The sequence below is a fragment of the Periplaneta americana genome, chromosome 8 (genome assembly GCF_040183065.1).
Source record: "Periplaneta americana isolate PAMFEO1 chromosome 8, P.americana_PAMFEO1_priV1, whole genome shotgun sequence".
NCBI classification, from domain to species: domain Eukaryota; kingdom Metazoa; phylum Arthropoda; class Insecta; order Blattodea; family Blattidae; genus Periplaneta; species Periplaneta americana.
The window spans coordinates 121,174,381-121,246,469 of record NC_091124.1 but is presented as its reverse complement, the minus strand read 5'-3'; the positions used below and the strand labels follow the sequence as shown (position 1 = coordinate 121,246,469).

General features: G+C 35.7%; 1 protein-coding gene across 1 annotated transcript; it reads left to right on the top strand.

The window, feature by feature from the left end:
* Window positions 1-13,313: 13,313 nt before the first annotated feature.
* On the top strand, window positions 13,314-63,851 carry LOC138705004 (inter-alpha-trypsin inhibitor heavy chain H4-like). Its single transcript, XM_069833535.1, has 13 exons — window positions 13,314-13,472; window positions 16,560-16,714; window positions 21,473-21,583; window positions 23,470-23,720; window positions 26,756-26,922; window positions 36,172-36,372; window positions 39,211-39,379; window positions 49,606-49,994; window positions 51,701-52,039; window positions 53,691-53,886; window positions 59,580-59,707; window positions 62,887-63,020; window positions 63,396-63,851. Exons 1-13 carry the CDS (start codon window positions 13,383-13,385, stop codon window positions 63,442-63,444), a joined length of 2,379 nt encoding a protein of 792 aa, XP_069689636.1. The 5' UTR covers window positions 13,314-13,382; the 3' UTR covers window positions 63,445-63,851.
* The last annotated feature ends 8,238 nt before the right edge of the window (window positions 63,852-72,089 follow it).

The following is a 72,089-nucleotide window of genomic DNA, read 5'->3' as shown; positions in this document are numbered from 1 at the left end:
TTGGGTGCGACCATCATTACAAGCTAGGAAGCAATGCAGTGGAATAACCTTTAAGCTGGTCTTAAGAGAGATGATGGTCATTCCTTGGCAGGGGGAACTTCGATGTGATGGAAGTTTAAAAAATTTTGTTTTTTATTTCTGTCTTTGTACAGGGTTGCTTCCGACCTTTGATAACTAATTTGAATGACATCATGTGCGTCAGGACCCCCACAACAGTTGAACTGTGGCGCGAGGTGACAGACTAGTAGTGAGTGATCTCATAGTCAGAGTGCACGGCGACTCACAGCAGAAATTCTCAAGAAAATCGAGCCATTTTTGGAGGGGTACATTACGACCCTTCCCAATGCCAAGTACAGTTAAGTGAAAATAAAAGAAGCCTGCAATAAACGAGGTTCCGTTATTTCCAAGAAAGACATCTTCTATGTACTTAATGAGATTGGTAAAGCTCGAATCGAGTTAATTTATATCATCTCGTGGGGTGCGGCGACTTGTGACGGGGGATGAATTTGCTTGTTTTTTCCACTCTGGAATTAATCCCATCCGAGCTTTGCCAGTCTTATTAGGTACACACAAGATGCCTTTCTTGAAAATAACGAAACCACGTTTTTTGCAGGCTCTTATGATTTTCACGTAACTGTACTTGGCATCGGAAAGAGTTACGTACCCCTCCCAAAAAGGCTCGATTTTCTTGGGCATTGCTACTGTGATACACCGTGCACTCTGATTATGAAATCACTCACTACTGGTCTGTCACCTCTCGCCGCATTTCAGCTGTCGGTGTGATTCCTGATGCATATGATGTCATTCAAATTCGTTATCAGAGATCGGAAACAACCCTGTAGTCTATCTCAGTTTGGATCCCATAATGCCCGTTTTTCTCTGAACAGCTCAATTAACTCACAAGTTGCAGTCTTGTTCCACTTCATTATGCCAAGTTGACTTCAAAACACAGATTAATAATCACCCCAAGCGCACAGAGAATGGGTACAAGATACTACCCAATAATGCAAAACATGACGTGATGATTCCATCAAGACTCAGCTCATACCGTTTTATGCAGCGGGTGTGTTTTATAACAAGTTACAAGATGCGCAAACATGTTATACTAACGATGTTTTATAACATCCTTTGATCTTTACCGACACCCGATGGATAAACACAAAAAACTCATGTTAAATAACATTTTCTTCCCGTTTCTACAACAAGTTATATAACTTTGTTATATAATGTGTTTTGTTATATAGTGTGGACTCAGCTGTAGTCTTTTGTCTACTGGTGGGAAGCATAGCAAACGAAATGTGTCTGCGTAAAATGTGGAAAGAATTCGTACTGTCTGCGTAAAAAGTCCGAAGAGGTCAATTCGATGCGCCAGTGTAGAGCTCAGCATTCCACGGTCCACGATTCATGATGTGGTGCACGAAAGATTAAGTCTACGGGCTTACAAGATAAGCGAAACTATCCTAATAACAAACATTAAACAGCAAATTTTGCTGCAGACGTTTCGAATAAAATTGAAGAGGATGGTGCTTTTCTTGATAAAATGTGCCTCTCTGATGAAAGAACTTTCCATGTGTGTGGAAAAATTAACATACATAATTGTCTGCGGTAGTGAAAATCCTCGTGAGGTTCGTGAGGTCGAAAGAGACTCACCAAAATTAAATGTATGGAGTGTACTAATGAAAAATAAGACAATAGGCCCATTTTTCTTCACTGAGAAAACAATGATAGGAAAAATTATTTGGATATGTTGGAAAATTACGCTGTGTCTCAATTTGATTTTGGAACCATTTTCCAGCAAGACGGGGCCTCACCCCAATTTGCGGTCCAAGCGCGAGAATTTTTGGACGAGGAGTTCCCGGTCGATAGATTGGAAGACGAGCTGAACCACTCGCCTGATCTCCACGCTCCCCAGATATGACCCCACTGGATTTTTTCCTACCGAATTTCGTGAAGGACCAAGTGTACAGCACTCCTGTAGAATTTAGATCATTTGCCACGAAAGATTTATCAAGCGATCGTCAACGTCACATCCAGAATGTTGCTGACAAGGGAAGTATCACACCCTGTAAGCCGAAACTTTCCTCGAAACTTTGGTGACATAACCGATGTGCTACGAGAAGACCACGTGAAAAAAATAGCTGCCTGTTTCCACTGCAAGGCCCGAAATAAACCCCTGAATAATACATATAAGCAATAGAGAAATGGATACTAGTCGCTAAAATATAGACAGCCCTTTCTGTGTGCAAGCCAGTAGAGCGGTGGCAACCAGTAGCGAACAAAAGCACGTGAGTCAAGGTCAGTAATAGTCTACAAGCGGACGACTATAGGGTTAATGTATCCAGTACTATGTTGAGAGTTGTGTAAGAAAGTAGAACCGTCACAATGAGTTCCACGGAGCAAGACCTAAATCCTGTTACTACGAGTTCGTACACTTGAGTTCGCCACGAGTTATTTCCATAAGAATGGTGTTTTGTCTTCGGAAAACCTAAACGCGAATGAAAAGGAGATGGCCCAATTCATTATTTAAGTGACTGAAGATAGTTGTACAATCGGTGCACTGACATGTTCATACACTATCATGCTCACAGTAAGTGTGGATGGCTCTTCGTTGCCGAAATTATTTATCGTACTGCAGGAAACGACAGGAACGTTTGGTCCAATAGTGTCCGTAAGGATGTTTCAAGCCAATAACAACATCATTGTCACTGCCACAACATCAGGTAAAATGGGAAAGAAAGAGTTGAAGCAATGGTTTAAAGAAGCCTTCTTCCCACTTTCTGATGAAAACTGTGCTCTGCTGTTTGATTCATGGACCACGTACTTGTATTGTTGATATTCCTCCAGGCAAGACCGTCGAACTGCTCCATATTCCTCCTGGTACTACGGGAAAAATCCAACCGCTTGATAAGTTCTTCTTCCAGCAGTGGAAAGCCCTTTACCGCCGCATATAAGAAAAGATAGCTACGCTCGAAGATATTCACGCTGAAATTTTTCACAGGGACATCATATTTAAATTACAATCTTCTATTCATTTTCCATTTTCATCCCCACGATTCCGGGATATGATAAGGAATTCTTGGTTTGCAAGCAGATGCACCACAGAACACCCTCCTGAATTTCTAGTACCCGTCAAATGTTGTCTTAAAACGACGAAAAAACAATGTGAAGAACAGTGTGACAATGAAGTGTTTTTTCGTTGTGCATGGTGCCGAAAAGAATTGTTTTCAAAATTCAATCAATACGAGTCACTTCTGTCTCTTGTTTATGCTTCATGGGGCGCGAGAAGTTTAGTCCATTTCACACGCGCACTCCACTCCGCTCGCCAGTGAGAGAGGGGTGTCCAGCTGCGTTGCGTTATCTTCTGACCACAGAAGGATTCCAGCTTCGACTTCGGGGCCTTCCAGTGGAAACAGGCAGCTAATATTTTGCACGTGGTCTTCTCGTAGCACATCGGTTATGTTTCGAGGCAAGCTTCGGCATGCAGGGTGTGGTACAGTAATTCCCTTGTAAATACCTGGATGAAGGTTGAGTACAGGTTGGACATCTGCCGGGCCACTGCGGGTGCACATGTTATTATTTGAAATGTATCGTAAATGGCATGACTTTCTCTCTCAGACAATATCAGTATTTTCATTAAGTATGGCTTACTTTAAAATATATATTCTCTTAAAATGTTAAACCTATAGGTCGGACAAGGTGTACAATATCGGTATGCATATACAGTAAAATCATCGATCCTTCTGCTAGTTTGTCTGAAATTTGGAAATACTCACAATCCTTAGAACTGGTACAAAAAAACTTTCAGACTGATTGTAACATTCCTCTTGACAGTCTTAATGATTGCTTAACAAAACCACCATCAAAGATGATTGACAATGGAACTAAAACTCAGACATTAAGTGAATTATTCGACAAACCTTCTCCCTCACGAAATAAATTTCACTTTTTAGACGTTACATCCATTGAAGCTTGGAGAACATTAAGACGGATCAAAACAAAACCACAAGGTACAATTAGAATCAGTATAATTCTTTTGAATAAAATAATTAACATTATACTTCCTACACTGACTCATATATTCAATTCTTCAATCATAACCGCCACATCCTAAAATTAGGAAACAAGCCATAGTGCGACCCCTTCCGAAAAATAATTCCCCTTCTGCTTCCAGTGACTTTAGACAAACCAGCATTCTTCTCGCTCTCTCAAAGGTTTTGGATTATATTGTTCACAAGCAAATAACAGACTATTTAACTCTTATAATGTTATATATCCCTTCTAGTCAGGTTTCAGGTCAGGGCACAGCACAACTACAGTCCTTCTCAGAATTACTGAAGATGGGCAATCGACAGGTGACAATATTAACATTCTACAATTCATTTTGGAGAATTTTACAATTCATTTTGAAGAAGTTTTTCAGATAAGTGTTTGAAATTCAATAAGTGAATTTAATGTTGTTCTGTCAAGGTATAAAATCTTTTTATTACATATTTAATTGTTTTTATTGACGTTTCCGTCGTTTTTACTTGCGACATCATCAGATACCATTTTTTACATTTACAACGTAATAACTTCTGTAATTGCATACCATTAATATCAATAAAGTTAAAAACTTAAAAATAAATGTACAAAGTTTAATATAAAATTAAAAGTCAACATTATTTAAACCTACTTAAAATACATTTATAAATAATATCAATGTTATTATATTAAAATATGAAGACTTGTTTTTCATGTTTGACTATTGTGTCATATGGAATTTATTGTGTACTATGATGATGTATGTGAGACTATTATTATAACATTGATAAATTTATATTGACTCACAGAAGTTAATTAATGCTAAAGTTAATAATTGTAATTCAGCGTTGATGTGTTTGCTGAAAAAGATAATTAATATGACTGTATTGATAATAAGAGTAACAGTCATATAGGCTATATATCGTCGCTTAAGATACAATACCGCGTAACTGACATTTTTGGTCAAAACTGTTTTTTTGCACAGATGGAACCTCCACTGTCATCTGCATGCACTGACAAGCGCGGGAATTTGATTGCATGAATGGCCTGCGTGCGAAGGAGGGGGTACAATACCGCGTATCTGAAGTCACGAGAAGTCTGTAGAAAATACCGCGTATCTGACAACAGATATTATGTCTACGGAAGCTGGTTCTCGTTACTGCCTTGTAAAATTGCATCAACAGTGTGTAATATTCTGAGAAGATTAAAGAAGTGTTCACTTTCAAATATTTTAAAAGGTAAATATAATAGAATTATTTCACTAATGTCAATTGAATGTCAGTTGAGCTGAATTCACGCAGAATCTTACTGCAAGTTCATTCACTGAAATATAGTACATTTAATATTTTATTATTATATAGGCCTACAGATACAAGAAAATAAATGGACAATGAATCAGACGACAGTCAGTTTAGCGAGAACGAAATCCTATCTGTGCTATGTTCTGCATTCAAGACGGGAGAAACTTCTGTGAACATTAACAAAGGTATGGCATGAGAAGTATCACAGTTATTAAACGTTTATTTTTCTTCAGCTACGGAATCATAACAGCAAACTTAATTTAAGTAATATAAATAATCATGAATGGACCGCTAAAATAATTTGCGCTACATTCAGTGGTCCTGAGCTTGGTTCCTTCTATTTCCTCCCGTAGGAGGAAGATCTAAATTGATGATAATAGTTACATGTTTTTTAATCCATTTATATCACATTTATAAATACTAGTAATCTCAACTTATTCGTAGGTGTACTGCCTGATAATTCAAATGCAAAAGAAAACCGTCCTTCTGAAAATGGGCTGCTGTAGATCAGGGATTATCCGTCCAGTGTTACCGGTAAGGTTATTATCATATTATGCAGTCTGGTATGATTTAAAGCAACACTATTAAAATAATACCGCTAGAAATAGGATAGGACAGAAACTGAATACAACACCCTGTCAACGAAGGATCTGCACCAAATTTCGGATGCCTCTTCAGATGTAGACGACTCCGAAGAATTCGTGAGTGCTACTTATTCTACATCTTTACATTCGTCAGAAAAAGGTAAAGAGAAGAATCTACAAGCGTTTCATGGAAATTTGACAGAAAAGAGAAGAAGAAGTTCAAAGCCACACAAGGGTAAGTGGAAGAAAATGAAAAATAGAAAACTTAGAATGGAAGAGAAAGATTATCTTAGCTACAAGAGATCGAAAGATGGCTAAGTGGCACATGATACGGAAAGAGATGCAAGGAATTTGGGGCCAGAGTGTAGGTATAAAATGTGCCAAAATTCGAAAGTAAGGGGCTGTAATTTAATTTCTAATGAGAGACAACACATCTTTCAGGCATTCTGGAAAACTGTGACTTGGGAACAGAGAACCGTTCACGTATCAAATCTTGTGAATTTCACTCCTACGAAAAGACCTGGCAGTACAAATTCTGAATCGAGAAGAAAGAGAACATTTGTCTACAATCTAAAAGTTGATGAGAAAAAAATTCAGGTTTGCAAAAAGATGTTTCTGTGTACATTGGGAATTAAAGAATGAACTGTGCGATATTGGTTAGCTAATACCTACTGATGGCGTCCCTTCAGTAAAAAAAGTCATCTTCTCGTGCAAAAGCACAGAAAAAAAAAAGAACATTAGTAGCCTGCCTAAATTATCGTCACATTATTGTATGTAGAACCGATTGTGCCATAGTTTTTATGATAGTATTCCACACTAGGGTTACTCAAGGATCACTTTTTGTGATTTCAGCATAGGCCTATAATTATTTCTTTATTGTGTTTAACGAATATTATGCCTGAAAAATTATCATCATTATTATATTTTTATATGATTTTCTTTTCATTATTCGCAAGTCAGTCAAGTCCATTGTCCATAATAATAATAATAATAATAATAATAATAATAATAATAATAATATTATTATTATTATTATTATTTTATTATATTTAGTAACAATTATACTTATCTATTGAAATACGTAGTGTGAAAATAAAGTACCTAGTAACAGATTATTATTATTATTATTATTATTATTATTATTATTATTATTATTATTATTATAACAATAAACATTGAACTGTGTCTTCTTTTTCTTTTCCCATAGTTTCAGCATTTGATTGACTAAGAATGCAGCAATCATTGTCTGGAACGTAATCTAGTGCTGATTCAAGCTACAGCCTACCGACCTTGACCTCAAGTCAGATGGTAGGACAACAATTCAGATAACACATTGATATATACAAGCGCACGAATAATATTTCCAGAAGGCAGTTTTAACGCAAAGTAAACGCTTGTCAACATGTGTCTTGAAGCTGCTAAAGTTGTCTCACAATACCGCGTAACTAACAAAATGTAGTCAACGGCAGAGTTCCAATACCGCGTAAGTGACATGGCCGAATGTCTACGGCCATGATCATCCATTTTCACTTGGTTACAAATTAGTTAAGCTATTTCATAGCCATACACTACTTTTCAAGACTATTGCGTTATTTTTACGGTTTTTATTCGGTTTTTTCCTTCTCCTGTAAAATTTACATTTTGTCAGTTACGCGGTATTGGTTCTTAAGCGACGATATTTTTTCTTTTGTAGATATGTTCTTCTGTATTAGAAGTAGTAGCATGAAAATTGGATATCATCAACGTGTTCGAAAATATTTATTGACTTCGATCGTCAATCTAGAAGGGATGTAATGTGACAGTGTGACAATAAAATATTTTCGAAGTAATATTTTATGTTATAGGAAATTGTCTTCAATCTAAGTGGTGTAGTGTGTTACTATGTTGCCAATTAGTTTTCGAAGAGTTTATGAGGCGGTGTATTTGCGTGTTTGTTGGACGAGAGACAGTCTCTACACAGCTCTCAACCGCAATTACGAGGATCGTCGAAAAATAAGTTCGCAGGGGCCGTTAACAGAAAGAAAACACAATTCCATTGGAAAAATTTATTGCAACAGACACAGCAAGTGTTGAGCTATTTTCCAAAATATTTCCCACCGGAATTGATACATTTGTCATATCATGGGATCGACAGAGATGTGCAGACGGCTATCAAACGCTGCTTCCGATCTCAGGCGGCTGACTTCTATGACACAAGGATACAAAAATTGATCCCATGTTATGACAAATGTCTCAATTACAGTGGGGAATATGTTGACAAATAGTGCAACAATTGCTGTATCTGCAATTGTGTTTTTTCTGTAAACGGCCCGAGGGAAAATCACCTTCTGGACGGCCTCGTAATTGCGGTCGAGTGACCAAAATTTGTATAAGCACTTCTTTTGACATTTTTAACATGAAGGAAGAAAAAAAAAACTTATTTATCTGCCTCCATCAGAATTTTTGGTTGTGAGATTAGGAAATCTTGCAGAGACAAAATTACTCTTTCTGTCAAAGATTACAATTCGAAGTCCAAGCTTACGTAGAATAAGATTGCAATAGATATTGCCATGGAAATAACTACTAATTTATTAGGAATCGATCGTAGGATAGTATATGCAAATACTCCCTCCGTTCCAATATATGGTATAGTAACAAAGAAAACAAGTTTGATTATTGCGCATGCGCGCACGAAATGTTTCGCTGTGTGGTATTCCGTTCAGTACCGTATTGAAGGGACTATCAGACAGTGCAGTTGTGAATGTTTCTAATCTTCTGTTGTGCATCAAACTATAATATTTAAATAGTTCATTATAGACAGAAATGGAATGGGCACCTGCTGTGATGTTCCTGCTGCAGAAAATGTAAAACCAACCCAGTAAATTTTGAATAGAATATCTAAGGCACAACAGTCGTACCAAAACGGGTTGTAATTTATTACAGTTTTTTTGTCAATTCGCCTCTCTCAAAACAATTTTTTTTCTTTTATTAATTTGACACCACATAGAATGAAATGTGCTTTATTTATTAGTTGTTTATGTTAATTTATCATAGAGGTCAGCATGCTGGTATCTTACACGGAGGGCCCGGGTTCGATTCCCGGTTGGGTTGAATTTCCTGGTTGAGGTTTTTTCAGGGTTTTCCTTCAACCGTAAGGCAAATGCCAGGAAATTCGGGCCACAACATCCCGAATATTACCGGCCTCATTCATCACCGAAATCATATTATAACAAATCAGTAATATATATTATACAGTCGCCATCTAGTTCACAACAATAGAACCAGTCTCAACAATAGTACACAGGCCTTCGGATTTCAACCAAAGATTAACTCGCGATATGACCAAAGATGTTAAAGCGAGTATAAATAACAGCGAGAAAGAGAGAGAGAAAAAAAGTATCTAGGAGATGCATTAAAGTTACATTATATTACTGAGAACTTTAACAAATGTATACCATGTTTCGTAACGGAATAAATGACATCTTTCTATACCATATTTTGGAAAAGAATGAGTAGAAAATATTCTGATTGAATATGTATCAGCATATAGTTACAATAAACAAAGCAATCCGTCATTTTGTTTGTATTATTGTAGTTGAAAAGTGTAATCCCAAAACTCGCTCAGTCCATTTGGTCATTTTTATGATTTATACATACATACATACATACATACATACATACATACATACATACATACATACATACATACATACATACATACATACATACATACGACCTCTATCACTATAAGCTGTTTTCCTTCAAAACAACGTCAATACTTGTCTAAAAGTTTGTATTATTGTGCATGTCACTTGAAAATTCTCTCAGTCCGTAGTCCAGTGAATAAAAAAGCTTGCCCATTCCTTTCATAGAAATCGACTTAGCGCGTTTTGGGATCACACTTTTCAATTATTAATCGATTTGCTATAACGTTAATAATTTTATTACTTTTAATTTACGTTTACATGAAATATTTACTGTGCGTTGCTGTAGACGCTGCAGGAAAACGACTCCAACATTCACTCTTTCGTAATACTGAATCCTGCAGCGCTGTCTTCATAAAAAGACTTCTTCCACAAAATTATGGAGTAGACATACGAATATCAATTTATCAGTTACAAATAAAGATGTTTTAAAATATGGAATACTACATCTTTGTTCCAGAAGATAATATAAGTTTAATACCAACGTGGAAGTATAAATACACGACAAATAAAATTTAACTGCTGCTATTGAGTCACATACAATTCAAATGGTCACTGCTGAGAAGATCGATGTAGTGAAGCAATTTGGATGACATGAAGTCCGAAGAGTAGTGGGGAATTGATTCGTGTGACTTAGCCAGAATCTTTACCGTTGAAACGCCTTTACGCCTGCATCTATCTGCAACTTAATTTAGTTAATTAAGTGTGTTTTGGCTGGTGCTTAGTTAATTATTTTGTGTTAGTGCTAAGGTGACACAAGAAATGAGAGTTCCATAAATAGGAAAAGAAATTATTAGAAAAGCTATTTCAGACGATAAGCAGAAGACTATTCACCTCAAACCTCAGGGACACAACACTCAAACTCGCTACCAAGTAAATGTCACAACTGTGGAGAGAATCGTAAGTAGAACTAAACATATTGTAACTTTTATTGAAAACAAGAATGTAACTTTATTGTTACGACAATAATAGTCACTTTCTAGAATTTAACTCTACTCCCGTCAACAATGGGATTTGCACTCCACACACGACACAGTATTCGTTATTGCACTCCACAGACGACAATGACAATTTACTTGGATTCTTGAGAACAACAATGAACTGTTAATTTTAACTAATGTTCACAGAGCACTATTTACAAATCAGAACTGTCAGTTCTCAGTCCACAGCTCGTTTGCCTTGGCTAGTTCTTCTAGCTCAGTCACTCGAGTTCACAGTATCTCGAACCCCAGACCTACAGAGACAGTCCACTGTACCTCGAACTCAGGTCCCCCAACTGCGGTCCACTGCACTCAAACTCAGGACTTCCGGCTCCACAGTTACAGACAACTCAAGTCGAACTTCGGTCTCGAAGCTGGCTTCACTGCTACACAAGACTGGCTGGCTTGCTGTTCACCGACTACCACAACACTGCAACTAACTAAACTGCTCAAGTTCACTCGCGTGTTGTAATTTATAACCACACCATAGTTACGAGAAAGTACGATTGCTCGAAATTTCCGGAAGATGCCACTCTCGAATTATCTGGATATCTCCCCTCTCTGCTGCAGTCGCTCTCTCTCCCCTCCTCTCTCCGCCACAGCACATGCAATCCGCCCGAACCACGGCCGATCTAGCCCTTCCTCCGCCGGTCGTGAGATCGAATCTCACGTGGCCGTCACAATATTTAAGCACAAGTGAAAATGTTTAATTCAGATTTCTAGTCACTTTCTCAGTAATTTTTTAAAAAGGACTGAAAGTGGATTATACAATTTGATAGTTTCACGTGTCTATCTTAACTTTCCATGTGTAGCAAGAGGACTTCGCTCATGGCAACAAGAATAATACTAAAACTTTGTTTTGCAAACGTCATTGTATTTAATACAGATTTAGTGATAAAATACAAGTACGAGAAACCTTAATCGATACAAAGATTTTCTGATTCGGACAGTGACAAATGGGCTCACTTATAAATTACTGCTCCATACGTACTTTTTTCTAATATAACCAAACAGTTTATTCCAGAAATAAATAATCTATAATGAAGTATCCTGTGAACGTACATCCGTGTATTCGTGAAAACATGATTATCTGCTTACCTTTAATTTTTATTACACTCGTAATACGATTGATTGAAATTTTTTTTATCTAATCTGAGGTTAGGATGAAGAGAACTGGACAGGCAATTACATCACAAGATCTTCACTATGTTGATAGTTGCCTATCATGACAATTAGTATAATCAGTAACAAGAGTGAATATAGGATAAACAGGCGGAAAAAAGAGGAAAAGATGGAAAAGAAATTGGAGATGAAGAAAGAATAAGATAGGTATGGGCAGAGGAATAATGGACTGAAAAAGAAGAGAAAGACGAAGATTACTATGAGAATAAGAAGAGGAAAAGAGGAGAAAATGAATATTTGCAGGAAGAAACGAATTGGGAAGTTCGAGGGTAAGTGTAAGAAGTGAAAGGAAATGAAGAAAACGGAAGAGTTTAAAAAGTGAAATAAGTTTAAAGACTTGGCAAGAAAGCCGATAAAAGTATTTCAGGAAATATTAAAGCTTCCAACATTTTCAGGAAGGAAAATTTAATGAAGAATTTAAAAAACTAACTGAATATCAGGCATTGATGCTTGTTAGGAAGGGGAAGGAAAAAAAAATGATAGGTTGAAGAAGTGGAAGTTGATCAAGAAATGAAAGGTATGAGCTGAACCAAAGCCGTCGTTATATCAGTTATACCGAAGAACAAAGGGAATCTGAATAAGTGGAAGAAATGTGTTAAGTAAGACAAGATAAGCAGTAGAAGAATCTTAAAAAGTGAGGTACATTCAAACAGTGATAAAAAGTTTGAGAAGGTGAATCAGTTCAGGAAACAATGGAAACTCAATGAGTGGAAGGAACTCAAGAAGTAGAAGAAGTTCAAGAAATTTAAAAGCTCAAAATGTGGAAGAAACTCAAAGACTATAAGGAGCTGAAATGGTGGAAGAAGTTCAAGAAATGGAAAAAGTTAAGTGTAAGAAATTCAAAGAGGGAAGAGGTTCGAGTATATGATGAAGCTATAGACAAGGGAGATACTTAAGAACTGGAAAAACTTGAGTAGCATATGTAACTCAAATACAAGCACAAGAATCTGATGAACGTGATTAAGAAGTGCAAATAAAAAATATATATATGGTAGTTTCAATTCGTAGAAGGGACCAGTAAATTTGAAAAAGTGGAAGAGGCTTGAGTAGTGAAATAAGCTATAATTTTAAAAGATTCAAATGGTGGAAGAAGTTCAGAAGTGGAAGAGTGAATTAGTGATAAAAGTGTAGAATTGCAAGTGCCTCAATAGTGGAAGAAATTCAAGAAGTAGATGACGCTCAACTTTTAGAAGATCAGAAAGCGGAAGAATTTCAAGAACAAGAAATAGCGTAAAATGTAGGAAATGTTTTATGATTGAAAAAATGAGGAAGTGGAAGAATGTCGAGAACTAACGAGAGAAACTGAAAAAGAAGTTAAAAAGAAGTGGAAGGTAAGATTCAAGGAGAAGGAGAACAAGTAGAAGTCATTTACTTTATTGTTAGTGATGCGCTTGCTACAAGTTTACTTTCAGACGGTCATACCATCCTTCATTTTTATTTTACCTCGACGAATTTTAAGTTACTTTTCCTCGTATGAAGTTGAGGAAAGAAATGAAGTGGAACAAGTCTGAGTTCTTTGACGTTATTTTCCAGAATGCGCGCGCAGGTTACCTGGAGTTTGGAGTGTGAACGTCATCGCTGTCTGCAGATATAACACACGGAGGACGAGGTCAAGTGCAAAGTGAAGGTACGATGCGGGCTGGTACGGTGGTGGTTCTCGCGCTCATCTGCTGCTACGGCGAGACAGCGCCGGCAGGCAGCACTGAGTCGAGCAACATAAAGGTAGGAGCAAAAGAACGATAGTATGGACTGTGTGAGCACCAGAGTGCTGCATTGGAGTTAAATCGCTCGCTTGAACTCGGTCGAGTGTCGCACCCTCGAGTGAGATACGATCGGTCGTGATACGCTCGTAATAAATAGAAACACAGTACAAGGTCATCTCACCGACATGTCTTATCTTGTATGGGAGGCGACAGATAAGATACACATATGTTTTGCTCACACGGTAAAAATAAGGCTTTATTTCCTGCGTTTATGACAAACGTTTAATGGAACAGTCAATGGAACGTACCAAAACAGGAACATGAAGTTATAAATAAAATAGTATGAAAAACTTCGATATACAGTTATTATTGCTAATTAATAATTATTCAATATTTGATTTACCACATATATAATATGATAGGTCCATACATAGTCTTCCGCCTATATACTGCGACAATGTAGAAACGTTTTACAAAATATTATTGATATAGCAGTAGATTAATAACAATATCAGTACAGAGATAACGTCACAGAAAATATAATAAAACGAATAATCATGCTGCACAACTTACTGTTACAGACGCAAAGATTGATACACTAATTATTATTATTATTATTATTATTATTATTATTATTATTATTATTATTATTATTACTAGAAAACTTGATACAGTTCTTGCATTATCGTGATTGTGTTCTCCGTTTATAATAATTACATTTACATCCAATAACATCTATCAGATGTGGCAAAAACAAAATCACTCCTATGTGGGGGAGAAAAAAAAAACATTTACCTACAACATTTATATTACATTTTAAAAGCAAGTTTTGTAGTTGTACTATGGAGAGGTTAGTTAAACACTGAAATGATAAACATCTATGAAGTTACTGCACAGTTCATCACTGTAACAAGAACGAATGTCTAACGCTTGGCTTATACCGTTCGAGGATTTATCGCTCGTGACAATTTTACCCATTATGCATGTGCGCTACCTATCGGATTATGCTATGAACTACTTGGCGCTCGAGCGAAAACGTCCGATGCAGACCTCTGGTGAACACCAAGCCTGCCGGTCACTTATCCCACTCTGATTTTCGTTGTACCATTTAATGGGGCATGTACAGTAGTGATTTTTGTAGCTGATTTCAGAGCCTTGTTCACAATGCCAGCACGATAGACTGGTAACTAAGACTTTCGTGGTTCGAATCCTGCTGGGAAGGAAACTTTCTTTTTGTTCTTTATTCAAATTTATTCCCAATACTTTTAGATTGCAGCGATATTTTACTACTTAATTAAATTATTTTTCCCAGAACATGAATTTTGCCAGCTTATTTTCTAATGGCTTTCGAAATGGGCTACGTCAGCAGTGGAAACTACAACAATTTCAATAGATTACTCGCTGTCTTGTGAATGCGGGCGTGGCATGCGTAGTGGCTCATTTCGGGGACTTTGATTATTCCGTCGGTTCGGTTTTTTTTTTGCCACTACTGTACTCTTTTCGCTAGTATAAATTAGCAAAATTCAAAATTTAATTTTTAATACAGTATCATTAATTAATTTTGTGCTGGAATTTGGTATAGTCATTAGACAATACTTCTACTATATGAATAAACAATTTTTAATCCAAATTTGTATTGTTATTTTTAGATTGGGAGTGCAATTTGTGCGGGAAGTATTGGTTTCGTTGATAGCTTGTACAATTTTGAATATTTTAATGCTTTCTTTTCTATTTTACTGATTATGAGTGTGGTAACATATCTTGCTATTACCAGTTAATAATAAGTAGGCCTACTTTCTTGCGAATGAATTAAGATAAATGGTAAAATTTAATTATTTTTACATAAACAATTATTAATGAAAACAAAAATTGAAATGACAAAACGGTGCTAAAGGCAAGGTTTGATCTCCAGTATGAAATACACTTGCATCCAAAATTTCACGGATTTATCTTTAAAAAATGTGGAAGTTATAAGGATAAAGGACTTGGAAAACTTAAGTTACGGAAAATGAGCGACGAATTTACAGAAGATGAGAAGTCTCTCCATATTTAAATGGCCAAGTTAGGTGACATAGTTTCACGTGTTAGATCATAACTCGAAAAGCATTAGAAATATTTAACATTCTTTTCATCTTTCTATTCAGGAAAGTCCATTCAACAAAGAGGAAAGAAAACTTTTTTTAGATGTCCGAAGGTGTATAATTATGCCCCCTTAAGGATAACACAGAAAATTTATTTCCATTTCTTCTCAGCTATAAAAATTTTAGATAAAATAATATTAATTCATTCTTAGTATTCTGACCAGGGACAGGTCTTTCACTGCAAACCGATCATATTTGAGTCTCTCTTATTTTCTGCCTTCCACTTTGTCTCCGCATCTGATTCATATACCTTAATGTTGTTTATCATTTGATATCTCCTTCTGCCACGAACTCTTCTCCCGTTCACTATTCATTCCAGTGCATCTTTCAGTAAGGCAGTTTCGTTCCAGCCAGTTGCCCAACCAATTCTTTTCTATACATATACAATTCATTCATTCATAGTGTTCTGCCCAATGGCAGATCTTTCACATATACAATAATGTATTATGATAATTATAATTTATTCTTCATGTAACAAACCTTTTAAATTATAGAAGCTGTTGAAAATATATAACTGTATAATTATATATAATATATATATATATATTATATATAGTGTACTAATTTATTTTACATTCTTGTAAGGTACAGGGATTATTTAGGGGCGATAAGATAATAAAGCGAAAATGAAACAATGAGAGAATGAAAATGGCAAGGGATACTTTGATTGCCCATAGTTGTCAGCTAAATTTGAACCGTCAATTAATGAGAATTATCTGTTACTCACTAATAATTATCTCAATGTTATAATAACTCTTTTAGCAAAGATCAAAGTTTCGTGTATCAGCTGTGATTTAGATAATATTATATTCCTGAAATACGCGAAGGATGTCTCTAAGAAAAATGTGAAGTGAGGTTAAGAGATGGAACATTTATTTTTAGGTCAGTGTGTTAGGAACATAATATTTTAAAATGGTGAAGAAATTTCCAGAAAATATAATTCGGAAAGACATATCTCATTTCAGCCTGAGGTGTACAGTCTACGAGTAGAATCCGATATTCGGTTCCGATACGCACGCACTGTGATCAGCAGCAAGATTGCCAACCCATCCAATAAGTCACAGGAAGTGACATTTAGTGCTGTACTGCCAGAGACAGCCTTCATCTCTGAATTCCTACTGTAAGTATTAGTAACAATAAAGATAAAACTACTACTAACATATAATATGAAGAAGATGGTATTTCTTGTACAGTTATTCTGAATGCAAATAAAACCATTTTATAATGTTTCGAACTGCACTGATTATTGAGCTTCAAAATTCAACGTGCGTGAAGAATTTTTCCTAGAGCCGTCTTTATTAGGGACTGAGTACTTTCATATGCCACAAATCTACGACACCGGATCAGTGGCGGCTCAACAGAGTTGTTAAAAGGGAATAAATCCCCCGAAGTTTCTTAATACATATTTTATTGTCAATAGGCGTAATAATAATAATAATAATAATAATAATAATAATAATAATAATACAATAGCAATGACAGTATCAATAAATTAAGTTCATATTAAAGTCATTAAAATGTGTTGCTATTGTGCCCCGTAATTAGCAGATTAAAAATATGTCACTCATTGTTAAATAGCCTATTTGTTCGCCGTATAAGAAGGAAACTGGACTTGAAGGCCAGTCCTATAATCGCTGCTTAACACCATGGCAACCACGACGCGAATACAGTAGACTGTAAATGAAACAGAAAATAACTTCAGCAGAGATATAATAATAGAGGTAATTGAGCTTGTTGGTTCCATTGTTATCATTGTAGTCTTCATTTGTTTCACAGGTTTAGCATCACTTTCAGTTATAAAATTTATTTGCCTGTAAGATAATACAAAGAATGTAGCAGCAGTAGTTCAGATTTAAGTAATTCCGATGCATATACACTACCGGTCAAAAGTTTTCGATCACCTATCATAACTATGGATTTGTGGTTAAAACAGGGATTTCGTTTTGAATATTCTATCATATCAAAATGCTAGAGAGAAAAAATATTTATTTAGTTGAGCTATTTAGCTTTTCCGATGTGTTTGTACATTGAAATAAAGTATATAGCTGTATAGTATATCAGTTATTCATAGATTTCAAAAAGGCATTTGACTTGGTTAAGAGAGAAGTATTATATATCTTTATTGAATTTGGTATTCTCAAGAAACTAGTTCGATTAATTAAAATGTGTCTCAGTGAAACTTACAGCAGAGTCCATATAGACCAGTTTCTATCTGATGCTTTTCCAATTGACAGCTGGCTAAAGCAAGGAGATGCACTATCACCTTTACTTTTTAACTTCGCTGTAGAATATGCTATGAGGAAAGTTCAGGATAACAGACAGGGTTTGGAATTGAACGGGTTACATCAGCTTCTTGTCTATGCGGATTACGCGAATATGTTAGGAGAAAATCCACAACGATTAGGGAAAACACGGGAATTTTACTTGAAGCAGGTAAAGCGATAGAGTTGGAAGTAAATCCCGAAAAGACAAAGTATATAATTATGTCTCGTCACCAGGATATTGTACGAAATGGAACTATAAAAACTGGAGATTTATCCTTCCAAGAGGTGGAAAAATTCAAATGTCTTTGAGCAACAGTAACAAATATAAATTACACTGGAGAGGAAATTAAACGCAGAATAAATATGGGAAATGCGTGTTATTATTCGGTTGACAAGCTTTTGTCATCTAGCCTTCTGTCAAAAAATCTGAAAGTTAGAATTTATAAAACAGTTATACTACCGGTTCTTCTGTAAGGTTGTGAAACTTGGACTCACACTTTGAGAGAGGAACAGAGATTAAGGGTATATGAGAATATGAATCTTAGAAAAATATTTGGGCCTAAGAGGGATGAAGTTACAGGAGAATGGAGAAAGTTACACAACGCAGAACTGCACGCATTGTATTCTTCATCTGACATAATTATGAACATTAAATCCAGACGATTGATATGATCAGGACATGTAGCACGTATAGGCGAATCCATAAATGGATTCCTGCTCACAATTGAGGGCAGTGACACATGGCACGATGATGCTATCAAATAATTTGTTAAGAAGAAGGAATGTTAAGTAAACCTACAAATTTACTCTATGCAACGTAATGTGATATTAATTGGTACTTAGGCCTATTGCTGAACTTATTGTTAACCTATCCCTAAACGTCCATAACTGTTTTGAAATCAAGAGAATATAATTATTATTGGGGATGAGATCGTCTTCCACAGGGGTTTAAGCAACTGTCGAATTTGTCGCATATTTCTACTCGATTTCTAAAAAATGCTACAAACTTTCAACATAATGTACAAAAATGCAGCAACAACATTGGATTTGAGAAAACTTAGGAAGCGAAGATGATTATGGAGGAAATGAAATCTGATATGTGTATGAACTAATTAGTTCTGGAGAATCAATTAAAATTAAATGTTAATGGAATGGGCAATGTTCAAGGAGGTATTAAGCAACAGATGTTCTGGAATGGATTATAAGAACAGGTAAAATACATTTACTTAGTATGTCAACAAGTTAAGTGAACAAATTTCTCTATTTGATCTAGTTATGCTGCAATAATTACATTGCATATTGTGTTAGCACTCTGCTAACAATTAATCTTGAAGGGCCTACTAGTAAAAAGATTAATTTCCAAAGTGCTTTCAGTTGTTTGGAGTGCTAATGAAATATGTACATTAAGGTTATATAGGCCTAATTTCAGCATTATTTTTTTCTAAAAGTGTGTCTAATGATTTACTCACCAGATACCTGGATTATGGTGAAATGGGTTGAAAGTAATAGAACTTCATGAAGAAAATTATGTAATATTTAATTTTGGAAACGTTATTAATTTTATCTTTCTGCATAATGGTGCAGAATGTTGCTCAAGCTTTTCGCAATTTGCACAAATATAATTTTTAATCTGTGTATGTTCGCATCTTAGCGATCATTCTCTTTTACTTTCTGTAGCTTAAATCCTAATTTTACGTCTGCAAGTGTGGTCTGTCTATACGTTAAACTCACGGGCAGTAGCTGTACGGGACATAGATTTACTTTCACCTAAGAGATAACTGTGCTAAGAATATGATCAGTCTTTATTCGGCCGAGTTTGAATTCCGAACCTCGAGTCCAACGGCTAGCACTGAAATACATCCAATTTGTTCTCTTTTATACACATTCTTACGATTATAAAAGGCTTAAATGTGTACTTCAATATTGCTATCATATCTTTGATTAACAGTCACTCATGAATGTAATTAAAAAAGGTAACGATGGTTATTATACAAACGGTTAAAACATGACAAATTAAGTTTCCCAAAATTTGCTACACTATGCAAATGCGTCTATGTATGTTTACCAGAAGCAAGATTCATTTTTAAATAAGAATTAATTGATTGTTCAATATGTTTAGAGATTACAGCAATAAATATACAAAATGTCATTGCTGCTCTAGCTTTCAATTGAATAGAGGAATGCAATAAATATGCTTCATTATTATTAGAATAGTTTAATGTATTCAAACATATTTTCTCAAATAATTTTTTATAGAAAACCAGATATATTTGATGTTTCATATTTATTTGTCAGCCAACTTCACAAATCGAAGTTATGGTGGACCTTTACATTTCTGCTTTTCGATCCAACATCCCTTCAATATATACCCACATACCACCATTCTATGTTAGTATTATATTTATTTGCAAGTATTACCTGACTACTTTCTATTCTTCTGTTTTAACTGAATTGCTATCTATCCTTCCCTATCTATCTTCTTCTATTCTCTCTAATATCTAGACTATGTCCCTTCCATTTCTGGTCTCTATTCTCAAATGTATCTACTCTTAATCATTCTTTACTGGGTATTTTCTCCCATTTCCTCTATTTAACAACACTTACACCAATTATTATCTACCTCTTTTCTATCCTCTGTTTATTTACGTACTGATCTCTTTCTCTTCGCCCCACTCCTAAATTTCCTCTTTCCGTATGTTTATAGCTAGAATACTCTTACAGTTGTAGCACTCTTGATGCTACTTCCAACTCACAGCATTGATTAATATGAATCTCATTCACTTAATAATAATAATAATAATAATAATAATAATAATAATAATAATAATAATAATAATAACAGTAATAATAACAATACAATGTTATCAAAACTGTAAATTGGTGCTTTCTGTTTGGCAGTTCTCATCTTGTTCCTTCCAAGGGTCAGTTTCAAGAAGTAAAATATGGCAATAGGACGTCCCTAAAATATTCACATAGAGGATATTAAATGTTCCTATTTGGCACAGTCATACTAAAAGTTTTCAGTTCGTAACATTTGTGGATGATCTCACATTGTATTTACATGAACGAATGCGAGTAAAACTTGATTCTTATTCTAGGAAGGCCACATTTTTAGAGTCCTCAGGCAGATCGTTTGATATTGTAAGAGCCACAAGTTCAGCCAGTTACTGACAGTGATTAATAACTTATTTCGTTTAACCGACGATATGTATTTAAGCGAGAAATATATAGGATTAATTAAAATTGCATTTACAGATAATTCATTCTCCAAGTAGTAGGGTAGGCCCACTTCATTTGTAACGTGCTTGTGAAGCATATAAGTTTGTGGCTACTGATAGTATTAATTGTAAATATAACTCCTTTATTAATTTTAATTTAAGCTGCAGAGGCTATTCATATGTAATGAGACTGCAACTGTGTATAGATGTTTATTAGACGTCTATTTTAAACTACATACATTGTGGTAAGAATCACTATATGTGAACGTCTTTAACTTGCCCATGAGATAGGCTATTAAAATACGATAATTTGTAATTTTGGTTTACCTTCCTTTCGAATCTTTAATGCAGTTCACAGACTATAAGATTATATTTTAAATTGCATTTCTTTATCAGTGAAGTGGAAGGGAAAGTGTACAAGGCGTACGTCAAGGAAAAGGAAGAGGCCAAGAGAGAGTACACGGAAGCCGTGAACAGAGGAGACACAGCAGCCCATGTGGCCATCGAGTAAGTAGATTGCACGTTGTTCTGGCTTCTTGTTGCTTGGTGTCATTGTGTGAAGATGTGTAGGTGGTGGTGGGGTGTATTTATGATTGCTAGTGTTGTTATAGATAATCTGTTAAAAGATGTTCAGAATCAAGCCACACCATGAGAACTTAATAATTTCCGCTTGTAAATTAACCACTGATTCAAATTCACATTACATGAATTATACATACTGTGTGGGAAGCATGAATTTATCTTGGTCCCCAAGGTTTGAATCTAATGGTTTTTTGCTTAATCAAGAAAAGACTATCAACATAACTTTTAGCCTAAATCATTAATAATAAAGGACAACATACAAAACTATACCAAATTTCTAGGACTTTTATAGACTGCAGTTTAACATGGGATAACATATCGAATTTATACGCACATAATTATAAGTATTATATGTTTATTAAAGAAATTAGTGACTTGCGTTCTCAAAATTATTTAAGATGTGCCTACTTTTCGTTCCTTCAGTCTATAATTAGACATGCCTTAATTTTTGCGGAAGTGATAGCAAAATTGAGAGTGTCTTGATTTTGCAAAAGAAAGCCATTAGAATTCTATGTCAATCAAACTATCTTGAACATTGTCGACCTCTTTTCAAACAATCACAGATATTAACTGTCATAAATTTATATATATAGTCCTTTACACTCAAAAAAATATAGACAATTACTCATTAATAGCCAATATACATGATCATTAAATTAGAAATAATGAACAAATTTATATTCCATGCTGTAGATTACATAAAACTAGTACAACTTTTTCTGTGATGGGGATGAAATTATATAATAAGCTTCCCAGGCAATATTATAAGTTACCAACCAATAGTTTCAATACTAGATTTTATAATTGGCTTTGAATTAATCCTTTCTACTCTGTAGATGAGTTTCTTAACATAAATTCATACGAAATTGTTTTAATAAATAAAGTTATTTACATTTAGTTACAAATATTACATGAAGAGTGAAGTGTTTTAATTAATTTTAGAGTTTCAAAATGTTTTGTGTTTTCATTCTAATTAAACTTTACTGTTTTCCATTATATGTGTACTTTGAAATGTATGCTCCCCCCCCCCCCTTCTTTATTGTGACGAAACCTATCACTGTATGTTTTTTGGCTTAATAAATTGAATTGAATTGAATACACCAAAATTGTGCTAAATAACCCGTCTTATAGATTTTATATTATTTTTTGGTAGCATATTTAAATGTCTAGTTGTTGTCAATCGAAACCTTGCGTTATTTCAATACTATGGGGTGGCTATGAGACGAATCCCTTCATAATCCCAAGCTTAATGTGGAGCGGGGGAAAGAAAGTGTCTTTTCAGTAATAAGTGCAATATTTTCCTCCGTATAACAAAGACAGAGACAGGAAGATGATAATTTTAAATTGTAATTATTTATTTAACGTTCCCTCCCCCTGAATCCTGAGACATTTGTTGTTTTATTTTTAAAGTTCAATATAATTCTACGCTTCAAAAAAAAAAAAGTCACTGACTGACTTAAAGAAAAATGATGAGAAAATTCTGCAGGTTACAGTTAGGGCACAAATGCAGGTATATTATATTATACTTCGTGTCCCTGTGCATACAACTTATATCATAACCATGTATGAAGTATAGTATAATATACTATACTTTCAGGACTCAGGGGTCTTAACTAAAGACACTATTCAGAGACGTTAAAAATTATCGTCTTGTTTAATTGTAAACCTTTATTTACGTTGTATATTAAACTTCAGAATCTACTCGCAGACAATAACAAGATTTTTACAATCCCTCATGTAACTTGAATTTTAAAATACAAATAGTCTATATCCTTCGTCATATTATTTAACAACTACTCTGAAAATTTCAGTCCCCGGGACTCGAACCGGTTCACAGTGTCAGTGAATGTAGAGCCACAGAAGAAAGTGACGTTCAACCTGACGTACGAGGAGCTGCTGAGCCGGAAGCTGGGGACGTATAAGCACGTCATCAACTTGGACCCGGGGCAGATTGTGCGGGACTTGAGCGTGGAGGTGCGCATCAACGAGTCTGCAGACATCACCACGCTCAACGTACCGGCCCTCCGCACCTCCAACGAGATAGACGCCGACCCCAGCGCAGGTATGTGGTGCAGTACTGTTTTTATTATTCTGGGAAATGTAAGTTTTGCCTCGTATCTGCTTCAGCCCGCAATCTTTCATTTCCGTAGATTTACTGGCATGTAAAAGAACTCCTGTGGGACAAAATCCCGGCACATCCGGCGACGCTGATATAACATCTCCAGTTGCGAGCGTCGTTAAATAAAATATAACTTTTTTTCTCTTATCTTTGTGGCAAGCCTTGTCGTTATTCTTTTTCTTCTTCTTCTTCTCACGATATTGATTCTTATACTTCCTTCACGTTCAATCTTCCTTCTACCACTTACAATTATTCTTCTTTTATGTCTTCTCGCACTATACTGTTAATCCTATTGCTTTCTGCAAAGTTCTTAATTTTTTGCAATTCTTTGAATGAGAGAGACTAGAAACATAAGTGACGAGGACATCCTCCTCTTTCATCAGCACAACAAGTACTTCAGTCTTAACAATGAAATGGTTATGTTTCAACATTTGTCCTCATATCATGAAATAGATACTCGCTCACAACACCATATCACACTCTCCATTCCTAAACACAGAACATCCTTCTACTCTTCATCTTTCACCGTCTCTGCAGATCATCTCTGGAACTCTCTACCACAACATGTCAGAGACTGTCGGACATTGTCTAGTTTAAAAAATAAATTAAAATTGCACTTTTTCAATTCAGATTGCCTTCAGTTATAAGCACTCTTCTTTGCGACAGTTTTGTAAAAATATAGGCTATATATTTCTTTTCTTCTTTTCCCCTTTTTGTTCGCTTAATCAGCTGATGAATTTATTATCATAACCTTTTTATTATGAATTTAATTTAATTTTCGTTTTTCTTTTTCATTATTATTTTATTACATTCTATTTTGTTATATTCTTCCTTCCCTTTTCCATACTAAGAATTTGTACTAAATGAGTTTCTTTTGCTATATTCCAATGTATTTTACCTTTTTTTTTTTCTATTATGGTATTATTTTATATGGTATGGTATATTACGGTATTATTATTATTACAGAAATACAACAGGCACAAATGCAAAAGTGAAAGTATTAGTTGCCTAATATAGTACAGGTATTATTATTATTATTATTATTATTATTATTATTATTATTATTATTATTATTTTCAAATTTATATTTTGTAAATATATACAAAAGTATACATAACTACAAAATACAGATATATAATAATAGAAATAGAATAACATAATGATACATTAAGTATATTTTCATTGCATTATTATATGTTAGACTAATTTGGATTATTTTGAATGTATACTTGTATGTGCAATGGTGTTTTATATTATTTTAATTTTGTAACACATTATTATATTATATTAATTTGCATGATGATTTTCATGTCGTTTAGTGTCGATTTTATTATGCTATTATTATTATTTTTTTTGGTAATAATTTAGTATTCTGTTCTTTAACTTCTTGTTAAATTTTAACTGCCTGTATAATTTGTGACCCGGTAGAGTGTAAGAGAAGGTCCTATGGCCTTAACTCTGCCAGTATAAATGAAGAATTATTATTATTATTATTATTATTATTATTATTATTACTATTATTATTATTATTATTATTATTATTTTCAAATTTATATTTCGTAAATATATACAAAAGTATACATAACTACAAAATACAGATATATAATAATAGAAATAGAATAACATAATGATACATTAAGCATATTTTCATTGCATTATTATATGTTAGACTAATTTGGATTATTTTGAATGTCTACTTGTATGTGCAATGGTGTTTTATATTATTTTAATTTTGTAACACATTATTATATTATATTCATTTGCATGATGATTTTCATGTCGTTTAGTGTCGATTTTATTATGCTATTATTATTATTTTTTTTGTAATATGTTAGTATTCTGTTCTTTAACTTTTTGTTAAATTTTAACTGCCTTTATAATTTGTGACCCGGTAGAGTGTAAGAGAAGGTCCTATGGCCTTAACTCTGCCAGTATAAATGAATTATTATTATTATTATTATTATTATTATTACTATTATTATTATTATTATTATTATTTTCAAATTTATATTTCGTAAATATATACAAAAGTATACATAACTACAAAATACAGATATATAATAATAGAAATAGAATAACATAATGATACATTAAGTATATTTTCATTGCATTATTATATGTTAGACTAATTTGGATTATTTTGAATGTCTACTTGTATGTGCAATGGTGTTTTATATTATTTTAATTTTGTAACACATTATTATATTATATTAATTTGCATGATGATTTTCATGTCGTTTAGTGTCGACTTTATTATGCTATTATTATTATTTTTTTTGGTAATAATTTAGTATTCTGTTCTTTAACTTCTTGTTAAATTTTAACTGCCTGTATAATTTGTGACCCGGTAGAGTGTAAGAGAAGGTCCTATGGCCTTAACTCTGCCAGTATAAATGAAGAATTATTATTATTATTATTATTATTATTATTATTATTACCTTTATTATTATTATTATTATTATTATTATTATTATTATTATTATTATTTTCAAATTTATATTTTGTAAATATATACAAAAGTATACATAACTACAAAATACAGAGATATAATAATAGAAATAGAATAACATAATGATACATTAAGTATATTCATTGCATTATTATATGTTAGACTAATTTGGATTATTCTGAATGTCTACTTGTATGTGCAATAGTGTTTTATATTATTTTCATTTTGTAACACATTATTATATTATATTCATTTGCATGATGATTTTCATGTCGTTTAGTGTCGATTTTATTATGCTATTATTATTATTATTATTTTTTTTTGTAATATGTTAGTATTCTGTTCTTTAACTTTTTGTTAAATTTTAACTGCCTGTATAATTTGTGACCTGGTAGAGTGTAAGAGAAGGCCCTATGGCCTTAACTCTGCCAGTATAAATGAATTATTATTATCATTATTATTATTATTATTATTATTATTATTATGGTTATGTTTCAAAGGATGATCTATTCACATTATTTTATTGTAGGCGCTACGAACCCTTTGGTGACGAAAGAACGTCCAACTCCTCAATCGGCAGTAGTGAGATTCGCTCCAACCCCTGACCAACAGAGAGATCTTGCCAGCGACGGGATAAAAGGGCATCTTGTTGTCGAGTATGACGTCAGCAGGACTGGGCATCCTACGCAAGTTCTGGTGAGAACAAGAGTTATAAACACCGTTGCAACCATTACCGTCACAATCACTGCCACTATTGTTATCATAATGAACATCGTAGTCATTGTGATACCGAAATCATAACAATGGTTAATTTATCGGATAGGTCTGGAGTATTTAAACCGTAGTGTTGATAGTGTTGCCGATCGATTATTTATACCCTCACATGTAGCGTGGCAATTCGTCCGATGTCAATTTGATGTCCTGTGTTGCCTTCAGTAAAGACCGGGCGTCCTGCCGACCGAAAATTAAATGAGGGCTACAATGAGAAGATCAACGCACTTCACTGTATTTATTATATGCAAACGTACCTACAGTTACGTATTATTCGACTTACTGTAGGCCTATCTGTATGTGCCCAAAACTCAATATCTAACAGGTGAACGTTAAGATCAAACTTTCTCTCTACGTTAGTCTTTTTACCATTCTAAATTCATTACTTTGGAGTATATTTCCGTCGGATATGTGGTGTCCTCTTCATATCTACGTGCCGATCTCGTCTCAACTAGAAAGGTTGACAAAAATATGAAGAGAAAGTCTTAAGCCTACAGGAACTTCGGATGAAAGCAAATACGCCTATTACTCTCTTGAGGCTCTATGCATCAATTTTGGATATAATATTAAAGTCACTAACATAGCTATGCAGACACTGTCTATTCAGATGATATCTCGCAAAAAAAAAACTCAAATTTCAACTGAAACTTAATAATTTATAGTCTTGAATCGAAATATACATAAATATATCAAAACAAATGCTCCTACGTCGTAGATGAGCAACTCGAAATCTGAGATAAAGTAGCGACGTCGCGTCGATCAGAAAAGAATTCTCGTCTCGTATCGGGAAATTATTGAGAGGGAATTGAATTCTCACAACCGGCAAGTGGCAACTAAAAGGAATTAATACTATAACAAGGAGTTCTTCAATGAGCCCACAGTTTTCACAACCGACACGCAGACTTACTCCAAGAAACACACCTTCGACCTAAGCCCAGGCTAACCTCACATTAGTGCGATCATCTTGTCGGTGTTATAAAAAATTACGGATTTTTTAATTGGTTATTTAATGACGCTATGTTAATTGCTCAGTTATCTAGAGTCAATAGAATTCGTGATGATGAGATGATATTTGGTAGATTAAGGTAATTCGAGAATATGTCATGGGAATGCTTGACATTCACTTTACCGTTTGGATAAAACCTCTGGAAATCTCAATCAGGTAATCAACCCAAGTGGGATTTGGACTCACACTAGAGCGACAGTAGCTTATGAACCTTCGGAACACGAATTTCGTATTAATTTCTTTATCATCAGTAATACTACAACACATCAATCCGTAACTGGTAAAATAAACTGTCATATCGTCCATGAAGACTGTGTAGACCTACACCTCCTTCTGTAAATACTATTATTAAACAGAAAATGGGTTTATGAGCCTCGTAGATTTGCTTCCTACTCCATTTTTCTTAATGGAAGATTTTAATGTCATTCCATTCTTTGGAACCAAGCACCGACGATGACAGAAGATAGCGCCCAGGCTTGTCCGCGACCTTCGAATGCTACAGGACTTTTATGGTAGTGACCATGCTAAACGGCTTAAATCTTATCTATGTAGTGTTCTCTTAGACTCATACGGTGTAAATGTTAGAGATGAAATGTTATTTTGCATTCATGCGGTGTAAATCTTAGCGATGTAATATTCTGTTTTACTCGTACGATGTAAATCTTATCTAAGTAGTGTTCTCTTCATCTCATAACATACAAATCTTAGCGACAGTGTTCAGTTGCCCTCATACGATGTAAATCTTATCGATGTAATGTTACTAGTGTTCTATTGGTCTCATTCGGTGTAAATCTTAACAATGAAGTGTTCTGTTATACTCACGCGGTGTAAATCTTAGCGATGTAGTGTTCTCTTATGCTCACACGGTGTAAGTCTTAGCGATGAAGTGTTCTGTTGTACTCATGCGGTGTAAATATCATGCTCATAAATTGCGAAACAGTGACAATATTTTGGTAACGAGAGAACGGAACCATGATTTGAAAGAGTGGCAATTATCAGACTGAGCATTGGTCACTACCGTCTGTCAAGGGCTATCTTCTAAAAAGTGGCGTGTCTTACCTGAGTACGAAATGTTTCATGTCCTTGTTAGAGCGGAACATATTTTATTTCATTTAATTCATTTAGTGCTCACGTTTCCAGTCACTACTTGCAAAAGAAATACTGGGTGAACAATCCACCGCGCGCCCGCTTCCACTGCTTGCAGGTCATGGGCGAGTCAAGACGATAACGGAGATAAACGGGTGTCCGAAAGTCCGCACTAAATCTTTCTGCAGTTTGTCACGTAAGTCATTACTACTAAAACTTAAAAACATTAATGTATGTATTTATTAACACTAAAATTGGGTATACACCCGATGGCAGTGATATATAATTTACAATAATACTATTACACTGGTCAAAAAAAGTTAAGCATATTTCCAGTTTACCCAATAATGCCTGATATTTATGTTTCTTTTGGTTTTATGTGGCACGTATTATGTTTACTAATTCAAACTCTTTCATTTGTTTTATCCTGCATCACTAGGTAACATCCAAATCGCGCCTAGTAAACAAAGTCTGTAATTCGAGCAAAGTTCAATCAGTGTCGTTTTGCTTCATAGTGCAGTACAATGGCTCGGAACACCCTTACAATGGCAGACCGCATCAAAATCATCACTTTGATGGAACAAAACATGAGACAAGTTGATGTTGCTAACATCCTTCATGTGAATCAGAGTATTGTCTCCAGACTATGGAGAAAGTTCCAGGAAACCCAGTCAATAGCAGATCGACCTCGCGAGGGCCGTCCACGCAAAACAACACCAGGTCAGGACCGGTATGTAAGGTTATCTGCACGTAGGAACCCTATAGCCTCAGCTGCAACTCTGCGCCATGACCTGCGCGAAGCCACTGGTGTTGTTGTAAGTAGCCAAACTGTGCGCAATAGACTTCATGACATAGGGTTGTATGCTCGAAGACCACTCAAGACTCCAGCACTCCATCCACATCACAGGGGTGCTCGTCCAAGATGGGCTAGAGCACATGAGAATTGGACACGAGACCAATGGACCAGAACTTTATTCTCAGACGAAGTGAGAATGGGCCTACACCCTGACAACAACTCTATTCGCGTATGGAGACAAACAGGGGAACGAAATCATCCCTCAATGACTGTGGAACGTCATCAACAGTTTGGTGGTTCAATCTTGTTTTGGGCAGGTGTCATGTTTGGCCGCCGCACACCACTGGTTTCAATAGAGGGAAACATGACTGCTACCGTGTATGAGAACAACATCCTCCAACCCATAGTAAGTGATTTTGCAGAGACTGTAGGAGAAGGGTTCACTCTACAGGACGATAGTGCTCGGCCTCATCGTGCTCATAGTGTGCAGTGGTATCTGGTAGAACATGGGATCCAAAGAATGGATTGGCCAGCATGCTCACCGGATATGAACTGCATAGAGCATGCGTGGAGCTTTCTCAGGAGAGCCATTTCCAATCGTCTACATCACCATTAACGATTCAAGAACTCAGGAATGCTGCCTTGGAAGAATGGGACAATTTGCCTCAGGAGAGCTTAGATGCGTTGGTATTGAGTATGCCCCGTCGCATACAAGAGTGCCTCAGGGTTCGCGGAGGACCAACACGTTATTAAACAGGGTACTGAAAGCACCATTTCCTTTTCTTTGATGATGTACGAATTTCAACTTCCCTTATCTTTTCCGTTGTTTCCAAACAATGCAACTTTTTCATTTCATATTGAGTCCATTGTTAACAAATAGTGTATTTCTACTTTTAAGTTTATTCTGTGGAACCAAGAAACCCAATTATAATTTGTCTATTTTATTTTAATTAATAAAAACCGTTATATGCCTAATTATGCTTAACTTTTTTTGACCAGTGTATAATTCTACAATAATTACAGCAATAAAAATAAATAAAATACAATAAAATAAACCTAAATTTATTTCTAACTATAAATAAATAGATGCAATAAACCTAGGACTATAAATAAAAACTATTCTATAATAACGCCTATAATAAGCAAAAGTAAACCTAACTTATAAGTACTTCTATTTCATCCAACTATTACCAATTTAAGTAATTACATTATCACCTTAATTAATTACAAATCAACTTAATTAAATATCATCTTAATTAATTACATATCACCTTAATTTATTTACAAATCAACTAAATTACATATCAACTTAATTAATTACATGACAGAACTTAGATAATTACACTGCACCTACAATTACAATTTCAGTCTAATCTTCTCAACCATTCCTTAAATGTATTGATTTTGAGTGGACCACCCTGAAAGATTGCCGCAGGTAAGCTGTTCCAGTCTACTATTGTGCGGTTAACAAAGGAAAATTTTGCCACGTCCGTTCTTTGTTTTCTAGATTTAATCTTCCTAATATGATCTGTCCTGCCTAAGTATGATGGTGTTGCTAATCTAGCATTGATGTCGGTCCATGCTTTGTGTCCCATTTGTACCTTAAACAATGCGGTGAGTCTGGTTTTTCGTCGCCTTGATTTGAGAGATTCCCCCCCCCCCAAGTCATTTACTATCTCTTCACCATATCCCTTTCCCATTTTGACATATTTTGCTGCCTTACGTTGGACCTTTTCTATTGAATCTAGCTACATTTTGTCGCGTAAGTTTATACTAATAAACACTTAAAAATCTGCCTACAGTTTGTCGCGTAAGTTATTACTAATAAACACTTAAAAATCTGCCTACAGTTTGTCGCGTAAGTTTATACTAATAAACACTTAAAAATCTGCCTACAGTATGTCGCGTAAGTTATTACTAATAAACACTTAAAATAAACACTAATACTTACAAATAGCTTTTAGAGAACCCGGAGATTCGTTGCCGTCCTCACATAAGCCCGCCATCGATCCTAATCCACAGCAAGATTAATCCAGTCCCTATCATCATATCCCATCTCCCTCAAATCCATTTTATTATTATCCTCCCATCTATGTACGTCTTGGTCTCCCAAGTAACACTATATACATTTAAAATAAATACTCAAAAAGTAAAGTAATTTACTCACCGATATCAGTAACTTTGTAGTCATTGGAACAGAACCATAGCAAATTACCATTTGCTGAGAAAGACGTCGAATTTATTTTCTAAGGGAATTTCCAGAGCTTATGTCCAATATTATATAGAGTTTCTTCAGTGAGTAGGCTACTGTACGTGGCTGTCCATATTTCTTATCAAGAACACTTTCCGTTTCGCAAGATTTATTTATCAATCTTTGAATCGAACTTCGATTAGGAACTTGAACACTTGGGAATCTCTCTTGAAATAATCTCCTTACAGCACAAGCCGATTCTGTATGCACGTATGAATCATACATGAATACTCTTTGGGGAATAGAAGATCTGAATTAAGTCATATTAACTTAATTAATAGACTGTATTACGTCGCCTGAAGAACACGTACTTATCTTGCAAGAGTAAACTCAAACTGACTCCTGACGTGATCTGCAGCGCGGTGGGGGCGGGGTATCTTTAATCGTCTTAGAACTGGTTCTGCCGATTAGCCGTAAACCGTGAAAGCGCGAGCGCGCGGAGGATTGTTCATCGAGTATAAGCCCATCGTTAAAACATCAAAACATTCAAAAATAGGCCTACTCCGTGACAAAGTTAAGCACAGAGGCGTAACTATCGGGCATGTAGGGCCCACGATGCGGAGGGGGGGGGCAGAAAACCGTTCTATATTATACCTGAAGACATTATTTCGTTTTTGAATAACATTCATATTTCATTCATGCATTCCAAAAGTATACTATTTGCAGCATTCCTACAATAGTTGCGTTTCTTTCAACAATCTTTATTTTTCTTTCTGATGTCGCAACGTTAATCTCTATCCTGTTTCTCCAACACGTGTTCAACTCTGTCTTCGTCTCGCACGAACACTGCGCGGGTCATAATTTAAATGTAGTTTTGAATGAATCCGTCCGTGACATTTCAGAAACAAGAGACTTTTAAGCAACTCTAGAGCAAATTATGTGATTTTTAGTGAAAATTTACAGCGTTGTCAGGAATTAATAGTGCCTTGGATATAATAGGAGAACCAAACGCACTGAAAACTCTCCTACGGGGTGGTCTTTGTGAATTAATATCTTATTCGCGTCGAAAAGTGGGTTTTTGCAGATGATGAAATGATTTGAGAATATAATTCTGTTCTAGAACAAATCTTCTGGAAAAAATACAGTTCTTGCATTGAAAAAGAAACTCAGTTCCTTTGACTTTGTAGTTGTTCTTGTGTTCCAATGTAAAATATTACAATACAGCAATTTTGTTTCAAAATATTTACAAGAAAAGTCCATGATTTATTGATGCCCACAACACTGTTAAAATAAGCCCGAAATAATATGTTAGCATTGAGGTAGTAATTTTCGAGTAATCTTTTTCTTTACTTGGTTATTTAACGACGCTGTATCAACTACGAGGTTATTTAATGTCGATGGGATTGGTGATTGCGAGATGGTATTTGGCAAGATGAGGCCGAAGATTCGCCATAGATTACCTGACATTTGCCTCATGTTTGGGGAAAACCTAGGAAAAAACCCAACCAGGTAATCAGCCCAAGCGGGAATCGAACTCGCGCCAGAGCGCAACTCCGGATCGGTAGATTAGCGCCTTAGCCAACTGAGCTACGCCAGTGGCTGAGTATTGTTTTAAAGGAAGCAAAAGAAATCTCAAATTCCTGGAAAATACAATCTGTTTTCAAAACAACACTGGCAGCGCCATGTCAGAAATTTTTTTGATGAATTGACAGTTGACGAACGATTAAAGAATGCAAAAGAAAAGTTCGGAGTATTTATTTTTAATCGTTGCCTGGCATCATAATTCAGCAGCTTAAAGTACGCTTTGAAAGCAAGAACGACATCTCAGCTGAATTCTTTCTCCAGCTGTCATCAAAACTCAGCACCTTAACTGAAAAGGAAATGTTCGAAAAAGCTGACTTTACGAATATTATGCTACAGATTTATCTCTTAAGTTTTCTCAACAACTGATTATTTTTCGATCCATAACGATGGAAGATTTTTAAACTTTCAGCAAGAAAGGAACTGGCCGAATTATTAATCGTACAAAATCCTGTTATTGCCAACAGTCTTCCTGATTTGTATACAGTTCTACAACTTTTCCTTACACTACAGAAACTATCGAGCGCTCATTCAGTAATGTAAAACTAATGAAGACTTCATAACTTCATGAGGCATTTGCGTAGTACAATGTCGTAGATGAAACAGTTCATTATCTGTACTCGTCACTGAAAGTGAAAAATACAGGAATATTGACATCAAGAAAGCCGCTAGTGTGTTTCTGTCGATGTAATGGCTCTTTGGAAAATTGTGAGACAAGTCCATTATTATTATTATTGTTATTATTATTATTATTTTTTATTATTATTATTATTATTATTATTATTATTATTATTATTATTATTTAGTAAGTTAAAATTCACCACTGAAATAATATGCCAAGTGTATTACGAAAGATACATTGTTAACACAGCAATACAACAACTTTTGGCGTGGGCCCAATGAGAAGGAGTTCCAATGGATATTTTTGTTATGCTACTGAGAATTTAAGTTTAACTTACGGTAGAGAAATTTGTACTTCACGAGGTTTAGAAAAACCAGAGCTTCAGATGTCGTATCACGGACATTTTTTCAGAAAGAAAGAGCACCATATGGCGTTAATTTAAAGCCAATTTAAGGTAAAAAAAACTGCAATTATAACTATAGTGACGCATATATTTTCAATTCTTGTTCAACGGTCCCCGCTTCAATTCCGTTTCTTTACCATGCTGTGAATTATACTATATGTTTTAGGTTATTGTCTTGAGCTATTATTATAACTATAAGGCTCCGAAAAAATCACTTCGTTTTCATTCTAACCCCTTAAAATCTTATTTCACACATATAGGTAATAATATTTTTATAACTAAGCGGACATCTCTATTAACAAAGAGGTACTCTCTGGGCCTTTTGTACCTCCTCACTAATGGACTTTTAAATAATTCGCAACGAAAAGTAGACACGTTTCTATGCGATACTATAGCCTAACAATTTTTCTCAGCCAAACATTTTTCGTTGATACTAAATAATCAGTCAGTTCATTCTACGTAATAAGAAAAATCACGAAGGAAATCGTTAATACTGTTTTCATTTGAGTAGCATTATCTATTTTTGATTCCAAACAAAGACCCACCAATCTTTTACCTAAATGTTTACATTCCTTGTGCTTCATTCTGTATAAATTCTCCCTAAATGCACTTTTTCGTTATAAAGAATGCAGGAAACTTTCATTTTCGCGAAAATTTCGCAATCGATATTATTATAGGAAGACGAGAAAGTAAATGTTCTGTAAATAAGAAACCGTGTTATGAAAAGCGAATGGTAAAATTCAAAGAGACAGAATAGCAAATGCTTGCATTGTGTTCTACCTGATAAGATATATATATATATATATATAAAGAAATATTAGGCGACCTAAAAAATCGTAATATGTAATATATAACATGTTAGTACAGATGACGATGTTGATGGTGATGACGATGACCATGATGAAAATATTTTTTCTTCAAATTCAAAATTTCAAATTTTCAAATTTCAAATTTATTTACAATTTACATTTTACATGTTTATATCATCTGTGTAATCATGTGGAGTAACGGTTAGGGCGTCTGGCCGCGAAACTAGGTGACCCAGGTTCGATTTCCGGTCGGGGCAAGTTACCTCGTTGAGGTTTTTTCCAGGTTTTTCTCTCACACCCAATGCTGGGTAACTATCGGTGCTGGACTCCGGGCTCATTTCACCGGCATTATCATCTTCATCTCATTCAGACGCTAAATAATCTAAGATGTTGATAAAGCGTCGTAAAATAACCTACTTAAAAAGTGTTCTCTTAGATTTCTCTGTTTATTAAATCCTGGTATCTTTATTCTTAATTTTTTTATGAAATTCATTCTTTTGAAAATTCGACTGTGTTTAAGAATTTAATTTTTTCTGTATTTAAATCATGTCTTCTCTTATTGTTTTATTTGGAATTATATGTCTTTAAAGCTCTAAAGTCGTCGTGTGTAGACCTGACGACCTCAGTTAAACTCTATGAAACATGTATACGCCATGTATGCAAAATGTTGCTATGTGCAGATCAATGACGGCTACTTCGTCCATTTCTTCTCTCCTGATGACCTGAAGCCTCTGAGGAAGCAAGTCACCTTTGTGCTGGATGTCAGTGGATCCATGAGTGGTCGCAAGATCGAGCAGCTACGGGAGGCCATGACGATTATCTTAGGCGACTTGAATGAGGGGGATTTATTCAGCATTATTCTGTTCTCTGACGCGGTACAGGTAAGTGATAGCAAGTGGGACCCTCCAGAATAAAAAAAAAAGTTTATGCTTTGATTAATTTGAGAAATGTGGATAGCCATTGTCCTTCTGTGTCGAGATCAATATTGATCTGAAGTAATATGTATTACACTCTCTCTATAACCAAATTTTGCATGTAATATAAATAGCAAACGTTAAATTAAATTTATCATTCATAATACGAAAAATCTGAGAAATAAAGAGACAGTGAATGAATGTATTAACATCGCCTGAAACAACATGACATCAATATCATATCTCGAAGTGTTTACATGTGAAATAATGGGCACGTTAATAATCCAGATGGAGATAGGGTGATATAATATGTAGTGTAGGCTACCCGTCCTAGCCTTGTAATCCTTCAAGGAATGCATGCTAGATGGTGCTAATGTAGCGAGAAATGACAAGAGATTGCTACTTTATTTTAAAATACATTCATGCTATTTGCGAAACATTAATCTTTGTTTGACTTAAACGATAGTTATGGGCGCATTTCATCTTATCACCAGAAATTCTATAGTCATCACTCCCTCCTACTTAAATTTCGCCCTGTCTCTTGTTTCATCTCTCAGGGTTTGAAAATTGAGATGCAAGCTCAAAAAATATCGACAGTAAAACAAAATGCTTATTTTACATAGTTGCAGTATTTGTATCCTTATGTCATATATATATATATATATATATATATATATATATATATATATATCTAACTAAACAAAAATAGTAATAATGGCAGAGGCATCAATAATAATAATAATAATAATAATAATAATAATAATAATAATAATAATAATAATAATAATAATAATAATCATCATAGCTCAGCAGTTTGTATTTGAATTTCATCCCGATCATTTCTATTTGACCTATGTACATTTTAGTAGTTGCCCAAAATAGTTTTTCCATCTGTTCAGGATTGAATGAGAGTCAGCAAAGCAAGCAACCAATCTCATCTTTGATCACATTTACCCTTGCCTGATATCCGTCCTTAAATTCCTTTATGCCCTTATATAAATCTCTAATGTTTTTATTCTTACTATTTGTTTCTACCTCATTCAATTTTTCCTTCAAATAATGTCTCTTTTTATTCCTAAGCGTACGATTTGCTTCCCGTCTTTCACTGAAATAATTATCTCTATTCGCCTCAACTGGATCCTGTAAGAATTTCAATTTTGCCTGTTTCCTTCTTTCTACTAACATGCAACAATCTTCATTAAACCACGGGTTCTTTTTCTTAGTTTCGTAATAACATATGCTCTGCTCAGCTGCTATATTGATATTATCTCTGATATTTTCCCACATGCTATTAATATCTAACTCTTCCTTAACTTTATCAGAACTTTCTAAAGTGGCAAACCTATTTTCAATTTCGATTTGATAATATTACTTAGTTTCCTTGTCTTATAATTTCGGAATATTGGATCCACTCATTTTAAATTGTTGCTCTACTCGCTTGGTTACTCACAGCCGTTCTCTTAATTCTCCAATTACCAAATAATGGTCATAATTACAGTCTGCCACCCTGAAGTTTCGAATGTCTACTATACTAGTATGTCTTGGTTTATCTATCAAGATGTGATCTATTTGGTTGTGTGTCAATCCATGGAGAAGTCCAAGTATATTTATGTATATTCTTATCCTTCGAAGAAGTGGAAAAATTCAAATATCTTGGTACAACAGTAACAAATATAAATGATACTCGAGAAGAAATTAAACGCAAAATAAATTTGGGAAATGCTTGTTATTATTCGGTTGAGAAGCTTTTGTCATCCAGTCTGCTCTCAAAAAAGCTGAAAGTTAGAATTTATAAAACAGTTATAGGCCTATTACCGGTTGTTCTTTATGGTTGTGAAATTTGCATTCTAATTTTGAGAGAGGAACAGAAAAAAAGGATGTTTGAGAAAATATTTGGGGCTAAGAGGGCTGAAGTTACAGGAAAATGAAGAAAGTTACGCAACGCAGAACTGCACGCATTATACTCTTCATCTGACATTATTATGAACATTAAATCCAGGCGTTTGAGATGGGCTGGGCATGTAGCACGTATGGAAGAATCTAGAAATGCATACACAATATTAGTTTGGAGGCCGGAGGGAAAAGACCTTTGGGGAGGCCGAGACGTAGATGGGAGGCTAATATTAAAATGGATTTGAGGGAGGTGGAATATAATGATAGAGACTGGATTAATCTTGCACAGGATAGGGACCGATGGCGGGCTTATGTGAGAGCGGCAATGAACCCTCGGGTTCCTTAAAGGCACTAATAATAATAATAATAATAATAATAATAATAATAATAATAATGATAATAATAATAATGATAAGAATTATAATAATACATTTTAATTCGCTTTAGACATTTTGTTTCTAGCCGGTGATGCTTTATTTTCTGAGGATATTTTTCAGAAAAGTTTGGCATAATTTTCACTCTGAAGTTCCACTTTCAATATACTACAATTCTTTATTTGTCAGTTATTTTTATTATTTACCTTTATATTATTTTTTCTCCAAAATTCTTAAGTATTGGAAAATTAATCGTTCTATGAAATTGACGACACTTAATATCTTACAGAATGAAGTTTATTAGTGTGGGTATCCCGTCGTTCGTATAATTTTCTTTCTTTGTTATTAATATTACTCTATTGTTATCATTAATACCCTACTGTGTTATATTAAGCCTATTTTCCAGACACTCTATTCTGTGTCCATTATTCTACGACGGCAATGAAAGCTACTTAATGTGTGACTGGTTTATGAGTATTTTGTTAAGATTTATTTGGAATGATATTATTATTATTAAGTATGCAATTATTATTTTCAGGTTTTAGATCTTGCTCTCAATGAATCAGCAATGGAAACCAAGATGAATTCTTTTGCAGAGGGTAACAGAGACTCTTCAGATGAGCTAACGCCAACTGCCATAGCCGTGGCCACTCCCGAAAATATAGCGAAGGCCAAGAAATTCGTTGGAAAACTCACAGTCGTGGCTGGTATGTAACTTCACTGATAATAATATTAATAATAATAATAATAATAATAATAATAATAGTAATAATAATAATAATAATAATAGTAATAATAATAATAAAATTAATCATCATAATCATCTTAACGGTAGGCCGATATGACTATTCCGTACATATAGGAAACATTTACAATTCATCTTCCCGTCTTTTTCCTGGAGTCCCACATCCCTTTGACCTCTAGAAATGTATTTCATGATTTGTTGCACCAGCCTGTGATGATCCATTCGTAAGAGGTGTTCCTGCCATTTCTTTTTATTATTATGTATATTTTAATTGATCAATTATTATCAAATTATTGATCAAATTCCAGCAGAATTAATACAAGAGGGTGGAAGCGCATTATCTAGCGAAATTTATAAGCTTGTACTTGCTATTTGGGAAAAGGAAATTGTACCAGAACAATGGAAGGAGTCCATAATCATACCTATTTTTAAGAAGGGGGACAAGACTAACTGTAGTAACTTTCGAGGAATATCACTTTTGTTCACGTCGTACAAAATTTTGTCGAATATCCTTTTGAGAAGATTAACTCTATATGTAGATGAAATTATTGGGGAACATCAGTGTGGTTTTAGGCGTAATAGATCAACTATTGATCAGATTTTTTGTATTCGACAGATATTGGAGAAAAAATGGGAGTATAAAGGTACAGTACATCAATTATTTACAGATTTAAAAAAGGCATATGACTCGGTTAAAAGAGAAGTTTTCGGAATATGTAAGATAAGGACTTTCTTCTGTTAAATATTAACGTACCTTGTTAACATGTTTCGACCTATTTTCGGTCATCTTCGGAACTGGTCGTTGTTGGTCTTGGCGCCTCTTGTTTCCTGTGTGGGTGCGTTCGTAAATTAGAGTCAAAGAGTGTATGTGTTTTGAAATTGACCAGTTCCGAAGATGACCGAAAATAGGTCGAAACATGTTAACAAGATACGTTAATATTTAACACAAGAAAGTTCTTATCATACATATTCCGAAGTGATACAGTGTTAAAAGTTGTGTAATCAAGATGTATAAGAGAAGTTTTATATAATATTCTTACTGAATTTGGTATTCCCAAGAAACTAGTTCGATTAATTAAAATGTGCCTTAGTGAAACTTACAGCAGTTTCTACTTGATGCTTCTCCAATTCACTGCGGGCTAAAGCAAGGAGATGCACTATCACCTTTACTTTTTAACTTCGCTCTAGAATATGCCATTACGAATGTTCAGGATAACAGACAGGGTTTGGAATTGAACGGGTTACATCAATTCTTGTCTATGCGGATGACATGAATATGTTAGAATATGCCATTAGGAATGTTCAGGATAACAGACAGGGTTTGGAATTGAACGAGTTACATCAGCTTCTTGTCTATGCGGATGACATGAATATGTTAGGAGAAAATCCATAAACGATTAGGGAAAACACGGGAATTTTACTTGAAGCAAGTAAAGCGATAGGTTTGGAAGTAAATCACGAAAAGATTAAGTTTATGATTATGTCTCGTGACCAGAATATTGTACGAAATGGAACTATAAAAATTGGAGATTTATCCTTCGAAGAGGTGGAAAAATTCATTTATCTTGTAGCAACAGAAATATAAATGATACTAGGGAGGAAATTACACGCAAAATAAATATGGGAAATGCGTGTTATTATTTGGTTGAGAAGCTTTTATCATCCAGTCTGCAGTCAAAAAATCTGAAAGTTAGAATTTATAAAACAGTTATATTACCTGTTGTTCTTTATGGTTGTGAAACTTGGTCTTTCTCTTTGAGAGAGGTACAGAGATTAAGGACGTTTGAGAATAAGGTTCTTAGGAAAATATTTAGGCTAAGAGGGATGACGTTACAGGAGAATGGAGGAAGTTATTTAACACAGAACTGCACGCATTGTATTCTTCATCTGATATAATTAGGAATATTAAATCCAGACGTTTGGAATTGGCAGGGCATGTAGCACATATGGACGAATCCAGAAATGTATATAGAGTATTAGTTGGGAGGCCGGAGGGAATAAGGCCCTTGGGGAGGCCGAGACGTAGATGGGAAGATAATATTAAAATGGATTTGAGGGAGGTGGGATATGATGCTAGGGATTGGATTAATCTTGCTCAGGTTAGGGACCGATGGCGGGCTTATGTGAGGGCGGCAATGAACTTCCGTGTTCCTTAAAAGCAGTAAGTAAATATGTATTATGTATACTTTCATTGGTAGGCCTATTAAATATTTGCAGCTCATTTCTGATATCTTCATTCTCCTCAGAAATCTCATTTGCGTTGTTTCAATTTTCCTTTGTCTGTTTTGTTCAAGGTCCAGGTTTCGCATCCATAAGTTAGTCTATTATTGTCACCGCCATTACCTAATAAATCTTCATCTATGTGTCTTTTCTTGTTTTATTCGTGAGTGTTCTCCTTATAGTGCAATGATAAAAATTGGAACTTAAATATCTTATTTTTTAACCGTTTTCTGGGTTGTATGATATTTCAAAGCGTAGATAATTATAATTGGTTACTTGATCTCTTTTCTCGTTGTTTACAACAATCTTTGATCTAACATATATTTTTCCCTTAAAAACCATAGTTTTAGATTTTATAATTGAGATTTCTAAGTTGTATTTTAATATTGTGCTGTGGGTCATCTGGTGGCCATTTGTAGGTTATTCTTGCTAGAACGAACAGGACTTGAACATCGGGAAACATCACCGTATTTAAACCAATATTTCCTGAGGTAAAGTTGTTCTTTAATTTACTTTGCCATTCTTGAATAGCAACATCAATATATTTACGAAAAGGTGTGGGTAATATTGGGTACCCCTGCTTTACTCCTTGATTTATAATTTCAAATGTAGGACTTGCAATCCCACTCTCTATTGAAATTGCCGAATTATGATATAACATTTTTATTACATTAATTAAATGTTGTGGGTAACATGTAGGTTCCATTATATCCCGTAGTCTGCATCTAAGTACTCTGTCAAAAACTTCGACATACCGTAAAATGGGGTAACTTTGCACCATTTTCTAGTTAAAAATTTGTTTTCAGTCTGTATGTAGTCTTTAAATGTCTAATTTTCAGATGGGCATTTATTTTATACGTTGTAGGGGCATGCAGGAATGTATTTAGCCAGTCATATCTTCGAAAATAAATGTCTTTTGAAATTTATAATCTGCCAAAAATTGGTGCAAAGTTGCCCATAGTTGGGGGTTACTTTGCACAGCCAGAGTTTTAAGAGGGGTGGTGCAAAGTTTGCCACTGCTGGTGTTACATTGCACCATACATGAGTTAAAAAATGAAATATACTGTATCAGGAACAGATACTGCTCTAAATTGTAACACGGACAATTTTTTTTTTTTAAACTACACAAAATTTCAATATAAGTGGTCACATTCTTCTAAAATGTTGTTTCAAACATATTTTCAGTTCTTTCGAATGACAAGACGAAGCAACAGCACGTAAATAACTGTAAAAAATTATACGTATTATTTCGTCTCAAGTTCTGGAATGGAAAATAAGCGAGCCCTTTCTTGATACGGTACTTTCTTGGGTGGATTTAGTCCCCCAATTACATCCTCCCATTGATATTCCATAATATCGTCCCTTTGAGGTCATTTGCATTTGTATCCCTCTCAGCATTTTCCTTTGGCATATTTGGAGATCGTTACCAAGTTTGGTAGTGAGAGACCATGTATGACTTTAATATGTAATAAAAAGAAAAACAAATTCAAGTAATTTAGCTGTAATACAAAGTGTGAATTATAGTAAGCTTTTTTAAACTTCATGGAAGGTCCTCAAATCAAAATAATGTAATTAAAATTAAAAAATTCTGCGTTTGTGTTATTGTGCAAAGTAACCCCAATTTAGTCTCAAATACACCTTGATTAGAAAATTATTCTGTAACACCATTTGGCGACAAAACAGCTGCACAAGCGAAACTAGAAAGTCTAAATGCTTGAATAAGGAACAGATACACGTATAACTTATCTTGAGATTGAGCACACCATCTGTGATGAAAGATAATTAATTTGATCTATATTTCAATCAAATTATGCACACGTTCTGTTGTTAAATTATAGAAATACCATAAACAAATTCTATGACACAAACATTGAAAAAGTACTATACACATATACCATCTATTGGTGGAAGTGATGAACAAATAAATTTGGTTCACGTAAACACCCCTAGACTTATATAAAAAGTTTTTCATAGATGGTGCAAAGTTACCCCTGCAAGTGCAAAGTTACCCCATTTTACGGTAGTCAACAAATAAAATATGGGTTTCTAGGTTATATTCACGTCTCTTTTGTGTTAATTGTTTTACTATAAGGATAGAGTTGTTGCAAGAGCGACTTTTTCTAAACCCATGTTCCTCTTCTCTTAACACTGTTTCACTAATTAAATTTCCTATTTCTAGTGACTAGGCTTTGGACAAAGAAGCACAAGACTTCGAAACTAGTCAACTAACGTAAACTTCAATATTAACATAGTGTAGAAGTAGGAAATTTAATCAGTGACATTATATAAATGTTACAGTGCATGTAGAAAAATGAAGTAACATTGTTTCGTTACTGACATTGAGGCGTCTAGTTATTATTTTCTAATAAATCTTGTATGCTGCCGTTAATAAATTTATTCCTCTACAATTATTAAATTCGGTCCTATTTCCTTTAGTAAAGAGTGGTATTATTATGGACTTCCTCCATTCTCCCGGTATTCTCTGCGTCATCCAGCACAAATTTAGTATATTTAGAAATCTCGCCTTAATGCTATTTGGTGCATATTTGAAACGTTCCATATTTAAATCATCACATTCTGGGCTTTTCTATTCTTTGTTGTACTGTACTTAAAATTTCGTCATATCCAGTCCATGATAGAGAGTCTATGCTATTTGAATTATTTTCTCCTCTTTCTTATTCTGGTTCTTGGGGATTAGTCCATAGATCCCTTTCTGTTTTTTTTTTTTTTCAGAAGTTTAATTATTTATAGGCTCTTGATGGGCTCCATGCACATCATATTCAACAATATTGCTGACATACAGTAACTATCCCAGCTTTCCTTGTGAAGTTTCTTGATTTCTCTTTTCACTTTCGTATATTTCTTTTTCTCTGAATTGGATCTTGAGAACAAAGACGGTGCGCTCTTAGTCAAGTCATTTTATTAGAACGGCAATAGCAGTGTTACATTGAGGGAACATCGCCGCCTGAAAGGATTGAGAAGAGGACCCATGTCAACAAAAGCGTTGAAGATGGGTGTGGCACCAAGGAGAGGAAGGCGACCCATCCTGATGGCAGTTGTTTACGAAGTTGCTGTGCCGGTAGCTGACCATGCAGCAGGTGTCACGTGAATTGTCTATCCCATGGTCAATAGTTCGAAAAGTTCTGCGGTGCGTTTTTCACTGGTACCTTTACAAGACTCAAGACTGTGCAGCAACTGAATCCTCATGATCCACAACGCCTTGATTTTTCTCTTTGGTTTTTGGCGTGGATGGAAGTGATAACGTGTGGCCCGGGGAACATTCTGTGGACTGATGAGGCACATTTTACACTGAAAGGTGCAGTGAGTACGCAGAACTGTCGCTTATGTGGTTCGGCTAAACCGCGTGTGGTGCAGGAACACTGTTTATTGAACAGTCATTACATTCTGATTACCATACGCGACTGTACGGTGTAGATTGACAAGCATTTTTATTCTTGGACCGTTTTTCTTTGAGAAGATTACATTCCGAGTGCCTGTCAGGAGTGCCGTGATATCTATACGATGAGGAATCCTTGCACAGTTATAAGAACGCACAGTGGCGGCTTGTGATAAAATATTGTATGTGTTCACAATTTTGTGTTCCAAAATCGAAGAGAATTTGAAATCATACGTTTATCCTAATATAAAATGTCATGATTACAATGTTTCACTATCGAAAAAAACCGTATATAAATTCAAAAGAACATATAATAATAATAATAATAATAATAATAATAATAATAATAATAATAATAATAATAATGAAACCCAGTCTTTTTATTTCCAATTTTTCCTGGTAAGCCAGTTTACGCAGTTCTTTACTGTTCCAAATTACTTGAATAGAGTTCATTGTTTACGTTTGTTAAAAATTAATACATACCACAGTGGCGTTATTTACAAAAGCGTGTGTTTAGTAATATATTTTTATTCACAACACACTGATACACTATAGCCTAAACCAGTACTGTAATCCCATTCACATAGATTGATTACTATAAATACATGGCAGTAAATATTATTCTTAAATATTAGACACTACCAGGTTAAATAAATTATTATTATTATTATTATTATTATTATTATTATTATTATTATTACTACTACCATGCAGATACTTAAATTCATACCACCACCACATTCAGCCAGCACGTCTTTGAAAGCCAAACTATGCTGTTATACTGACACTGAAATGTAGTAATTCACGAACTACACTCTCGTAGCAGCTCTGTACACACATCCACATAAAGTAAACTTTCCGACAGTGAGATGCTGACACCTACAGGCTAGAAAACAGACTATTAAATTTACTTCTCGACATATAGCACGTGAACGATAGGCATCGATGCACTGACATCTTTAGGATAGATTCACTGTTCACTTATCGCTTTGTGCCCTTGACGAGTCATAAGCGCCAGCGAAAGACAATTTTCTCCCGCGCATGCGTGAAATTCCTGTAACCTTCTTGAAAAGAGCACGGCTTGTACGTTAACGCATGTTGCCAAGTTTACATAAGAAGTTTATAAAAGATGTGGGAAGTTTAAAATACCGTACTCGATTCTGATATTATACATCCCCACTACGTCAATACGGTATTAAATAATAAAACTAGTCGTGCATTAATGGAAGCAATGTGTTCACGTGCTCTTATTGATGCACCGCCACTGAGAACGCAACTGTGTTGAGATCATTCTTTCTATGCAAGATGGGGGTAATACTCCATATCAGCCGCCAAGTGAACCAGCTAAAACGGCTAGTCAATACAACATTAACTGATGAACGCATTATCTCCAGAAGCTTTCCAAATCCTTGGCCTGGAAGATCCCCTGCGACATTTGACTGTAGGGATATTTGAAAAATCACATCTACCAGGGACATGTTCGGTCTCTGCCTGATCTGAAGGCCAGCAAACGGCGAAATGTCGCTCAGTTTCCACCAGTACTGCTGCGAGCAACTGTTGATCACGTCCTCCCCTAATATTTTACCAGAACACAGTATGGCAGTAATAATTCCAGCTGAATTAAGATCACAGACAAGTTATAGCAAATGACGAACATTTTTCCTTTTATAATTTTACTATTCATTACGACTAAGCTTTAAGTTACGTAAAGTCGACCACATCCAGTTGGTGATGCCCGCATGCTATACTGTAGATAGTGCAAATAATTCGTACTGAAAAATAACACATAGCGATGTGACCTGTATAGTCGACATCTATCAGCCTACTGTGTCTATGCGAGAGCGGGAGAGAGGAGTCGGCTACCTGAAGCTACTCCCCGGTAACCATGACAACAGCAGTTCAACCAATAAGATAGCTGGTTAGCGGAGTGTTTGAACTTGACTAGAACGCGCGAGGGGAACCGAATTTGGAGACTCCCTACCCACCGCTGACAACTGCTCCGGCTCCGGAAGTTCTCTCTCTTTCTCTCTTCCTGGTTTTAGAAATTTAGGTCACGTGTTGTTAGTTTTCTCTCCCTGCGTAAAAGTTTTCTTTTATGTTGTTAGAGTTTTCTCTTGTTTGCGGGTGTTCCTGTTATTTTTTCTTTTGTGTTACGAGATATATTTATTTATACAGTATTTTAAATATTTCGAGAGTTTAGAAACTAATGCAGATTTGTCTCTAGCTTCTTCTGGTAGCAGTTGTTCAGTATGTTGTGACCTAATTGGTCGGTTTAGAAGAAAGAGGATTTTCGAGTTAATTTGCTGTAAAATTAGACTATATAATAGTACTGAGCAAGGCCCGGATTCTTAGTTTCGAATCAATTTTGTTACTATCTCGTTACTCTCGAAATATTGCTTTTCTTATTCGTTTTATGTAGCAAAGATTAACGATCTTAAATTCAATATGACCTAAAAAGACCTAATTCGTAGGTTAGGATTTAAAATATCCTAACGAGAGGTAATCTTTACGAAGTCGTTGTAATATATTAACAGTAGGTCTATGTTGTTCATTTTTATTTCCCTCCCTCCCTCCCGTAAAATCATATAAATTCCTAAACATAAGATTTAAAATCCTAAAACATAAATTGGAAAACCTAATTTTAGTTTCTTAAAACCTATAAATTCTGCGCTTGGTAATGAGGTACGTCACAGGCCTTATATTTTTATATTCTCATCAGTCACGTCTTGGCCTCCTCAACTTTCAAACCCATCGTCCGCTACTGCCCTGTTCCTATCTGTACATTCTGTACAATTCCATGCATAGATTGCTTCTGCAGCGCCACATTTTCGTCTGGTGACAAAAATTGAAACTAATTTTGTTTCAGGCCTAAATCGCTTCCGCATTCTCTTATTAGAATATCTACCAAATATCATAGTCGTACGCTCATTACAGTCCACACTGGGCCACTGTGAGTAGGGTCACTTTAATTGAAACCACTTGATACGTTCACGCAATGAGAATTTGTTGGTAGGCATTACCTAAATACATAATAATCACTAAACTTTACATACTAACTTTGTACACTTCAAGAATCAAGACATATTTTGTAACGCGACTTGTGACTACAGCGAATCCCATACGGCGACTGAGGATCCACTACGCCGCACCTCTAACAACCCGCGCATCGCAGACCGTGCAGGGAGCGGGCCGCCAGTAATCCGCCGTTTTCTCGAGCCACGTCATAATAATGTCTCCGCATTAAAATGTAACCTAGTTTATAATTATTATTATTATATCTGTAATGTAGCTAATTATACATTAAATACTAGTCCGCTGAGTTAGCTCTGTGGTAGCGTGTCTGCCTCCAGACTAGCCAGCCCGGGGTTCGATTCCCGGGATCAGAAATTTTTCATGTAAAATTTCTACCTCGGGACTAGGAGAGATGGCTTGTGCACAACTTCTAATCACTAGATTGTGTACCAATATGCCTGGGTTAAATCCCAAATCTCTCCGCAGTGCATATGAAGAGAAGGCATGCAGTATGTCACTGTTGATAATGATTCGTCCGTCGGATGGGAACGTTAAGCCTGGCGGCCCACTTGATGCTATTCGACAGGAGTAGGCACCGGATTTCCCCTTCTCCCTTCCTCATCTTCATCATCATCATCACTCATTCCAGACACTACACTTACAAGAACACTTACACATACACTCACCCTAATACACAACATAACTCTCCACAGATACACATCATGTACAGTATGGCCCGCCGGAGTGGTGTACAACTAGAAAATTGGTCACAGTCCTGCCATCTATCCGAAATATATGCGGAACCTGAATCACGCAAGTGAAGTGGGTAGGCATTGGATACACACACATTAAATACTATATATGTTTAGAATTATGTCTTTATTTAAAATTATTAATGATATGAATAATTAGCCTTTAAAATTTAAAGAAAATTGTCAAGAAAAAATTCTGACATATGAACATTTCTCTCATTATCATTAATTAACGCTCAAATTTTAAAATGCATGCGCAGTTTTCTTAATCATTAGATGTAAGTCCTTCACAGAAAATTGTATAGTGCAACAACATTTCTGAAGCTGTCAGAGATGTTTTCAAATTAACCCATAAATTAATGTCATTAAAATAAGTGAAAATTAATATCTAAGAATCTAACCAATGAAACTTGATGAATTTTGGTACTGCTATTTAAATGTACAGAAACAAATCCACCGAATTTGAAAGCAATTGATCAAAAACTTAGAAGTTTTAAAACTGAGTGCTAGTTCTCTTAAAGTATGGATAGTACAGTACATCTTAAAATTATCGACGCTATTCAGAGATGAAAACATTTTAATTGTAATTCCTTATTTAACATCTTTATTTCTTAACTTAACTAATTCAGACGCTGTGAAGTAGATCAATGATAAAGAGGCTGGGAAAAGAAACTGAAGTACTTAAAGAAAGGCTGTTATTTATCTCTCTGTCCACCACAAATCGCATAATTTGCTCTGTATATTAAATCATGCTGCCAATGTTACACAAATCTAATGTAAAGTGCATGTTTTGCCGTATGTTTTCAGGGACTAACATTTATGACGGTCTGAAGAAAGCTTTAGACGTCGCTGAACTGGGTCGCAGTACTTGGCCAGGCAGGAAGGCGGCTGATGAGCAGCGCCCTGAGCCCATCATCATCTTCCTCACGGACGGACAGCCCAACACCGGAGTCAGCGACCCCGACACGATCGTGTCCCGCGTGACGGACTCCAACGCTGGCGTCTCCTCTATCTTCAGCCTGGCTCTGGGAAGTGACGCGGACTTCGGCTTCCTCAAGAAGCTGTCGCTGCGGAATACGGGGTTCGCGAGGAAGATCTACGAGGCGTCAGACACGGCCCTGCAGCTCAGGGACTTCTACCGCCAGGTGTCGTCACCCCTGCTGGCCAACGTCACATTCAAGTACAACGAAGGACAGGTACGCTCGGCCGTGCTAATTTCCGATTAATACTTAAAGAGAAATTAAAAAAATTATGAATTGCAATTCGCATCTGGAGAAAAAACGATGCAAATAAATTGAATTAAAGATGTCAAGTTGACTAGGTCTTCTTGTTCAATCATAGTACCGGTAGCAAAGCAAAGTAGATTGTAGTGCTGTGCCAAGGGAAGCATGGAATTGCTCTTTAAATTGAAATGAACAACACATAGAAAGAAAGATATGATGGAGTAGGCACTCAGATTTTGAACTTTCACATTTTTCTGCACTACACATGAATGAATACAATAGCCTACAGATCACACAAAAATATCCAGAAAATAAATAATGTGAAATGTACTTACTTACTTGAAACACAAATCGTACTAACTTACGTATTTACTGGCTTTTAAGGAACCCGGAGGTTCATTGCCGTCTTCACATAAGCCCGCCATTGGTACCTATCCTGAGCAAGATTAATCCATTATCTATCATCATATCCCACCTCCCTCAAATCCATTTTAATATTATCTTCCCACCTACGTCTCGGGCTCCCTAAAGGTCTTTTTCCCTCCGGCCTCCCAACTAACACACTATATGCATTTCTGGATTCGCCCATACGTGCTACATGCCCTGCCCATCTCAAACGTCTGGATTTAATGTTCCTAATTATGTCAGGTGAAGAATACAATGCGTGCAGTTCTGTGTTGTGTAACTTTCTCCATGCTCCTGTAACTTCATCCCTCTTAGCCCCAAATATTTTCCTAAGCACCTTATTCTCAAACACCCTTAACCTATGATCCTCTCTCAAAGTGGGAGTCCAAGTTTCACAACCATAAAGAATTTTTTCCAATAGTCGGTTTAAAAATATCCTCCCGTCCTACTATAGCATTGAAGTCCCCTAATTAAATTTTCATGTGATATCTAGGAAACTGACCAAAAGTCTGTTCCAATTCCTCATAGAAGCTATCCTTTATTTGTTCGTCTTTCTCTTCTGTATAGGCATGAGCATTTATAACTACGATATCGCACCATCTACCCTTAAGTACTAAATACGATAACCTATCACTGATAAATTCGACCTTTTTTACTGCTGATTTTATTCTTTTATGAATAAAAAATCCTGTTCCTAGTTGGTGATTATCGTTTCCTTCCCCATAATACAACAAATAATCTCCTATTTGTGTTATGCCGTTCCCATCTAACCTAACCTCCTGTACTCTCACAAAGTCTATCTATATCTAGCTAGTTCTTTTGCTACTAATGTTATCTCCCATTCCGAGGCTTATTTGAAGGATTGCTTACAATTAAACAATTATTATGAAAATGAGGTGAATAATATTACGGGTCTACTCTAGTTTCTGACGAAAATCAAGAATCATCCAGGGGAACAGAAATAGTTCATGACTATCTAAACCGCTGTGATGATGCAACAACAACAACAACAACAACAATAATAATAATAATAATAATAATAATAATAATAATAGTAGTAATAATAATAATAATAATAATAATAATAATAGTAAAGACAATGCAGCAGACGTAACATTCAAATAAGTTAAGTAAAGATTTTAGAACATAGTGTATAATTGCAATTTATTGTCTTTTTTCTATTCTGAGATATAAGTGCTGAAATTTGTTACACAGAACCTATTTCAATCATCTTGCATACTTTGATTACACCTCCCACGTAAACGTGTTTCTAGGTGGAGGAAAACTCTTTGACCACACAATCTTTCCGAAGATTATTTTTCGGTTCTGAACTGGTTGTTGCTGGTCACCTCCTTAAAGACGAAGTCAAGGGGCAAGTGTCGGGGTGGTCCTCGTCAGGTGACACGTCCTTCCCTGTATCGCCAATAATCGTGTCGTTACCCTCGCCACCAACCACTGACGAGGGAAATAAAACTGCGAGCAGTATGGAAAGATTGTGGGCCTACCTCACCATCCAACAGCTGCTGGACGAGGACACCAGGAAGGACTACGATCATTCGGACAAGAATCAGACGTCACCTGAGAAAGAGCGAGCGTTGCAGCTGGCACTCAAGGTAAAATGAAACTCTGAGCTATACTAAAAGCCAGGTTATGAACCGACTAAACAGGAAGTAGTTGGGTGGCCGAGAGGAAAGTGCGGGTTAGAGGAGTAGCCTGTGCAGTGATGACACGTTGAGTGTGGGGGGTGGAGGGGAGAACGAAAACGAAGCTTTTCATTGGACCTCGCGTGAAAATGTCGTCTGCTAACGAAAATCTGGCAACGGAATCAGGGAGACAGTGTAGCCAGTTCATTTGCAGTACCACGTGCATTACGAGTCGCATTTCGTACCAGCATCATTAGCTCGTGCTTTCTTAAAAACAGTAATTTTAATTACTAATATTGTGGATAGTATTACCGAGAACTATATACAGTAGTTATTTTAAACATATAGGTGACAAATGCTGAACACGCTTTGAATCTCGCGCCACTATGTGGCCACAGAGCTCAGAAAGAGAGCAACAGAACGTTGCTTCCGGTTTAGTCGGCTCATAACCTGGCTTTTAGTACATACGTATTGTGTGATAAGTTCCAACCAAAACAGGGAATGTGTGTGAAGTAACGTAATTATTTAGCATCACTCTTCAGCTACAGAAATAATATGACGATAGTTGCATTTGTAATTATTTCAAACTATAGAGAGTAATGATAAACAATAAGTTAATTTTGATTATAACTATTTATTCAACACCCCTTTAATAGGAAAGTTTATTCAGATGTAATATGTCAATTATTACAATATTTCGAGTATATTAATTCATTTATAATTTTCTGCCCAAAGACAAGTACCTTACTGAAAACCCAGCATTCCCCAATCTTTCCTCTTTTCCGTCTTCCTCTTAGTTTCCTCATACGATCCATATATCTTGAAGTTGTCTATCATCTGGTATCTTCTTCTACCCCGAACACATTTTCCTGTTCACCATTCCTTCCAGTGCATCCTTTAACAGGTAGTTTTTCTTATCCAGTGGCCCAGCCAATTTCTTTTTCTCTTCCTAATAGGTTTCAGAATTATTCTTTCTTCATCCACTCTTTCTAGCACAACTACAGTTCTTATTTTGTCTGTCAATTTCACACACTCCATTCTTCTACTTATCCACATTTCAAATGCTTTCAGTCGTTTCTCTTCAGTTCTTATTAATACCCATGTTTCTGCGCCATATAATGTCACACTCCATACAAAGCACTTCACTAGTCTCTGCCTTAGTTCATTTTCCAAAGATGCGTAAAAGATGTTCTTTTTTCTATTAAGAGCTTTGTTTCTCATTGCTATCTTTCTTTTGGCTTCTTGGCAGCAGCTCGTGTTCCTACTTTACATATACTACATTCCAAGTAATTGAAGCTGTCCACTTGTTGCATCACCTCATTTCGAATTCGCATGTTTACCTTCTTCATTTCTCTTCCGATAACCATTATCTTCGTCTTGTTTGAACTTATCTTCATTCCTTATTGCTCACTGCTATCACTGAGCTGCAGTAGCCTATAGTGCTGGAATAGTAATGGCAAGGCAAAATGAAGTGTTCGAGAAAGCCCAACCGCTATTCACGTTTGTACGTCATAGATGTCATGGGACCGGCTGGGGATAAAAGTCTGAGCCCTTTATTTCAGAAACCGTTGGTCGATTGCTTGATGCTCTCCTTCCTAAGTGTCTGTTTTTGGTTTTGCAGTATTCTTTCGTCACACCATTGACGTCTCTAGTAGTTGTGAAGCCCAACGAGACGAAAGCTGTGGACACGGAGGACGCTTCTCAAGAGAGACATGAACAATATCTTACGACTCCGGCGTCCTATTTCCCTGGATCAGGGTTTCAAGCAGAAGGGGAAATAATGATGGAAGCTGAATACACAAGTAGTCCCTTCCCCGGTATGTGACAGCCAAATTTTCTTTGTTTAGAGCAGTCATGTCAATTGATGCCCATAGGATCAAGCGCGCGCTTTAGAGCTCAGGAAAGCCTGAGAGCTTTACAGCGGAAAGGAAAGAGACAGACGAAAGAGGTAGTATATGCCGCTTGGTCGAGCTATATTCAGCACTGATTCAATAGATAAAGGGAAGAGAACTTATTAAAACTGTATCCATGTTAATTTTTAGATTTATCTGAGAAGTATGCATTATAAGAATGTAACTTTAATTTTAATGTTCATTTTTCACAAGTTTGATTTTTTTTATTCAAAAGAAATATTTTCTCAACTTGTTTTTATAGAATAATACAATTTTCAGATATAGGCCTATTTATTTAGTAGCCTTACAGTATGTTTTCGTAAATCTGATACACCGTAAATACGTGTTACTGAAGATAGTGTATTGAAATTTTTGAAAATATTCGCAAAGAAATTGTTTGTCAGGAAATTAATTAACAAAGCAACCACTGTTACATCATAAGCAAAAGATACGTGCCCATATGTTGTAAAAATGTCAGCTCTATAGTTCAGCACATTTCGAGAAAATAATTTAATATCGTGATGATAGGAAGTTGCTCACCAATATCACCTTAAAAGCATAAAGCGATAAGAGTTTTGTTATGGAATATTAGTTACACTTAAAACATATAGAGCACCTAGGTAACTTTGCTTTGTACTGTCATATTGTTTTGATTAGTTTATTGATTACTTTTATAAGGCTAAAGGTACCATCAATATCAATTCCAACTTATCATGTTATATGCAATCTCTTTTTTTTGGGGGGGGGGGGATATCACTTTCTTTATGAATGATTTGTTTCACCCATTTAGTGCAGTATAGTTGTACTACTATGGAATTTATGTGAATATTCCTTCTTAACTCTTTATTATGTTATTAACATTAAAAACACAACTGCAATATTAAGAAATTGGTATTAGTACTTTTGTTTTACAGACAATATAGATAATATCAAACAGAAAGAAGCCATATAAAAATAACGACATAACATTTCAATTTCCGTTTGAAGTTTGTGCACCACTGTTCTCTTAATCCAGTAGGCTGCTTATTCATACACCCTTCCTCTTTCCATACTTAGCGCTTGATGCCCGCGCACGACGTCAAGGTCAGAAAAATGCGCTTGCTTTGACATCATTGGTTTAGAGCAGGGGTCGTCAGCACAGAGCACGCTGGGGCTTGTCTCTCTTACCCGCGGAACACGCAGTGCACTAGGGTGCACTCCGTAGCTGCTAGCCGATATGCTCTCTATCTCTCCCTATTGCACGACAGTGCACACGGGACAGCACCGCGTACCCTTTGCACATTTGAAAGAGTGCTGACGACCACTGGTTTGGAAAATTCGGTTTGTTAAAAAGATAAAAAAAAAAATGAACATACGTGGCTTTTGATATAAAAGCGACAATAATACTCTGTAGCGAATTTCTTCTGAAAAGTGTTCCGCAACTAAAACATTTTGGGAACCGCTGCACTAGTCCATTGTGATACGAATATTTTCCAAACACATAGATAGACCTACTAGAACTACTGTGGTGTAGGTCCCGATAGGAGAGTTAATGCGTAATGTTCAGGAGCACTAGGCTCGTTGAGGAAATCCTATCTTAGCAATAATGGTTAAGCAGTAATTCACATTGATGGTCCACAATAAATTTAAAGCAAGAAAAGCCACGATATAACAAATACAGAAGATACTGGAAAAGAAACAATAAAGACATAAATAATTTCAAGGAAAAAATTGCTCCGTAGCCGGGTATCGAAACCGGGACCTGTCACAGAGCACGCCAACGCTCCACCAACTGAATTACCCAGGAACTCTACAAGACCCCGGTTCAATTATTCCCTTTTTTTTATCAACATATTTCAAGTAGGTTGACAAAACATCAATTTTTCCCTTGAAATTATTCAAGTCAAGTCATATTTGTATAATACACGTCACTTTTAGTTAACAGAAAATCACAATTTAAGTCAAACAGAAAAAGTGTGAACTCAATGCTGGGCCTTTACGTGTTATCAAACCACTTCAGATAAGCGGATAAAAAAGGGAATAATTGAGACGTGGTTTGGTAGAGTTCCCGGATAGTTCAGTCGGTAGAGCGTTGGAGCACTCGTTGAAAGATTCCAGTTTCGATACATAGCCCCGGAACAATTTTTTCCTTGAAATTATTCAAGTCAACTTTACAGGGAGCTATTCCTCAAAAGTCAAATTTGAATATCAGCACAAGCCTAAATATAAGAATGGGAATTAACAATGTAACAATACCATTAAAGGAATAAAATAAAACAATAATTGCCCTAAACAATCGCTGTAATAGAAACTCTGGAGTACTAACTCAAATAAAAAAGTCGGAACCCAAGTTAAATAGAAAATGGCCGTCAAACGTTATAAATTATAAGATGTACACATTTAACAAAGTCCTAGGAAAATCAGTCCAACAACTGTAACCCTTAGTAATCTTATAGAGGCATCTTATAATGCAATTAAATGTAAAAGCAAAGCATCAAATCTATTACAATATGAATAATTTATTAATGTTCGCAGTGAAAGGTCTCTGTAAGTCGAAAAATCCAAGTCCCTTTACCGATAACGGCTTGCCTCAATCAAATATCACGCATACACTCCCAGGTTTTCTTCGCAGGGTTCGCTCCGGTGCACAGTGGTCGAAAGACACCTGTATAACGCGAAAACCTCCATTTTACGAAACTTCTTTAAATGGACCACGAGTTTACTGATCAATTTTACGATGTCCAGGGATGTAAAAAATAACAACAAACTGAATAAAAATCTCTTATTTCGTCAACCTACCAACTTTTAGCATTGTAATGTGATTATGTGCCCCTTTTCCATAATTTTTTTTCCTGTTGGAAACGTTGAAATTTTAAATTATTAATGTGTAAAATTTTTTATTCCGACCTCCAAGAGTGCTCAGGTCGAGAAATTATTTACCTAGAAATTTTTATTGACTTACTGGCCTTACTTTTATGACATTCAGTAGCTTTATTCAGTTTTCTGGAAATACATAAATCTACAGCATTTGTAGGGTGAGATAGAAGTCTCTCCTTTCTCCTTATAAAGTCCCAAGTGCCGTTTAACGATATCTGACAATTAATTTAGTTGCGCATAGCTGCGCCTGAGAAGTTTCCTGTCTATTTCAGTTTTTAGCTTACGCTGTATATTTAAGCTTAGTGAACGGGCATGACAGGTGCAGAATTAACCGTTCCAGATAGGAAAATTAAATTATGCTTTATTTAACGACGCTCGCAACTACCGAGGTTATATCAGCGTCGCCGGCGTGTAGAAATTTTGTCTCGCAGGAGTTCTTTTACATGCACACTTAAATGCCATCGACCTGGGCCGGAATCGAACCCACAACCTCGAGCACAGAAGGCTAGCTCTATACTGACTACGCTACTCAGGCCGACTCCCGGATAGATCTTCGATAACTTTTAACATATCATGCCGCGTGTAAATAGTCTTTGTACAAAATACATCTCTTTTGGTCCAAAATAATTTATTTAAATTTATTAATTTTAAATAATATCATAATTTGAAAAAAAAAAAAAAAGTATCCTTTCCCCCTCTCCCCCAAAAAAAGAAAATTGCCTAAAATTTGCTCTATAGCCTATGCCTTTCAAACTCTCTGAAACATAACTTATACTTAAAGTACTACGAAAAAAATGTGTTATATAGTGAAATATTTTAGTGGTGAATGAACGATAGACATTATCTCATTATGAAAAATTACGTACTGTTGTCTGTTTTTCAAATTAAATGTGAAAAAAATTTGTTATTTTTTTTTTGTATAATGGATTAACTTCGTCAAATGCTTTCGAAAATCCATGTAAATTTTATCTGTTTTTATGCCCATATCCAAATTGTTGTATAATTTCTGTAAAATTCTTAGGAAGGCATCCAGGTTGATGTTCAGATAGAATAGGATTAATATGATGAAGTATGTTCAGATACTTTTGCCAATGAATTTACTAGAGAAATAGGTGGTTAATGAAATATATTTTCGTTATTACTAGTTTTCGACACAGAAGTAATATAGTAGTGGCAAATAAACTGGACCGACCCTTGTAGCTGATTTCAGACCCTTGTTCAATCCAGACACGATAGACTGGTAACTAAGACTTTCGTGGTTCGAATCTTGCCTGGGAAGGAAACTTTTTTTTATTCCTTATTCAAATTTATTCCAAATACTTTTCGATTGCAGCGATATTTTACTATTTAATTAACTTATTATTCCTAGAACATGAATTTACCACCATTGAAAAGTGTTGTTTCTCTAGATGGACATAATGTTTATGCTATTACTGTAACTCTTGAGTGAATCGAGGACAGGTAAGACTAAAATAGATTCTTAAGCACAGGAGTGATTAAATGTTATAATTTGAAGAACGCACAGAGAACTTTAAATATAAAGAATATTAGATTAGCAGTTTCAGACATTGCATGATAAATCATTGTAACGTGTATTATGGCAACCCGCATGCGTAATAGGCATTAAACGGAACTCCCAAAGTTCAGAAAACCTCTCCACAAATTTTCATGAAGATAGGCGCCTTCAATCAGCTGTTTCGCCCGACATTAATTAAATGGTTGCCCGCTCTGGGGAGGCCCTTCAAACTTTTAAACTCAATAACTACTTCCAATTTTGTTACATATTAATTTACTAAAACTGTTACTCATCCTTCAAATTGTATATTATGAGCATAATTATTTGCAGGTCTCTTCCAAGATGTACTTAAGAAAACTAGTTAATAAAATTTACCTTAAAGTTCAATATTTTGGGGGAAAATATTTTTTCTGCTACACGTCACAATTTTTATTTGACTATATAAAAATAGTAATTAATCTGACAAAAAGTAAATAGCAAGTAATGTTTCAGAAGGTTTTAAAGGTATGTTGAGCAAATTTAGGCGAACATTTTGATTTTTAGGGAAAATAACGATTTTTTAAAATACGGTACAATTTCAATTCATAAACATTTTAATATAATTAATATAATTTTGGGTCAAAATGAGATGACATTTTGTACAGAGAATATTTATATGTAGTATAATATATGTAACCCCTGTAAAAATTCTCGAAGAGTTATCTCAAAAGGTTAAGACAATTGAAATGTCACCTACGTATATATCCCTAAAACACTCAGAAATGTGAGCTAATACTGAAAAAATAAGTCAATATTTGGATCCAGCACGTCGAAAATATCTGACGACATAGTTTCTTCAAAATCAGTGCAATGCTTTTCGTTTTTCGCGTCAAGCAGGTGTCTCCCGACAACTGTGCGACGTAACTCAGACGGTAGCTGCACTCCGGCGTAGGTTCGATACCCGCTTGAGCTGATTATTTCGCTGGATTTTTTCCGAGGTTCCTCCAACTGTAGGGCGAATGTCAGATAATTCTAAGAGGAATCCTCAGATATATCTGAACAAATACCATCTCGCTTTCACCAATTCACCAAATCACCTGGTAGTTGATACAATATCATTAAATAACAGCATAATAGACAGTGATTCCAAAACAATATTATAGCAAATAGGTACATGTTAAAACGTAGAGCTATAGATAAGGCTGTCTTGTTTGCTTTAGCAGGCGATAATGGAGGATCTTCATACCATGAATTTTCTTAATTGCAGAGCCGGCCCAGCTGACCAATCTGACTGACGTCAAGTGGTTGGCCAGGCTCCTCAACGACTCGTCTGTGTCTCTCCCCGTCGGAATCAATGGCACAACCGAAATGCTGCAGCTGGCCGCGGCCAACGAGGTGAGCTTTCCAGTTCCATCGCTTCTTCCCGCTTCTCTATTCCTTTCTTCTGTATCATTTTATATACAGGGTGATTCACGAAGATTGTGCAATATTCTAGGATGTGATTTCTGTCATCATTCTGATAAAATGTTCATATATAGCTACATATATCCGATTTTGAATAGTTTTGGATAAAATCACAGGCCTGGATGTGTTAACGACAAAATATCTGTTACTGGACGCAGAGTTCTTACGGAAGTAGAATTTGATGAAATAGGAGAGCGATTGGAACATTCTACAATACACCGATTTAATTAAAATCCTGTACAGTGGTTCATACATTGCAATCGCGCGATCAAGCGTTTCTGTGAGTGAATGTTGAAGGGTGTTTCATATCAATCATATTTTCGGAAGTAGCACAATACCAATGCCATGATCAACTCATTTTACAATATAACCGGTACTGGATCAGGGAAAATCCCCGCCTTGTGTATGAACTCTCACATGATGAAAAAAAATTGTTGTGTGGTGTGAATGCATACAGGAAAATGCATACATTATAATTGCTGCAAGAAATCGAACAGAAATAAAATAATTCACAGAACAGAAGTGGTAAGCACAATAAATCTCAGGAAGCAATGCAAGTTTTCGGTTCTCACTTCGTAAAAAAAAAAAAAAACTTTTCTCGTACAACTGACATATTGAGTGCCAGCAAACCTTCTATCAACCGGATTCTACTACTGCACACACTGCTTACGAAACACTAGATCTTATTTCAGAGATATTTGATGATGAAGTATGAGCACTTGATTGTAACCCACATGTAGATCCGATCTCAAACCCTATGATTTTTATTTATGGGTTACTTAAAGACAAAGTTTATAAGAATATGTCTTACATAATAGAGTAAATAAAAGAAAATATCAGCCAAGAAGTCAAATGCTTTAATCACACCTGAGTAACTGAATTCGTGTCAAGATAGATTTTCTAAGCAGATGTTGAGATTATTCGCTATTTAGGGACACAATATTTGCAACAATTCTTGTAACACAGGTTAGTGCTCAGTAGTACTGTCAGTTTTAATTATCAATTTTATACTTTCAGTAACAAAACGCTTACATTGTGCTTTATTATTAGCGGCAATGTTGGATCCCTTTTTCAGGTTGTACTAAGGCACTACTTTTTCTTTTGTATTATTTTCACTTTCTTTCCTTCTTATGATTTTCGTATTCTGCTTCTTTCTTGTAGTGTACAGAGAGCAACAAACAAGAATTGACCCTGGTAACGTGCTCGCTGTCTATCACTCTGTTATCTGGCGGACGGCATACCTAACTTCACACGGATCAAACTAAAGTATTTTGAATCCTCGTAAAACAAATCGCTAAGGCATAATTCCTACGTTAACCGTCTTGAAGATTTTACTTCGGACTTCACATAAATATTGTTGATATGTATGTGGTAGAAACTTTTTTCGAGGGCTCTCTTTGAATAATTCCTTTTATATTGTTTAAAACGGAGCCCGTTGCACGCCACTTCTTAAAGAAGTCAAGGAGATATTGCTTAGACGGTCGAGTAGTTTCCGGAAAACGTAGCCTAAATTTGCCCAGACATTTCACATACCTGTATGAATTTTTCGTTAAGAGATCTCAACAATTAATATTCGTTGTACAGTAGTGTAACTACTCTCTTTCCAGCTAAAGATTGAAGTAAATGTAAATAAATGCACGTGGCATAATGGTTCCTGATTGGCTATTGGACGCACAACGCCTCCAAGCCCATGCTTATCATCTTCTTCCTCACATTAAAATAGTTCCTTCTAAAAATAATGAAATGTATACTATACATGGAATAGGGTAAATTAAACATGCTTAGAAGAACACTTTCATATGATTTAAACAATATGTTTAGATTAGCAGTTTCAGACATTGCATGATAAATCATTGTAACGTGTATTATGGCAACCCGCATGCGTAATAGGCATTAAACGGAACTCCCAAAGTGACTCCAGCTTCACAGAGGACATCAGCACAGCTGGTAACACACTGCGAGATTCAGTGTTGCCAACTTCGAAGAAATTTCTGTACAATTAAATAAATCCTTCGCTCTTCAAATTATAACATTTAATCACGAATCTACAGAAAAAGAAAATCCACTATTCCCAGTAGAGAAATAATGAACTCTTCGATATCAACTCGCATAACTTATATCTAACTAATGAAAATTCTTCGATATCCCTGCATCCCTGTTATTGAATCACCATGTCTGTCGGCACAAAATGCGTCTCCCCTCTGCCTCTAGCGCGTGTGCGTTCCGAGAACGATCACGTGAGAGATGCACGCCTTGATCACGTGAAAGCTGGCTTTGTGAATCCCGACTTCGTCTTTCTCGCACCATCTGAGGTCAAGGTCAGTGTCTCAGTTACAGTGAGTCCTAATATTTTATTTGTGCAAGACGACAGTGATTATTATATTGTATTGTAGTAGCCTATTGTTGAAGCAGTCGGTACACGAAGCGAGTGTTGTGGTTGTGTCGGATATGGAGGGGATAGAGCCGCTATCAATTTTCGATTAATAGTATACGAGTTCACGCACTGACGTAAGTACAGTAGAATCTAAATATTATATTAGGCCTAATAACATTTTAACTTTACTAAAATCATATAAGTCTTGTTATTAACCCTCTGTGAGCATTTTACGAGATAGTTTAATGAATGTGTTGAAAAGTCTGTAATATATCAGGTGATGGCTGCCCTGCGTGCTCACCTGCTGAAAATAATGCGCCCTGGTGGCTGCTTTGGTAGCTAACTTGCGATTGCGGAATAATACATTTCGGTTTTGTTTGTGTCTACTTCAATCTTTAGTTGGAAATAGTATAGCCATGGTTATTTTTACGACTACGGCCTCTTGTGAGAACCACATTGAAACTAACTAGTGTCTGATAAATAATCTGACTGGCATTATTATGCCTTCTTGCTTATCAATTCCCGGCGGTGAGAGAGCGAGCTAGCGAGATGTAGCAAGGGTCAAATCTTGTTTCCTGCGTTTTGTATTATTTAAAATTATGAACAGGAAGTTTTGAGAACAGTGTCCTGGAAAATAAATAATTACGTGCCAATGCTCTATGTTTCCAGAATAGCCATTACACAAGTTAACTTCAACGCCCAACCTTAAGAATGTTAACAATGAAACATGTTACAGACGAACGTGCCGCATGGCTCATGTATGACTCCTTCCTTCGAGTCCGGCCACTGCAGGCATTTCAAACATTGCGTTCTGGATCGCTTCGCCATCAGCCTGGAGGATTACCTTCCGTATTTCTGTCGCATTAGCAGGTAATATCAATTCTCGAAGTAAAATTCTAACTAACTAAAAATAATTGTATTGTAACATGTCTCGTTTTAATGTAATATTTTAATTTTTAAAGTAATTAACTTAGTGACTGAATAACTTTACGACATTTTTACTGTGTCATCTTTTGCAATTTAGCTGGCTGACTAGTTTCCAAGTGGTATCCTTCACTGTCCGAAGTTTAGCCAATGAAGGATATCGCTTCGAAACTAGTCAGTCAGATAAATTGTAAAAGTTAACACAGAAAAGATATAATGTTATTCAGTGATAATAAGTGTTAAAAGAGTGTATCTAACAATGAATAATTAAATTAGTATTCTCGTTGAGTAATGCAATGAAAGTGTTAATTTCTGTTTCAGTTTTGCCGGAGTGTGCTGTCCTGATTATCTTCAGGAAGATCACAATTGAAAGATCTCGTATATCGTGATTTCTTTTTTTTTTTTTTAATACAATGGAAACTATGATAGTATTCACTTAATGTGCATATTGTCTAAGAATGATTTAGCATGTTTTGTAGCTATCAAATACTTGTTAGTCTTAATTTTTTAAGAATATTTAGGGGAGAGTTGGGTAGTATCGGACATCGGGTAATATCGGACAGTGCGTTTCTTTCATCTACCACCAGATGATAGTACCCGAATAACATGGTTACGTATCTGTATGCGACATCACAGAAACGTAACCATGTCATTAAGGTACTATCATCTGGTGGTAGATGGAAGAAACTCACTGTCCGATATTACCCGATGTCCGATACTACCCAACTCTCCCCTAACTTTTTTAATTTTTACACAATAAATACTGATGGACAATGACTTGCTTCTTTTCATTGAGAGACCTTCGGGGATTCCGGCATCGAATATAATTTTAGTATTTAATTTATATGACGTCAACTGCAATTCAACACAATCGTGACGTTCTAATAGAAGATTCTTGAAGTGAGTCCAGACTCCAAATAAGTGCTTTCTTTTCTTAATCTACAGTATATCCAACTGAAGTTCTGAAGGAGGACATTTTTTTCTGTATCTGTAAGATTTTTAGAACAAGATTACCGTGTTTAAACTTGGATTTGCGTTTGATGAAGAATATACAGATTATTTATAGAATGTTACAGGTGTGAAAGAATAGTTTAAATATGAAATTTCAATTATTTTATTATTATTTTCTCCAAACCTCTGAAAATACAACAAATTAAACATATAAAAGAAAACAATAATGCAATCACAAAGTTTTACCGATTGATTTTACTGTGAAAATTAATCATTATCAACAAAAAAAATTGGCCACGCTTATTTATTACGCATGGATGTTTCACTTTTTTAATTACGACAGAAACTTTGTCCATAGGTACAGCTTGCTTCTTTGTCCAGATCCATGAACTCCCACTATAGCCAACTTAGAAAACTAGACCACGATTGAAAATATCAATAAATCAACCAATTTTAACTGTGCTGTTTATGGTAACATGTAGGTTTTTATTTTAAATCTTATATATCCATGTCTGTGTGTTATGGGTTCCTATCACCACGGCATGGCGCGTACTCAGGAGATGACCTCCAGGTATGGAGGGTACCTGCGAATATATTGAATAGTACTGTATTTAGTATTTATTTATTTAGTTGGTATAGGTCAGTTTCTGTCAGATGCGTTTCCAATTCACTGTGGGCTAAAGCAAGGAGATGCACTATCAATTTTACTTTCAACTTTGCTCTAGAGTATGCCATTAGAGTCCAGGATAACAGAGAGGGTTTGGAATTGAACGGGTTACATCAGCTGCTTGTCTATGCGGATGACGTGAATATGCTAGGAGAAAACCCACAAACGATTAGAGAAAACACGGGAATTTTACTGGAAGCAAGTAAAGAGATAGGTTTGGAAGTAAATCCCGAAAAGACGAAGTATATGATTATGTCTCGTCACGAGAATATTATACGAAATGGAAATATAAAAATTGGAAATTTATCTTTTGAAGAGGTGGAGAAGTTCAAATAATCTGACAGAATTTATAAAACAGTTATATTACTGATTTTTCTTTATGGTTGTGAAACTTGGACTCTCACTTTGAGAGAGGAACATAGGTTAAGGGTGTTTGAGAATAAGGTGCTTAGGAAAATATTTGGGACTAAGAAGGATGAAGTTACAGGAGAATGGAGAAAGTTACACAACATAGAACTGCACGCATTGTACAGTATTCCTCACCTGACAAAATTAGGAATATTAAATCCAGACGTTTGAGATGGGCAAGGCATGTAGCACGTATGGGCGAATCCAGAAATGCGTATAGAATGTTAGTTGGGAGGCCGGAGGGAAAAAGACCTTTAGGGAGGCCGAGACGTAGATGGGAAGATAATATTAAAATGGATTTGAGGGAGGTGGGATATGATGATATAGAATGGATTAATCTTGCTCAGGATAGAGACCAATGACGGGCTTATATGAGGGCGGCAATGAACCTCGGGTTCCTTAAAAGCCAGTAATTTATTTATTTATTTATTTATTTATTTATTTATTTATTTAACCAGGTAGAGATTAGGCCATGAGGCCTTCATTTCTCATCTACCAAGAAATTACCACTACAATATTAAGATTACAATTACAATATTATCATTACAATTACTATTAAATTTACAATTACAATAAAAATCGAAGTACGAAAATATTATCTGATTAATAAAGGCTAGACAATTTACTGTAAATATTAAGAGCAAAAAGATTTGTTTATACTGAAGTACAAATTAAACATAGAATAATAAAATTATATAGTGATGAAATCACCGGATATTGAAATATTTTGTGATAGAATAAGAGAATTATTTACAAGAAGCCATGTCTAAACGAGTCTGAATTACTGACCAAGTGCCTAGTAAGTCTACGTTTGAATTCAATTTTATTTCGACAGTCCCTGATGCTAGCAGGTAGCGAATTCCAGAGTCTTGGCAGGGCTATTGTGAAAGAAGATGAGTATGAGGAGGTGCGATGGGATGGTGTTATTAGTATTGTTTCATGGTGAGAGAGTGCGTTCAGATTATGGTGGGAAGAAAGGTAAGTGAAGTGGGACGACAGGTACGAAGGAATAGAAGAATTCAAGATTTCGAAGAGAAGTAAATTTATTTTCTTATCTAGTTTAAGTCAACCTAGTGCTTCCAGGGATGGGGTAATGTGATCATATTTGCGAACAAAACTTACACACAAAATATGAGCACGTTGGAGTTTTGTTTTGTTGTCGCTGGAAAGGTTAGTCAGTAAAATGTCGGTTTAGTCAAAATAGGGAAATACAAGCATCTGCACAAGGAACATTAAAAAAATAGAGAGAAGATGAACATTTATCCCTTTTAGCACATGGATAATATAATATACGTTACTGCAGGTTTCTGTGATTTGCATGTCCCAGTTGAGATTATTATCCCTGTGAATGCCAAGACTTTTTTACTGAAGAACTGAAAGAAATATGCACTCTACTCGCTTTAATGGGGGAGAAGTCAAGTTGTTTTACAGGGTCAGTTTGCCGTTTGTGTCCTAATATAATTGCTTGTGTCTTTCCAGGATTGATTTTAAGATGAAGTTTCTTTGTGCATGTCACAACCGAGTCAATGTCTTCGTTCAATTGAAGGGTTCAGAGCCATAGTAGGCCAAGCTCCATTTATTAAAAACGGAGAAAGCAAGGGTTAAAGTTAAGTGAATACCATAGTTTAATGAAGATTGACATATCATTTAGTTTTAATGTGTGTACTTTATATTACTTGCTGTATGTTTCCATTGAATTATGATAATAACTTCATTTTAACTCTCGTTTTCTACGGTTTTAGTAAATGGCACTTGGCCCACTATGGTTCTGAACCCTTTAATTTCACTCGGTCTAAGTGAGAAGAGATGTAGCATTGAAGGTCGTCAGCATACAAGTGATAGTTACAATACCTTACAAGTGATGTAATATGGCATTTATTGTTAACAACAATTATCAGAGTCCCGATCCCTGAGGTATACCTGATGTTATGTTAAACCAGGAGGAACTTCGGTTTCCGGTTAAAACACATTGTTGTCTTTCCCGTAAATAGGATTCGAACCAAGCAGTCTCTGACAAATACAGATTTCTCAGTTTATGAATGAGCAAGTCAAAATTTACAGAGTTGAAGGCTTTACTAAGTTCAAGAAGAGTTAGTATTGTCACTTTATTAGAGTTAATTGCTTCACGAATGTCTTCGGTCACTTTAAGTAGAGCAATGCTTGTGTTGTGTCCAGCTCTGAAACCTGGATGATACTTATCGAATAGTTTGTGTTCGTTCATGCACTTAGTAAGTTTTTTGTGTACGATCCTTTACAGTGGTTTTTATAGGGCTGGCAGGATGCTTATTGGTCTATAGTCGTTCTGTTAGTGGGAACTTTGACCTTTGAAAGAGGAAGAACGAAAGCTTGCTTCCATATTTTAGGGAAAGTTGAAGTGATTATGGAACTATTGAATATGTGTGCAATTGTAGGTATTACTATGCCTTATATTTTCTGTACGAGTAATATGCTAATGTTGTCCAGGCCTTGGGGTTTCGTCTTGATGCGTCGGATGGCTTTCATTACGTCACTAGGAGTGGCGTAGGTGAAATAGAATTTGTCTCGAGTTGGAGGAGCTGATTCAGGCAAAACTGTGTATTGTTTTGTTGTGTCGTCTATGGTGGAGTCCTTTACAAAGTGTTCATTCAAGCACTCAAGTGGGATGGGAATTTCTGCTTGTTCACTAGCATTTCCAAGTCAAATAACCTTCAGATTTTTCCATAACTCGGAAGGGGTTGTGTCGGGCTATATAAGTTTGTAAGAATATTTGGGTTTAGAGTTTCTTATTAGTTGAGTAGTTTTATTTCTGAGGTGATTATATTATAGAAATTCAAATATTCGTCGTTTTTGTTGCCGGTGTTTTTTCTATAGGCTAAGTCACGTTCGGACATCAGGATTAGTATTTCAGTCGTCATCCAAGGGGCTGGGGTCCTTCTGATACATTTGGTCTTTTATGGTGCATGTTTGTTATGAAGCTGAAGGATTAACGTAATGAATAAGTCTACTTTCTCGTCTACAGTTTGCAATGTGCCATGGAAGTTGAGCATGGAACACTGAAAATTATACGATAGATAAATGATATCATGACCTGAGAGTCCTGGTGCAGGCAATTGTTCATGCGTCAGTATTTTGTCTGTAATGTGTCTGTACGTTTCGTATGATATATGGGAGCTAGAGGTAGGATTACTACATCAAGGCACTGGAAGAATGATTGAAGTCGTACAAGAATGTGAGTCAAACAAATCTGAAAAGAGAATGTTCTGCGGACCTTTGGAAAAAGGACTAAGGACGAGATTAGTGAAGTGTTTTTTGCGGAGTGTGGCATTGTATGGGACAGAAACATAACCATTACACGAAGTGCACAAAAAGGACTATAATCATTTGAAATGTGGATATGGAGGAGAATAAAACGTGTGTAATGGACAGACAGAATAATAAATAAAGCAGTGCTAGAAAGAGACTGAAAAAAGAAATTGGCTGGGCCACTCCTCTGGAAAAAGGACATATTGTGCGCATATGAAAAGAAACCAAAAACTTAAACCAAACTAATCTAATCTCTCACTGATTCGATCTTACGAAAACTCTCTTTTTCTCTGTAATCAGTAAGGAAAAACACGGAAATAATATGTATCATTTAGCCGTCGCACAGTGGGGTATTTGGCAGATTTAGGCGGCCAAAATTATTTTTGTGCTCTAATTGAGTCTAAACGTGCTGTCTTACTCTTAATTTATTGTATTTTAAGCGATATGAAATACTTTTTATGAAGAAAAATATTATTTATACCATTCCAAGCCATTTAATCATTCGTTAAAATCAAAACATAAGTTTAACCTACATATTCATGCTTATTATTACTTAAAATCTGACTCACATTGATCAGCAAGATAATGATGATGATGATGATGATAGCCATAGTTCATCAGAAAATTGCATTTGTTATGTCAGTAGATTCTTTGACAAATCTTGTTCTATTAGTGCGACAATAACATGGCGAAAGAGTATGATTCCAAAAGATCAACTTTTTATTTTGCTACAAATTAGTTGAAGTGGTATAAAAGATCTCTCAGAAATATTTATGTCAGGATCATATAATTCTGAAATCTCTGTTAATATTGAGCTTGCTGTAATTCGTCACATCCCCATTTGCAAATTAACACCAGTGAGTTATTTTCGTCTTCACTTAAAGTTTTCACAACTCCTTCCAAATGCTGTAATCGTATAGTCCAATACAATCTGTAACGTTGTTTTAGCAGAAGTATCGGTAGCATCAAATGACTCGTTGTGCAGATAGCAATCCAATTTTGCCTTCTGTAACACACTGCAGCAAAAGACTATAAGCTTAAGCTTAACTTTTTATTAGTTCCTATTATTTCATATTGTATTCTTGAAAGATCAGCTTCAACAAACATGCCATCCATCATGCCAAGTTCCTAATTTCACCTGAGTAGCATATTTAAGTCAATACGTCCGTATCTGTACTTCAAGGTAAGTCTTTTTTCTTCTCTTGCGATTTTATGCTCGATTTTCGAAAGGCAATACAAAAAAAATTCAGAAACATAATTTAGACAGATCCTAAACTAACCTAACCTAACCTTAACTAACTCTTAATCCCAAGCAAAACTACGCTAAATTAACCTAACTTAAACTACTCTGAACGCCACCAAGCAGAAAACATCGTCTACCAACAAACATAACCAGAGCCATCTTCAGTTATAAGCCGGAACATGGGTAGGTTTGGCAACGCTGAGTGGAGACGGGCGGAGGCGAAATAAAGGCATGACGTTTGACGTTTTAGTGCTTTGATGAGATTGACTGTACTAAAGACATATCATGATTCACCAATTGGTGCACACCAAGGTGAAAGACGAACCTATGACTTAATAAGTCGACGTTTCTATTGCCCAGGTATGAAATCAGACGTGGAAATTTATGTTGCGAAAGAAAAACAGGAAACATCCTGTAGCCCCTCTTCAGGAATTCGGTGAAGTAGTGAAACTCTTTGAATTAGTTAGCATAGACATCCTTGGTCCATTTCCAAAGATCACTTCCGGAAACGTCTATCTATTGAGTTTCATGGATGCTTTCACGAAGTGGAGTGAAGCTATTCCGATACTCGACCAATCTGCAGAAACTGTAGCTCGGGAATTTGTCACGAAAATAATTGCTCGTCATGAAACCCCTAAACAAGTATTAACTGACCAAGGCAGAAATTTTGATCTACATTGTTCAAGGAAGTTTGCAAGAAGAAAATACAGACAAGTCCGTATCACCCTATGGCGAATGGACTAGTTGAACGTAATCATCAAACGTTCACAGCAATGATGTCTCACTTTATGAGTAAAGACCAAAGAGATTGGGATAAGTAAATAGCTATCGTACAGATGGCGTACAGAAGTCACCTCACTCGGTGACCGGCTACTCCCCATTGTTTTTCTTGTATGGCAAGGAAATGCCTCTGCCATTTCCAGTCGATATCAGTCTAAAATTTCCAAGTGAAAATATAGAATCCGGCCCAGTAGATGGCCTAGCCAGGAAGCTAGAGACGGCCTACAAAGTGGTTAGAGATCGATTAAAGCAGAGTAAAACAAAGCAAGCGAGACAGTACAATAAAAGGCGAAATGTGGAATTTAACACATTTGAGGTAGGAGACAAAGTATTCGTAAACAGCACAGTGTTGAAAAAGGGAGTAACGAAGAAACGGTCAGGCCCAGTTGAGACAGTAGAAAGACTAAAAATGAAGTCATTACCGCATTCGCTACGGAGACGGTAGAACACAAGTGGTTCACGTAAATAGGTTAAAGTTGTGCCTCAGTAGAGTCGATGGTCAGGATGGTGACATTCACTCTGCCGAAAATAATACGGAAAGTATGTACACGCACTATTGGGAGAATTATGAAGGACCTCTGGGAATGGAATCGAACAGAGAGCCCCAAGGTGAAGGGATAATCAGTGAAACGTCAGGAACGGCGAGAGAAAACGCGTGGGCATCGGAAGATGAGATACCTCTAAGCGAATTAAGAGAAAGAGTAGAAAGAGTTGAAGATTTTGAGTCCGAGGTCGAAATCCCTCTTGCCTCATGGAAAGCGAGATTGCGTGATTCTCTCCAGGCACACAGTTCTACTGAACCAGATCACGAGTTCGACCCTCCTAATAATTCAGTTATTCCTCCCAGTGTGAGTAATGAAACAGTCGAACAGAGAGACCAACCAACTTCACCTCGCTACGGGTTGCGAACTAGGAATATTTATTTACCTATTTGATTGCATATTGTCTATTGTTGTCGCAAGAAAGTGATCTAATAAAATATGGAGACGAGATTTACACTCTTTATTCCCCACATATAACAATATTTTCAGCTACTCAGCCGCACTATCTAGCCAGAGGAAACCGAGGAATCCTGTCATCAGATCTGAACGACCTTCGACGTGATATTGTCCATTCCAAGAAAAACCCTAAGTATATTGTATAATATTAAGTAAAGCATGGAGATCGCCTGGAGATGTCAAAACTCAAAATGGCACTTGTAAAATGTATTTTTGTAACTTAAAATAATTGTATCATAAATAATTCTGTTGATCCGAGTTAACTGCTATGTAATATGTATACAGGGTGTTTAAAAAACGGGGCATAATTTCAGGTATGTATTTCCCACATGTAGACAATCAAAACAGTTCATTACAACATGTGTCCGGAAATGCTTTATTTCCGAGTTATGGCCTTCACAACAATGAAATTCACCGGAACATTTTTCTTTCCGCAGGTCGTTGCCGTCAAAGGAGACATTAAAAGGGCACTCTGACAGTTCATTCCGAGGCGAAGGTTACATTCAGTGTTGTGTAGGCTTTAGACTGTGCGACATGTATTCAAATCAAGAGCTGGCAGAGATACACTTCATGTACGGTAAGGCGGACGGCAATGCTGCGCTGGCTCGTCGTTTGTACCAGGAGAGGTACCCACAGCGACAATGTCCAGATCGGAAGACATTTGTACGTCTCCATTACCGTCTGTG

Bases quoted from the DNA above. Each gene is read 5' to 3' on its own strand.
- LOC138705004 (XM_069833535.1), top strand. From the start codon at position 13,383: ATGCGGGCTGGTACGGTGGTGGTTCTCGCGCTCATCTGCTGCTACGGC. The intron at 26,923-36,171 runs GTGAGAACAAGA...TGCTATGTGCAG, and splicing joins GGCATCCTACGCAAGTTCTG to ATCAATGACGGCTACTTCGT. The intron at 49,995-51,700 runs GTACGCTCGGCC...ACGTGTTTCTAG, and splicing joins TCAAGTACAACGAAGGACAG to GTGGAGGAAAACTCTTTGAC.